Here is a 72,089-nt window from a genome sequence, read left to right on the forward strand (position 1 = left end):
CACAGAATTGTTGCTTCTACTTGGCAAAGTGTATCTTTTGGAAGGCAGTAGCCTTGAGATGTAAATCCCAAAACTTGTCTACATATTTGTGGATAGACTCATGACAAAGAAGCTTCGAACTGCATAATTTAGTAAGCACTTTGTCCTTTGTATTGCTTGCAAGGAATTGATTCATGATGGAAACTCCTAGAGTTTTCCATGTCTTTGGGGCTTCGTCGTTGCCCGAAGGCTAGCCCACCATTAACGAGCCGATTTTTGGAAGTGCATAGCTACATGGCATAGCTTGGAGGACTCCGTGAAGCCTTCGTCTCCAAAGGCCGCATCAAATTGCTGGATGAAGGCCAATACTTTGTTGGTGGCACCAAAGGTGCCATCATAGGTGAGAAAAGAAATACTCTTTCCTCCCTCTTTGAACTTCTTGAGCTTTTGTGACCTTCTCCATGCAGGGTATGATTTGCGATGTCCTCCCCTCTTGTATTCTCTAGAAGAATAGCCATAGCTTTCGTCAGAAGAGGAGAAAGGTGAAGAAGAAGAAGTAGAGGGTGACCTCTTTCTTGCCCTTTTCTTCCTTTGTTTCCTCTCTTCCCTTTTAGAGTGACGAGGAGAAGGATTGTGGGTTGAACATTTCCTCTTGGGAAGAGTTGGCGATCCTCTAGACCACCGTCTTTGTGGAGCCACATCTTCAGAGGAACTTAAAGTTTCATTACTTTCTTGCTCTTTGGATTCCTCCTCTTGTATGGGAGAGAGTCTTCTTTTGGGGGTCTCTTGAAGAGGCCTCCTAATCTCTCTCTCCTCTTGGAGAGGAAGGGTAATCCCATAAGTGATTGGAAAACATGGGGCATCATCACTAGCACCATCATGTGCAAAATCAAAGTTATCAATGTTCATTCTACTCTCTTGGTTATTGTCAACCATGTTAACAAAATTTGTCTACTTACTTGGTGTATGCTTTGGCAATTCAAAACCGTAGTTGCTACTCCTCTTAGCCTTAAAAAATTGGCACTTGAGGATCTACACCCACGGCTCAAATTGGTTAAGTATAGAGAGTAGTGGAGTGGGTCTAATATTGCAGAGTTGCCGAGGGCTAGCTCCTTTCGCATTTCTTATGGCTCAATAATGGTAAAGCCGTAGGCAAGTCTAAAAAGACCCCATTATTAAGTCCAAAGCTCCCGAGGTGTGCACCATATTCCACATAGTGGGCTCAACAAACTCGATAATAGATCCCAGTCCCACTTACCCTAATAAAATTAACAAAATCAACCATGTATAGGTTACTTAAGGACCTCTCTTCTTAAGCAAGAAAAGAGAAACCAAATGCTCTGATACTAATGTAATGGAAATGGCCTATTAACTTTGAGAGTAGCGGAGATTAGAGAAAGTATTTTTGTGAAATTACTTTGTGAGCATAGAGGGTGAACTTAATTGATGGAAGCAACATAAACATATCATTTAGTTAACTTGGCATAAATACTTTTGCAAGAGAGAGAGTTTAGAGAACAAGACAACAGTTGAGGACCGGATTTATGTGAAGCTGGTCCCCCCTCCAATAGGCATTTGTATTATAGGTTCTGTAACATTTAATGGCCTAATAACTTATGTGTAGCGGAAATTAGCATGAACATAGTGGGCATTTCATTAGAATAGATTCCTAATGAGAATTACAAGAGTGCTTGGGTGGAGAGAGCAACAAAAAGCATAACACCTAATTAGATAGCATCAACAATACTTTCAAAAGAGAGAGAAATTAAGCTATTGACAACAGTTGAGGACCGGATTTGCATGGAGCCGGTCCCCCCTCCAAAAGGCTTTGTATTATGGTTTCTCCCATCAAGAGAGACATTGTACAATACAATTCTTTGTGTTCCTTCAAGACTAGCTAGTGCAATGAAGATGGAAACTTCATGCACTAGGCAAAACACTTAATAAACACCCCGTTCTCAGACCCAAGACCTCACACACCTTCGAAGATGGTAAGAGCTAGCAGGGTATGAGAGTAGATTGAGAGGAAGAAGGAGTATCTTACGAGAAAGATGTACATCTCCTCACATAATCACTCATATTAGCATAGCTTAGCTTAGTAATTAGCTTGGTAGAGGAGATGAGCATGCATTGAAGCTTGGCTCTTGGTTGGATTTGCATCCACATGCCAAGAGAGTGTTGATGTAGGCTTCTATCTCACAAGCTTGGAGTAGGTGATGAGTTCTCCATTAAAGCTTGGGAAGAGATAGTCTTCTCTTTCTTCACACATGAGCTTGTGTGAGTGTGTGTGTGATAATGCCTTGTAAAAATCAGCCCCCTCTCTCTCTTGGGCGAGCCCTCTTGCTAATTGCTCTTGCTGAAGCCTCATTGGCCCTCCCCAAGCCAATTACAATTAAGCAGCATAAGTGATAGCCTTCTGACATGTGTCCCCCTTTCTCCTTTTGTGAGAGCTTTAGGTAATTAAATAATTAATCTAAACTCTCATTGGACCCCTTTGCCTCCTGGCCAATAGGAATCAGGCAAGCCATGGGGCTCCTGAATGCTCATTGGACCCCTTGGGAGACTGCCTAATAGTCTTCTAGGAGACTTAATTCTCATTGGTTTCTTTTATTAAATGTTTTTACATTAATTAAACTAGATTTACTCTAGCTTAATTCTCATTGGTCCACTTCAAGGGTCATCCAATAGAAATTGGGCACACCTTGTGGGCATCTGGCCTAGGGAGCTGACATGTGTCCCTCATTCCCTTTGTGTAAAGGGAGCCTGTGTGTGTGTGTGTGTGTGTGTGGCTTTCTCTCTCATCCCCTACCTTTAGGGCTTGCCCCCTCCCATGTAGGGATGTGCAAAGACTTTTAGGGCACACACAAAGCATCCAATTTTCCCTAGGGTTGACCTTTGGACACAACCTTTGAATTTTGGAACCTTAGCATTTTGGAAGTCTTAATGGGCTGAACCTTAGGGTCTTTTTAGCCCATTGTTGCACGTGGCTCTTTTGCAGATGGCCCCCCCTTTGGATCCCTATTTTCCCTCCTTTGGATCCCTACTGTGGCCGGTCTGCTAGCTTAACCAATATTCTAGATTTTTCTCCCCTGGCACTTCCCCACATTAAATGATCAGTTTAATATGAGAAAATCATTTAGGAGAATTAGATATTGATTATTATGACAGGTTCTCCCATTAAGAGAGACTTGGTACAATACAATCTTGTGTTCCTTGTGACCTAGGTGATGCTTTGAAGATGGAAAGACTCATGCATCACGAGCATAACATAAACTTTGTAGAAAGCATTAACTATCCCAAGCCTCAGTCCCAAGGCCTCAAACACCTTCGAAGGTGTAGAGAGCTAGTGGGGAATGAGGGTAGGGAAGAAGAAGAAGAAACATTTCATAGGAAAAGGAATTAGTTCCTCACTTATCATCACTCTTCTTGCTAGCATACATAATAACATAGTAATGAAGATGGAGAAGATGGAAAGCTTAAGTATTGAAGCATGGCTCTTGGTTGGATTTGTATTCCATAGCCAAGAGTGTTGGTGTAGGCTCTCAACTTCTCTACCAGCTTGGAGAAGGAGATGGAGCTCTTGCCCTTTGCACTTCACACCATGGGAGTGTGTGTGTGTGTGTGTGGGAGAGTATACCCCTCAAGCATGCCCCCTACTCACTTTGGTTGACCCCCTCTTCTAGCACAAGCTTGAAGCTCATTGGACCTTTGCAAGCCTGGCCAATCATATGCAAGATGCATATCGAGCAAGCATGCTAGCCATGGGACAAGTGTCCCCCTTTCCCCTTTGAGAGAGAGAGGACTTGATAAATGCAAAAAAAATTAATTAAATCTACTTAATTATCATTGAACCCCTTGGGAGGCCAACCAATAGGCTTTGGACACTCATTGAGGGTAACCTAGCTAGGGGCTTGACATGTGTCCTACTTGCCTCTTGAGCAAGGGGTGCCCTTTGGGAGAGAGAGTGGTCAAGCAACCACCCCCCCTACTTGCATGGCTTGCCGCCTCCTTGTAGGGATATGCATTGACTTTTGTGACACCTCAAGCCCCTCAACCTTGGGCACAATTCTCACCACAAGCTCGGCCCTTAAGCCGTTTCTCCAGCTTCCACAATGGAGCGCATACCACACCTAATGGTCTCTCTCTCTCTCTCTCTCTCTCTCTCTCTCTCTCTCTCTCTCTCTCTCTTTGTGCGTTGAGTTCACAACCCAAATTAAGGCACTGGATGGAGGAGGAACTGCCATGTGGCTGGGGGAGAGGCCGGAAACCCTTCCCCTATTATATATAGATAGAAGATAGATAAACACCCTCTTACGAAATGTTCCAATTTTATTTTTTCAAACCATACCCAATCAACCCTAAGGGGTACTTGTATTAGACCATACTCGATAAATATCATACCATGAGAGCTAGTTAGGTGCATAAAATATATACTCACAATGATTTTTTATTTCACATTGATATATTTGTGGGTAAAACAAAGGATTCCTCCAGCGTTTAACGGAATACAAAGTCCATCGGCAATATTAAACGTAAAACCTACTCAAAAAGAAAAAAAAAACTAAAAAGTTTCAAACCTTTGATAGCAACCAAAGTTTATTTACCTACATGACTATTATTGAAAATAGTTAGAAGGACTCTTATATAAAAAATCATGCGTTGTGTGACATCATGGTGCAAGGGTCATGCGTCGCTGGGGAGCTAGATTGAGAGGCATATATGTGGCATTAGGAGCTCATGCATACAGGAGTTCACATGAGGTTTTCATGACGACAATGGTCATCCAATCTCGATGCCCACTTAATTGGGACCATTGATGCCATCTCATGGTGGAGGGCTGTTAGTGCCCTATAAGGGGACTGGACTTGAAAGGCAGCCTTAGAAGTTCAGACATCTCTGATTACTCTCGAAGGTCTTAGAAATCAGTAGTAGAGGAGAGGGAGGGGTCAATTTCCAAAATGCAGAGCTTGCGGGCGAACTTTCTTCGTCAAATGCGTGTTCCTGTGAAAGGTGCGTCGTGGCGCTTCTCCTCGGCGGCCCCTCACCCCGATATGGAGGAAGTTACTGATCGCGTTCTCAGCGTCGTGAAAAGCTTCCCTAAGGCTGATCCCTCCAAGGTTTGTGTGCTCTCACATTGTGGGGAGAGAGAGAGAGAGAGAGAGAGAGAGAGAGAGAGAGAGAGAGAGAGAGAGATATGGATGTTATTTTGTTGGCTATTGTACCACATTTCTGTTTCTCAAAGACCTTAAGTGTGATCAGTGTGGGATGTACATTTTGCTAGACACGTTGTTATGATTATGAAATCTTGGTAAGGATTAAGAAAATTTAGTTTAATAAAACCTTACTTTCCTAGAAGAGAATGGTATTGTATTGTTGGAAAGCAACAAAATCTTCCAAACAATCCCTTGCCCTGACACAAAATCCAACATGGTTTCAATGGTTGTCAATTTAGCTCAAGCTACAATTCAGTTGCTTGAAATTTACTTGTCACGTGGATAAGTTTTTAAGAAAGGGTTTGATCCAACGCAATTCTTTCTTGTTTTGGTTCTTAGTACTGCTTATGTTGAAGAAAGATGAATTTTAGAGAAGGTGTATCAGCTGCAGGGCTTTTAATAAGACTACCATCATGAGTAGGTTTCCAATACCCAGGCTCGATGATATTCTTTATGGATTACAGGGCTCTACTTGTTTTAGTAGAATCGTCCTAAAAGTGACTATCAACAAGTTGGGATCGCTCCTAGAGAAGTGGTTTCTGTGGCAAGCATTTCAGGATACCCCTCTCTGCTAGAAGTTGCACTCTGAAGAAGATGTGAGAAACCATATCAAAATTTTTCTTGGAAGCTTGCCAAGTTCTTGGAATATCCGGCTGGTAGCTATAGACTTCCACCACTGCATGGCACTGCATCTGAGAAAAATAGCAACTCGAAACAAACCTTGGATCCTTTTCTTGCAAGTGATCTTTATGGCTTATGCCTTGTAAGACAGAGCGATAAAGATGGGAGCGCACCCAATGCTCGATGAAGTAAGGGTGAGGGTGACTAACAGGTTCGGGGTGAGTGCATGAAGATTCGTCAAATAAAATTCCTGTAGCCTTTGGAAGCGCCGGTTTGCTCTGTCTCCTCTTTTGTAGGACGGGTGTGCTTTCAGAAAAGTACACGCCTGATGCTCTGATACCACTGTCATGAGATGGGCACCACGTGCCAATAGAAAAGAACAGACTGAACAGACTTTTAGCACTTCAATAACAACTGAACTGAGAGAGAGAGAGAGAGAGAGAGAGAGAGAGAGAGAGAGAGAGAGAGAGAGAGAGAGAGAGAGAGGACACGCGACACGGAGTGGCAGAATTCCACTCCAGAGAGTACTGGCCCCAAACCTTGGCGCCCCTTTCGGTATTTCTTTTTATTACTTGAACTTAGTACAATGCCGATACTCGCGCTCTGCACCTTCTCACCGAAGCGTGTAGAGACAGAGCCCTCTGCACATATTTTAAGGCCCTTGGCCTTGAAAAGCAGTCACATGAAAAGTATTCAAACTCAACAGCAGTTGGTCCAAAAGCTGTCAACACAAAAGCAGGAAAATCAGTACAGCCTTGCCAGGTCAGCAGCTAGCGTAAAACGCGAAACATCCGTACAATCTGCCATGTGAGTAGCCAGCATAAAGTCCGGGAATCCATACAATCTACACGTCAGCAAGCCATCACAAAATGCTGAATTCCGTACAGGATGCCACGTCATTAGCTTCTACGCTTTTTTTGTATGTGGACTGCTTTACTTTAGGCTCCATCGGACAGGAACCTTAAGTTGGTTGGATCTTCTTCTGTTGCTTCTCTTAGGGTTTAGGCCCCTCGGTTGGGATCTACAAGTTGGCTCCGTTCTGAAGTGGCTTGACACGTTAGCAATTTGTGACAGCCGCGACTAGTATTTGGCAAACCAACGATAAAATCCATAGAAATACTCTGTCCCTTGGCATCAGGGATTTCCAATGGATGTAGCAGGCCAGCTTTCCTAAGGCGTTGTGCCTTATTGATCTGACACTGAGTGCATCTCTTCACATAGCTCTCTATGTAAGAGCGCATCCTTAGCCAATAGAAATATCGTTTGACCAATTCTAAAGTTCTTTGGATGCCTGGGTGCCTAGCGCTAGGAACATCGTGGCATTTGAACGAAATCCTTTGTCGAACTTCATCGATCTCCGGCATGCATGCCTTTCCATTAGTGAACAATAGTCCACCTCTAATTTAATATTGTCATTGTAACTTGTCTCGTCTCTCCAATACGACTCACTTGGGTCTCCGGACCACCCAAGCCTGTACACGAGTCATGCCCCGCTTCGACCTCGCTCAATATCTTATCAAAATAGCTATTGGAACGACATAGCCCTCGGAGAGAGAGAAATCCGTTGAGATTTGAGCCATAGACAAGGCATTTGCAGATTTGAGCCATTAGCATTTTCAGATTTCAGCCCGTCTCGTCGTCGTCCTCATCGTCGGCAAGTCCAAGCATTGTAGAGATTTGTGCAATCAATAGTAGACAACTCTCGCCATAGAGAGTGGGGCCTTCGGAGGAGGGTTTGACAACATTCTGGTGTCGTATTCTTCTCTCTCTATCTCTCAGTCTCAGCACCTTCATTCACAGTGTTTACTCACTTTGTTTATAATCACTTGCACTCTCTCATTAAAGGAACGGAAGGCTCTCCCTTCCGTAAGTAAAAAGGAACCTTGAGCACAGTTTGGAGCACTCATCTTGAGCAAAGTTCAACATTCACTTCCGCTGCACCTTACATCAGTCATAGCCTAGCTTAGGAGTGAGCCTGACACTTTGTGAGCCTCTAGTAGGAGGTTCCATGTCTAGGCCGGCCACAATTGCATTACCCTCTCTTGCACAATACAGTCATTTCAGTAGCTTCTAGAGCATAGAACCCTTTTTGCCAAAGTACACATTTTTCACTTATTATTAATAATTGACTTTTGTTGGAAAAGTAGGTAGGGCAAATTGCTAAGAAACTATAAAAGAAACCCATTGGGCACTCAGTAGAGGTAGAGGAGGCAGCAAAAGGTGGTGCACCAAGTGTTGCATCCGCAGTATCCCAACAGCACTAGCGTTTTTGGGGCAGATTTCAGCCATCAGCGTTTTTGCAACAATACCATCCCTTTAGCCTTGTCGCATCCCCGATTCCATTCCCGGTAGCAAATCCTCGCCGGAAAGCCATCCATCGCGACAGATTTCAGTTTTCAGCCTTAGCTTTTTCGAGCCTTGACGCCGTCGTCGTCGACACCATCGTCGTCGTCGACATGACAGAGTACTGCATTTTCAGCCCTTACATCAATGCTAGTTCTCAGCCTTACAAATCAGCCAGCATTTTAGTTTTGAGCCCTTAGAACAACAATCGTCGTCGGCGGCGGCACAGTAGCCAATCGCAACATATTCCCAACGATCTCAGTTTTCAGCCTAGCGTTTTGCATTCTCAGCCCTTCCTCATCGTCGTCGCCGACATCGTCATTGTCATCGCAATCCCGGACTTGATGACGACACCATTGTCGTCCTCGTCGCAGTCACCATCGTCTCGACATAGACCCCAACAGTACCCGTCGTCGACTTCATCGTCTTGTCGATATAGACCAACAGTACCCGTCGTCGACTTCAGTGTCTTCGACATAGACCAGCAATATCTGTCGTGGACTTCATCGTTTTCGACATAGACCAGCAGCACCCGTCGTCAACATCATTGTCTTCGACATAGACCAGCAGTACCTGTCGTCAACATCATCGTCTTCGACATAGGCCATCAACACCTCGTCGTCGACATCATCGTCATCGACATAGAACATCAGTACCTCAGTACCCCTTCAGTATCTCAGCATCAGTACCTAGCATCAGTAGCATCAATACCCATTAGCATCAGCATCTTAGCATTTAGCATCATTGTATGAGCATTGTGCAAGAACAAAGAAAGTACTTGCTCTGGCAACAGAGCAAGGGGGCCCTTGGGGGTTGGGACCCGACATCCCTGTGTCGTCTCTTTTCTCTCTCGTCTCTTTCTTTCTTTCAGTTTGATTTAGTTCTTTCAAGTGAAGTAAAGTGTCCCTTGTGTTTTTGTGCGGAGTACTAGATCCGAGCAAAATCCTTATTCTCTTCCGCTGCACCTGAGAGTTGGTTTCTTTCCCTTAATTTTTGTTTAATTTTTGGGACCTCTTTTTGAAGTTACAAATGGCCGGACATTGTATGGCCAGTGTGAAATGATCGACGGACGAGAGTTTTACCCGTAGTAGTCAAGAGCAGGTCGCCACGAGATGGTCGGACCGATCGACACTAAATCCGAGCAGTAAAAGGGTGGCTAGGCTTAAGTTCAAAGTCATTTAGGCTCCACGCAACACTTATAAGTTGGTGGGTACTAGGAAATTATCATAGGGAGCAACTTCCCACTCCTTTCAGGTTCTTCTACGAGGTATTCTGGCATCAAAAAATCAGATGATCAACTTCTAAATCTGGCCAAAAAGTTGTCAAAAAGTAAAAAAAAAAGTAAACTTGATTATAAATTGAAAAATGAGCATAACTTGATCAAAACAAGTCCAAACTTGACCAAACTTCACCCGTGCATCTAGGACAACTACAAACACTAGGTCATGTGGTTACATGTCTGATTTGGCTCTGAGGTACATGCCACATGGATCGCGATCCATGTTGGAACACATCTAGAAATTTTGATGACACCATCTGATTAAGCATGTTAAACCAAAAGGAGTAAACTGGACACATAGCCTGAGGGGAGCAACCTACAGGCCACACACACACTCCAGAAGCCTCATCCAAGAGGGGGCGCCCAAAACTGAGAGAGGAGGCTGAATTTTGTATAAGTGACTACAATGTATGTGTGAGTAGTGGGTGCAGGTGATAACAGCTTTAATATAAAGCTTGCCTTCTCCCTTGTCTCATGTAGCGCGATGATTTGCTCTCGCGCATCTCTCTCTCCCTTTTGCACATACGGTAACGCCCCTCTAGTCAGGCTTCTCAAACGACCAATACAGTTTTGGGAGTTTTATGCGCGTTTGCCAAGGCAACAACCTTTTGTACAAGAACTGGATTAGCTAATTGCTAATCCCCCACAGCTACGCACAGTTCCATCACAAAAACGGAGAGTTTTCTTTCATCCAATTCAAAAAGAGAGGAACTGTCCCATTGCGTGCGGGAGTATCTGAGACGCGTAGACGTGTTTCCTACGCTCGAAACGATCCAAAACAGAAAATTACAGCCTGCTATGTTTTCCTATAGGTTTAGGGTTTCACACCTAAACTGCAAGAGATCTTCAGGGGAGCCACGGGAAGGCCTTCGGATTACAGCACAGGGAATTACAACATGCTGACAAAACAGGGAATTATAGCATGCTGAAGCCTGAAATTGACCTGCAACTCGCCGAAAAGGATGCCAGTGTAATCATGCAAGGCACGTATACTAGTGGCTCACATGGTTGAAAGTGTCATTGAAGCCAAGGGCTTATCATTCCATTTTTCGATATGTAGACATAGTAGTACGATGGATGTACAACACTCATCATTGTATACGCTTCCGCTATCACACTAGCTACTCTGTCAAGGACGAGGTAAGTAATTGACATCTTAAAACAATTTTTATTATGTATATTCACAGGCAAAGTTCCATACTAAGTCATTCTGGTACAATCATGACCACAATTATGGTATCTCTCTCTACAAGAGCGTTGTACAAGGAGAATAAAACACATTAAAGTAAGGGGTTTTCCTCAACCTAGCATTCTCTCTCTCTCTTTCCAAATTCTCTGCGGGAAAGGTGAACCTAGGCATGATTTTATTAGAATCTTTCTATGTCAATACGGTAACAGGAAGGGCTAAGAGCCATCTATTGCTACCTACTTTGGAATGGCTAAGAGCCATCTGTTTGTAATTTGTTAGAGATCGAAAAATTCTATTTCGTTGAGTACCCATCGATTCTAATGGATAGAGTCTTGCCATTAGCAATTATTGGGGCATTATTTTAGCGCTACACACTTTAAATGTGAGTCAAGTTGAGTTTTTGAACGTCTTAAACTCGTAAGGGCTTATCTCTACCAAGGTGTATAGATGAAGCCAAAGTTTCAGACAACACGGCTGTTCACAAACACCCAAGATTATGGATTTTTGGGTCTGGCAAAGATCTAGTTGTGACTACGATTCTAACTTCAGTGGATCTCCTATTTTATATATAGCACTAAGAGTGTCTTGTCTTCAGAATAAGCTGGCCTTTTCTTTTGAGGACAATTGTAAGCAATGTGGCCAGGCTGCTCACAGATAAAGCATTTGTTCTCTGACCTCATGACCTTCTTTTGCTCTTCCGACTTGCGAGGAAAACGTCTTTTTCATCTCTTTGAAGTTTGCTGGTCCCTTTTCTGATTCAGCTGTAGCTTTGCCTTTCCCTGCGTTGGCTGGCTACTGAGTCCCTTTAGGAACCTCATTGGGAACGTACTTCTTCACTGAATTTTTCTTAGCTGATCCTTCCTTGACGCCAATATTAAATTCACAATCTTCTCCCTTAAGCAAACCATTGCCAGTGTTTGCTACCTCGATGAGCTGCGTCAAAGTAGTGACTTTGGTCTTCGTGCAGTACTTTCTCAATCCTTTGGGTAGGCCACAACAATATTTTTCAATTTGTTTTGTCAATGGCACAAACCTATAGGAAGTTACTAGAAGTAGAGCTTTCCAAAACTTCCGATTGTAGTCATCCAGATTCTTGCAAGTAGCAGCATTAAGCTGGTGCCATTCTGTCATGACATTTGCTTCAAAGTCATCAGATAACCATGTTGCTGCAAAAATCTGCTTGAAGTAGATCCATGTGGACGGAGCTTGCCCTTGAAGCAATAAAGTTGTTCACCATTGTCCCGCATTCCCTGTCAAAAAAGTGGCTGCCTTGCGGACCTTTGAAGCCTCTGTAAAGTTTCTCCCTGCATAGGCCTTGTCAAACTGCTGGAGGAATGAGAGAGCCTTCTTCCTGTCATCAAACCCTTTAAAGGTCGTGAATGTGACACCTTTGCCACCTTCTTTGTACGGAGTTGGCCTCTCCAGCGGCGTTAAGTTGTCATATGGAAGTGACTGAAACATGGGAACACTGTCAGGGTTCATCTGTGTTCCTTGACCGCTATTAAGTTGACCTGGAAATGCCATATTTGGCTGTTGATTTAATATTCCAGCCATACCAAAATTTGCCTGTGGCATCCCAAATTGGCCCTGAGTGCTTTGAAACCCTGGTAGCATGCCCGTGACACCATACATGGGGTTAGGCATCATTGTTTGAGCACCCCCGAACACTGTTCTTGGCGTGTAAAACTGATTTCCAGGTGCATGACCAGCCATGCTTTGGAATACCGAGCCATGCTCTGGAATACCGATCCACCTCCTGTCACAAAGTGACAACGTGGCGGACAGCAGAAACCCTAATTTTCAAAAATCGCGGAGGCTAAGAAAATAAAATAATTTTTTTTTCTTTTAATGATGAGCGACGCGAATCTTGCTTTTTCTCTACGCAATGAGAAAGAGAGAGAGAATGCTTTTGCTTTCAAGTTTTGACTCTCTCAGAGAGAGAGAGAGAGAGAGCAGTTGCTTTTGATTTGAAGCTTTTGGGGCTCTGCTTTTGGGCATCCCTTGTAACCTTTAAATTAGTGGTGAGGGCCTCACTTCTCAGAGCATCTGGACGCAGAGTCTAAGAGTGAATCCCGACCCACTCTCTTGTACTTTGAATTGATTAATACAAAAAGAAATACCGAAAGGGGCGCCAGTCTTTGGGGCCAATATCTCTAGGCACAGAACTCCGCCGGGCCAGTGCAAATCTGTTGTGATTTGTGAATTGTTTTGAAGTGGTTATTTGGTGCTGTCGCGATTGATTCTTGACTTGGAGTATCCAAGTCTGTTACAGTGGTATCAGAGCACGGCCGATTTCTCTTCTACGAGAAATCCGATCCCCAATTTTTTTCCGCGGCACCTATGGCTTCACGCAAGGATCAGTCGACTCCCTCTGCATCTGGAGATGCGGGTTGGGATCACAACGAAGATTCAGATAGAGAGTATGGCCCGCCTCGGCCTACTCAGGCGGAGCAAAGAGAGATGAAGCATCGTCAATTGATCGGCGATGCAACAAAGATGATGCTCAGTTTTGCGAAGGATCCGAAATTGGCAAAATATATGAGCGAGACTTCTTTTCAGGAAGTGCATGTACAGTGGCAGAAAACCACTTCACCACCCCCGAAATCTGCTTTCAAGAAACCTTCTGATCCCAAACAATATTGAGAGAAGGAACTAGAAGAGGTGGTTGATGCACGGATTGCTTAGCTTTTTGACGCACAGAAGAAAGCCAAAAAGCACGGCAAAAAGCAGAAGAAAAGCACTGACTTTCCAGGTTATTTGGGTCGTCAGTCGACTTTTGACAAGGCAAAGAAGCAGAAGAAGCGTGTTCGATTTGAAGGAGTACCCAATTCTTCTTCTTCTTCTTCTTCTTCTTCTGACAGTTCTTCTAGCTCCTCGGATTCGAGCGAAGAAGACAGAAAAGGTAACGCTTCGGAAAGGGCAAGAGAAAGGCAAAGAAGGCTAAATCTCGCCTAGAGACTGACAGTTCTACCGAGGACTCATCTACAGACAACTCAGATTCCGATGACGGAAACTTTTATGCGAACAAGAAGAATTTTTACAAAGCCAACCAGTATGACTTTCTCGAAGATAAAAGCAAGAAAGTCCGAGAGTTTAAGGAAGGTGGCCACTCGATCAAGTTTGATACTTTCTCAAGATACTCAGATGCTTCGAAGGCTTTGTCTTTTATACAGCAGTTTGACATCGCTTTCGCGGGAGGACACTATTCAGAGCACTCCAAGATTCGGAGAGCTACCTCTTACTTTAAGGGGAATGCTCGTACTTGGTGGTCCACTCTTCTTTTAAACAAGACTGGGCCAGTTAAATGGCTGAAATTTAAGAAGCTTTTTCTTGGTTGACGCAAGAATATGAACGAGATGTACGAGCTGCTTGGAACCATCTTCGGATGACCAAGAAAGATACAATCAATGCTTATTGTGAAAGATTTTGGAGCTCTTTTCTACCCGCCTCTTCATTCAAGAAGATCTCGTTTAGAGAAGAGATTGAGCGGTTTACCTTGGGTCTACCTACAGAGATCCGAGATCACTGCTTGGAACAGAAGTCAGCTTCTATTCAGGAGTTGATGAGTCATGTGAAGCGGGGCTTTGCCATTCACTCTGGCAGTCTGACCTACCCCATAGATGAGGCCATGACACAACGAGCCGAACAGACTTTTGGGAATGAAAGTAGAAAGAAAAAGAGCAACCCAGAGAAAAAGGATGCACGACCCAAGCTTACTCCTGAGGAGAGAGCTCGCTTCATTAGAGAGGGGAAGTGCTTTGGATGCAGGGAACATGGACATATCTCTGCGAAGTGCCCTAATAAGGCACAGAAAGAACAGAATGATAAGAACGACGACAGGCCTGAGAGTTCGAGAGCAGCTGAGGAACGTGGCAAAAAAGGCTGATAGAAAAGCAGAACTGGTACCACATGGCGTGGGACTTGCACCGAATCAAATGAATGAAAGTACAAACTTTGCCGCTTTTTGGGGCAAAGTGAAGGATCGGGAAGCTCTTTTGAAGGAGCCAAGGCCAACTTCTTTTCGCTTGGAATTGGCGGTTCGATTTGGAATTACGCCTGACAGACTGACGCCATAGGCGGAGGTAGTTTGACTGTCACCCGGATGGGATGTTGCCATTACACCGAGCATTGGCAAACTTCGTTTGCAATGACAGGGGTGTTCAGGGCACGCGAGTGACGTTCTACTCGGAATCCCTTGGTACCACCAGAACTACGTCGTGGTTGACTATCGGGCCGAGAAAGCGACTTTGATAAATGAAGGGCTTAGAGATTGTACTTGATGAACTTCAGTGTCTTACTCATTCTTTTGGGAGAGAACTGAACGATGGATAAAGGTTGAATATGTTTTGACCTGATCAAAAGAACGCCAGGATTTTTCTCCACACTCATGCCGATTGCTTTTCAGAGGGCATGAAGATCAGACCATTGATCTGATACCTGGAAGCACGCCACCGAATCGGCCACCTTATCGTGTGAGCCGACTATAGAATGAAAAGATTATGAACCCAGTGAAAGACCTATTGGAAAAGGGTCTTGTCCAGCCTAGTACTTCACCGTATTGCTCTCCAGTGTTGTTGGTTTTGAAGAAAGACAGATCTTGGAGAATGTGCATCGATTATAGCGCTCTCAATGAAATCACTATCAAGAACAGATTTCCGATTCCTAGGCTCGATGATATACTCGACAGGTTACGGGGATCCTCGTGCTTTAGCAGGATTGACTTGAAGAGTGGATATCATCAGATCAGGATAGCGCCAGGAGATGTCTACAAGACAGCTTTTTGGACGACTTTTGGGTTATTTGAGTTTTTGGTGATGCCTTTTGGCTTAACCAATGCTCCTGCGACATTTAACCGGATGATGGACAGGATTTTTCGAGAGTACAGGCTATTTGTTGGCACTTTCTTTGACGACATCATTGTTTTCTCCAAGAATGAGGTAGAACACAGAGATCATCTGCTTCAAGTCTTTCAAGCATTACGAGATCACACGTTAGTGATTAATGCAAAGAAAAGTGAATTTTTCCTACCGAGATACACATTTTGTGACACATTGTGTCAGCAGCAGGAGTGCAAATGGACCCGGCCAAGATAGAGACTATCCGTGATTGGCTCGATTGTCCATGAAGTTAGAAGCTTCTTGGGACCGTGTTCGTACTGCAGGCGGTTCATACGAAAGTTTGCAGAGGTTGCTTCCCCTTTGCATATCTTGACATAGAAAGGAGTACCTTTCTCGTGGGGATCCACAGAGGTGACTGCCTTTCAGACCTTGAAAGAGAAATTGACTACAGGACCTGTTTTGACTTTGCCGGACTTGCAGAAGTCATTTGAAGTATATTGTGATGCTTGTGGTCGTAGTCTGGGTGCGGTCTTGATGCAAGAAGGCCATGTCATTGCTTACGAGAGCCGATTATTCTCTAGGCCGGAGATGACATCACAGATATATGAGAAAGAGCTTTTGGCAGTGATCCATGCTCTTACTCAGTGGCGGCACTACCTACTCGGAGCGGATTTTACTGTCTTTACAGACCATCAGAGTTTGCGCTACTTCTTGTCACAGAAGCAGCTTTCGGAAAAGCAGATGCGGTGGGCGAACATCTTGTCACAGTTTCACTTCTAGATTGTCCATGAGTAGGGACATAAGAATGTGGTGGCAGATGCTTTGTCTCGGAAGCCGTTGGATCTGGCTATTTCCGCGATACATCATAGGAGCTTCGAGGATATGGTCGATCAGTATGCCACAGATACAGATTTTGTAGATATTTTCACACGGATACGGGATGGGGAGACAGTAGCTGGATACTCCCTTCGGGAAGGCTACTTGATGAAAAAGACTATGTTGTGCGTTACACAACCGTTGAGGGAAAAGGTTATGAGTGAATGCCATTGTCCACCTTTTACGAGTCACCGCGGCATTGCTATCACCATGAAGGGGGTAGAGAGATACTTTTTTTTGGCCGAGACTCAAAAAGGATGTGGAAGAGTTTGTGCGCAATTGCTTAGTATGCCAGAAGGTCAATTTTGACAGGCATAAGGCATAGGGATTGTTAAAGCCTTTACCCATACCCACCCACCCCTGGAAAAGTATTGAAATGGATTTCATTTTTGATCTCCCGAGAACACAGAATGATCACGATGATTTTCCGATTACATGGCACGTTTGAGACGATTGTCTCCAACAGAGACCCCAGATTTATGAGTTTATTTTGGAAGGCAATTTGGGAGAACATTGGCACACAGTTGCAGTTCTCGTCATCGTTCCACTTGCAGACTGACGGGCAATTTGAGATTGCCAATTCAGTGATTTTAGATTTATTGAAGTCTTGTATCTCAGATCAGAAGACTCAATGGGAAAAGAACTTACAATAACATGATACACTCTTCGACGGGGAAGTTGCCATGTGAGATTGTTGAAAGTGCTGCGAAGGTTCCATCCTTCCTGAGCACGAAAGATTAGATATTTGAAGCGGATGAATATTCGCAAGATTTGGATACGGCTTTTGCCAAGGTTCGCGAGACTTTGTAGGAGTCTCAAGAACGACAGAAAAAGGCAGCGGATTGCCATCGTCGCGACTTGAAATTGAAGGAGGATGATTGGGTGCTCTTACGTTTTGAGAAGGCAGGCCTACGAAAGAAAAAGGGAAAGGAGAGACTTTTTCCAAAGCTTAGTATGCGATACTACGGACCTTTCCAGATCACTGACAAGATAAATGATGTCTCCTTCCGATTGAAACTGCCAAATACTTGGAGGATTCACAATGCATTGCATGTGAGTCTCTTGAAACCTGTTAAGGGTGATGTGCCTGATGATGGGGAGCCTGATGGGCAACTCGCAGTGGAAGAAAACGAGGAGACCCTTGTTCTTGAACAGATTTTGGCACATAAGGATACGAAGAAAGGTAAAGTCCGAAGGCGGTTCTTGGTTAAGTTCAAGAACTTTCCTGCATTTGATGCGAAGTGGATGGAGGAGGAGGACCTTGCAGATACTCCTCGGATTGTGAAACTTTACCTCGATGTTTTGGTTTAGCATAGTCTACTCCAAACGGAACCCAGAATTCAGCTTGGCGAGAGATCTGGTGCAGTGGGATGCACAAGAGGGGAGTCACTCCGCTCCCTTGTCAACAGATGCCTCGATTTTGATACTAAAGTCACTGATGTCTCTTTGAGCTTCAGGGATACTGATAGCTGACAGTATTCTGCTGGATGACTTTATGAAATGGAATTCGTGATAATGATACTGATTTGTTCTTGACTTCTTTTGAGTGCTGGAATTGATAGCCCAAATGACTGCAGTATTTTGGTCTGATTGATCTCGAATAGACATGGTTGCAATAGGGGTTAGTCAATTGGACATCGATGAGGTCCCGATTGGACCTAGATGTGATTGCTAGCTACATTGCCGATAAATTAGGGTCTAAGATCCGAATGAATGTTGAATGTCATGTGATGTCCTGTGATGTTTGGTGATGTCCTGTGATGTCGTGTGATGTGACTGTCGATTTTGTACATGTGCTAGATGTGTGTTCCTAGTACGTAGGTACTAACAGTCAGTGTTTGCTAAGATGGTTTATGGCTTTTGTCGGTTTTGCAGGTGTAATCGCGGTCGACTACAATGCTTTCAAGAGGGGGGTATGTCACAAAGTGATGACGTGGCGGACTACAGGAACCCTAATTTCTGCCAGAAACCCTAATTTTTGGAAATCGCGGAGGCTAATTTTTTTTTTCTTTTAATGACGAGCGACGCGAATCTTGCTTTTTCTCTACGCAATGAGAAAGAGAGAGAATGCTTTTGCTTTCAAGTTTTGACTCTCTCAGAGAGAGAGAGAGAGAGCAGTTGCTTTTGATTTGAAGCTTTTGGGGCTTTGCTTTTGGGCATCCCTTGTAACCTTTAAATTAGTGGTGAGGGCCTCACTTCTCAGAGCATCTGGAGGCAGAGTCTGAGAGTGAATCCCGACCACTCTCTTGTACTTTGAATTGATTAATACAAAAAGAAATACCGAAAGGGCGCCAGTCTTTGGGGCCAATATCTCTAGCCACGGAACTCCACTAGGCCAGTTCAAATCTATTGTGATTTGTGAATTGTTTTGAAGTGGTTATTTGGTGCTGTTGCGATTGATTCTTGACTTGGAGTGTCCAAGTCTGTTACACCTCCAAAATAGCCAGGGTGTACTGAAGGTGGTGGGAAGACTTGTTGCATAGCCTGTAGGTTGCTTCCCTGCCCATTAGAACCAGCTATAGGCTGCTGAAAGGTGGCTGGCTGAACTGGTACAGCTTGAAAGACTCGCATTTCAGCCACCTGTTCTTGCACCTTAGGCACAGGTTGTGGAGACTGCATGTTCTTTGTCAAGTGTACAGGTGTTTCCATTGACTCTGCAGTATGAATCACCTGTGCTTGAGCCTTAACAGGCTTTTGAATATGATCCAGTAACCCAACTTGCTGAGACCGAAGAGGAGTTTGCAGAAAGGCTAAAAACCTCGGGTTCTGCATTACTTGTGTGAACATAGCCACAACAGTAGCCAACTGGGTCCTGAATATATCGTCATCCGTCTGTGGTGGTCTTGAAGACTCACCCACTTCGTGTGTCTGTTGACCCTGTGAGGCGGAAACTTCTTCAGTCACATCATGTGGTCTGTCAGCCATAATTGCAATTCCCTGTGTCTGGTCTATGATCCCCTGTGTCTTCAAACCCAAACTGACCAATGCTCACTGCTATGGAAAAAAGTGATTTAATCCCGGCGATGGAACCATGAAACCGGCCTGTTTAATCCAAATAGGGCGGTAGACCTTAGACTTAAACCTTATTTGCTTTCACCCATTTAATTTGTCGCCCACTTTACCTTTGTCGCCCACTTTACCTGTACTTTCAAGACATAACAAAGGGGAAAGGGATACAGACTGCTAGACTGCACCTGCATGAGAAGACCGACACCAGATTGGCCCCTAAATAGGCGCCCCTTTCGGTATTTCTTTATTCTTTAAAAGAGGGAATAAAAGCTGTGGTTCCCTACAAGCTGCCCCGCACAATCTTGGCTGAATTTCAACTGTTCTGGCCCGATTTCTGCAGCATAACTGTATTAGGACCCTTCACAGTCAGTATTCCCACGCATTAGATGACTTTCCCGACGCATATGGACACTTTACAAAACCTGGCGAGAATCTGCAGCACGCTGAATTCTCTGTTTTCAGCCCGGGAAATGCGCCAGATCAACTGTATAGCGGTCCCCTCGCTTCCCTGAACCTCCTGGGGTATTAGGGTCCGTTTAGGGCCAAAACCCTAAACCTGCAAAAATACACAGCGGGCTGTAATTCACTGTTTCGGGCTCCGTTTTGCGTGCCGGTCGCATCAGTAGCAAGCCCTCGAGCTCCCGCACTTGTAGGGCTACTTGCCCTTTGAATCGGACGAGATTTCTAACGTGAAACCTCTCCGAATTCACCTGTACCTGTGGGGGATTAGCCGCTAGCTAATCCAGTACCTGTGCAAGAGGCTCTCGCCTCGGCAATCGCGCATGAACCCACATAATTGTACATTGGTCAAATGAAAAGCCCATTAGTGGGGCATAACATACTGCCATAGGGGAGAGAGAGAGCAGTGCGTAGCGTGCAGGGCATCACTCCTGGCACCGCACTGTACATAAGAGGGAAAGGAAGCACTCCATAGCTCTCAACCTGTGACAAAACTGCAAATGAGCCCTCTCTTATTCAAATTCAGCGCCACTTCTTCCTGCATGAGGAAAGTGCACAGAAATGTGCCACTTGGCATATTTACAGGCTATTTCCCGTTTCGGGGTTGGCGGCTAAAAATCTCCCGACCGGTTGCCGAGTTGACTTCACGGCAGAGTAATAAAATGTTCCCCTTGTCATTCCGGAGGTAATGACGCGAACACATTTTCAGGTCCCAAAATAGCAGTTCCCTAAATTTTAGGAGATATTGCCATTGTAGCTTTCTAGGTCATCCGACCCTCTTTGTACACTGCAGCCACACCAAGAACTGAAATGTAGCCTCTGTAGCAAAGGATTCCACTTTGGCTAGTCAATGACCCCACTTTGGCTAACCATAGTCCTAGTCCAACCTTAGTGCTCTCTTGCCGTCAGGCCTCGACTCCCTCTGAACAGTTCCACACTAGCTATGCAATGCAGGGCAGTTAGATTTCCCGAGGGGTGTTTCTAAAAAGTGAAAGTAAATAAATAATAAGAAAGAAATCAACAAAAAGGATAGATAGTAGTCACACGTTGGTGACAGATACCAATATTAGGTGCAGCGGAATGAATGTTTGTGCTTTGCTCAAGATGAGTGCTCCGAACTGTGCTCAAGGTTCCTTTTAGTTCTTATCGAAGGGAGAGCCTTCCGTTCTTAATGGAAGTGCTATGATCACAAACAAAGTGAATGGACACTGTGCGTGCAAGTGTATGAGACTGAGAGATAGAGAGAGAAGAGAGATACGACACCAGAGACGTTGTAAAACCCTCCTCCGAAGGCTCTACTCTCGTCGACGAGAGTGGTCTACTTATGATTGCACAAAGTGGTACAATGCAGATGCAATGGGTTGATGCCACTTGGGACTATGACGGTGATGACGACGACGACTTTAGGGCTGAAATCTGTGGTCTTCTATCTGTTGAATTTCGGGGCTGTTTCGGTGGCTGAAAATGACTGTTTTGGCTGCGTTTTCAAGGCTGAAAATGGCTACCTTCTGCAATGCTTCTAGGGCTGAATCTGTTGTTGTGGGGGATGTTGAAAACGCTGCTGCATCTACGGCAATAAAAAACGCTGGTAGGTTTGCTAGCGTTAGTGAAAACGCTGCCCTGTCTGGGTACTGCTGCTGGCAATCATGGCTGAAAACGCCAGGCGATGGTGGAGTTGCTGAAGGTGTGCAAAAATGCCAGGGTTGATGGGAAACCCAAAGCGCTAGGGCTAGGTATTTGCTGATGATGCGGGGAACTGCTAGGAATAGAAAACGCTAGGGTGCTTGAGGGTGTGGCGAGGATGGGGGAATCAAAAACGCCAAGAGTTCCTGCTGAGAAGGTGCTTGTTGAGCATGTGCTCCTGCTGCCTCTTCTGCCAGAAAGTGCTAACTTGGGTTTGCTTATATATTAACTTAGCAAAATTGCCCTACCTACTTTTGTTGGAAAGTCACTTAAAAATAATAAGTGAAAAATACCAAAAATAGGGAAAATAGGCTAAATGCATTGGAAAATTCCCCTGACTGAATCTGATGGATTCTGAAGGGAATATTGATGATCATGCTGTGTGCAACCAGAGGTTATGCATCTACACTAAGTGACTGGGCATGCACGGTCTACGAATAGACTCACAAAAGTGCCAGATCACTTCTAATCTAGACTTGAGTGGACTGATTGAACCTTGATCATGGTGTAGCTTGTCCATGGACACATAGGGTTGGATGTGTCACGTGACATCAACAGGATGATGGACATGATTTTCCATTTGTGGGCACGTTTTTCTACGATATCATCGTATTCTCCAAGAATGAAGCAAAGCATCGACACTACCTGTTTACAGGTTTTCCAGGCATTGAGGCAACATTGTTCGTTGGTGAATGGGAAGAAGAATGAGTTTCTTTTACTAGAGATCCACTTTTTGGGACACATCATCTCTGCGGAGGGTATCAAAATGGATCCGGCCAAGGTTCAAACTCTCCGAGATTAGTGAGATTTAAAGAATGTTTATGAGGTTCGAAGCTTTTTGGGTTTATGCTCTTACTATCAGCGGTTCATTCAAAAGTTTGTGTGGAGATTGCTTCTCACGTGCATGCTTTGACATAGAAAGGGGTTCCTTCCACATGGGGACCATCTGAGATTGCAGCCTTCAAGACTCTCATGGAGAAGTTGACGACTAGCCAGTGTTGGTTTTGCAAGACTTGCAAATGCCATCTGAGGTATACTGTGATGCTTGTGGCCACAAGTTTGGGAGCGGTCTAGATGCAGGAAGGCCATTTTGTAGCCTATGAGAGCCGAATGTTTTCTAGACCAGAACGGGTTGCACAAATTTATGAGGAGTTGTTGGTGGTTATCCATGCTCTTACTCAGTGGTGACACTTTCTACTTGGAGCCGATTTTACTGTGTTCCTGATCATCAGAGAATAGGCTATTTCTTGTCCAAGAAACAACTTTCGGACAAGTAGATGCAATGGGCAAACTTTTTGTCACAATTTCACTTTTAGATTGTGCATGTTTAGGGAGGACAGAAGAATGTGGTAGCGGAGGCACTGTCTCGTAAGCCTTTGGTTTTGGCTATTTCGGTGGTTCATCACCACAACTTCGAGGATATGGTAGATCAGTACGCCATAGATCCAGATTTTGCCGACATCTTTGACGGATTGCAGAGTGGGGAAGTGGTTACGGGCTATTGACTCAAGGAAGGTTATTTGATGTGGAAAAACTTGTTGTGTGTTACACGAGCGCTAAGAAACAAGGTTTTGACAGAGTTCCACTGTCCACCTTTTTCTGGTCACCGCTGCATAGACACGACCTTGAAAGGTGAGGAACGGTCAAAAAGGATGTGGATGAGTTTGTTTGTAGTTGTTTGATATGCCAAAAGGTCAAGTTCGACAGGCATAAGGCTCTAGGTCTTTTGCAACCTTTACCTATATCTAGCTGACCTTGGGAAAGTATAGCATTGGATTTTATTTTTGATCTTCTCAAGACTCAGAGTGGGCACGATGGCATCTGGACAGTCATCGACAGATTTAGCCTGAGGCTCAATATATTCCGGTCAAGAAGATGGTTAAGCCAAATCATTTGGCTAAATTGTTTGTCGTACAGATATTTCGACTACATGGCATGCCTCAGTCTATAGTTTCAGATAGAGATCCCCGTTTTACTAGTTTGTTTTGGAGGGAAATCTGGGAGAATGTTGGTACTCAGTTACAATTCTTGTCCTCTTTCCACTTGCAAACATATGGGTAGTCGGAGAGTGCGAATTCTAGGGTTTTGGACTTGTTGAAGTCTTGGGGGGGGGGGGGGGGGTATGCGAGAAATAGTGATGACGTGGCCCTAATAAAGTGAACCGGACTTCAAGGTGGGACCAAAATGAAGCCGAACTCAACACTGACAGAAAGATGACGCAGTTTCTATTTTTGTAAAACGCGCCGCGATTTGCAGATGGCCACACGGCAGCTTTTGCGAGTAGTTGTGTGACCTTTTGGAGGCCATGTTTTTAGCATCTTGGTGCTTTGGGGGGGGGGACCTGTGTAGGGCCCCTCTGTAACCTTTAGAAGTGATGCTTTGGGGGTTGCTCTAGCAGATCAGCTTGGAAGCCAATTGTAGAGCACACCTCTCGGTAGCTGTACTTTGTGATCATCAATCAAGAAAGAAGGGGCGCTAAGCTTTGGGGCCAATGCATGTGGAAGCACAACTCCGTCGCTTCATTTCTCTCTCTCTCTCTCTCTCTCTCTCTTTTGTTCAGTTTGTTGCAGTTTCTGTTCGTGTGTGCTATTGATTTCTTGCTTGGGTGTTCAAGCCTGTTACACCCACTCTCAATATAATTATGAGGACTCATCATCTTGCCATATTCCAAAATTATCTCAACATTAGTCTTTTCTTTCTTTCCCTTCCATGCTTCTGTACTCTTAAAGCTAGTCGCCTTTTCCTTATCTTTGGCAGGGCACTCGCTGATTTGTGTCCCACTTCTCCTTGAACAAGACATTGTCTCATACAGAAGGCCTTCAACATCCAAGGGCTGACGGTGCACGCTCAGGCCGGATATCCTCTTCTTAATGGGAAGTTGACTCGTGGAACAAAAAAGACCAACAACAATGAACCCAAGGGATTGAAACAAGACAAGAAGAAGAAGCTGTTCTAGACCCAGAAGTTTGGACATGGATGTAGGAGTGCTGAGCAAAGGATGGAATGGTTTAAGCATGGCAATTGTTTTATTTGTGAGGGAGAATGCAACAGTATTTCTCCTTAAGTTACACGATCTTTTATATCAATAAGACTAGCAATGTGAAGTGCTATGGTGGATAGACAAACGAAACATTCATCATGAGGGAACATGCTAAAACTTCAATTCATCAAGAAATGAGTGACGTTGTAGCCTTTCATATAGACTCTAGATAGAGGTATCTAAAGAAAATATAGAATCCTTTGGAGGACATCACGGGTGCTGTATCATGATTTACATAGGGAAACTGTTTTGTTTGTGAGTATGCCTATGTTTTGTTTCTTGGTTTTTCTAAGTGCTTGCTGTGTTTTCTTTGGTTTGTGTGTGTGCGTGCACGCGGAAGGCCATGTTGTTATTGGTATTGGTGGAACAAAAAACAGCCTTGGACGCTGATGTTTGCTTTATTTTCATGTGGTCATTGGAAAATTTGAAGCTTTTGGTCATTGGGAGCCTTCATACTGGGATGTGGTCTTTGGAAAATTTGAAGCTACAATTCCGGGCTGCCCCCTTGCTTCCATTCTTGCAGCTGATTGGAAACAAGTCACTAAGCATTTGTCGTGGCATGGTCGGGATGGCGCGAGTTGCAATTTGCTCAAACTCGAGAGTTAGTCTAGTTTTTTATCAGACCCTTGTCCAGGTTCTCTCAGACATTTTCTCTCCCAGAAAGGCATTGATGCAATATCAGATGTTGTCGACGCTAATGGACATGTACTTTCAATTTCGGCAGGTTGCTCTTAATTTTGGTCTTGGAATGCATTACAGACTTTCATGGCAGGTCATCATGGATATTGTTCATTATAGATCTCCCATTTCGTCGCTTGTTGCTGAGGATTGACTTTGTGATTGGCATTATGCTGGTTCCTGGATCCTCTCTTTATGTGCAAAAAAAGTATATTGCCATTTGCAGTCGTCTTCTTGGCTAGCGGAACATTTTAGTATGGTATGGAATATGAATAAAGGCACTACATCTGGCGCAAAAAGTCTTGAAAATGTGGCATGCTAAACTTCCCTTGAAAGAGCGATTGTTTATGTGGAGATGCATCATTGGGGTTCTCCCAACTAGCAAATCTCTTCGGTCCAAAGGAATCGCTTCCTTACGATGTGTTCGTTGTGGTGCCGGCACCGAGACTATTCCACATTCATTGTGGTATTGTCCTCATACGCATTGGTTTGTGGATTGCATCTCTACATGCCTTCGCACTCGTTTCCCTGGGATACCTTTTAGTCGATAGTTTTGGCTTTTTGAAGTGCTTCCACGGCTGGTGTCACCAATGTGTGACTACTATCTATCCTTTTTGTTGATTTCTTTCTTATTATCTATTTACTTTCACTTTTTGGAAACACCCCTCCGGAAATCTAACTGCCCTGCATTGCATAGCTAGTGTGGAACTGTTCAGAGGGAGTCCAGGCCTGAGGGCAAGAGAGCACTAAGGTTGGACAAGGACTATGGTTAGCCAAGTGGGGTCATTGACTAGCCAAAGTGGAATCCTTTGCTACAGAGACTACATTTCAGTTCTGGATGTGGCCGCAGTGTACAAAGAGGGTCGGATGACCTAGAAAGATACAATGGCAGCATCTCCTAAAATTTAGGGAACTGCTATTTTGGGACTTGAAAATGTGTTGGCGTCATTACCTCCGGAATGACAAGGGGAACATTTTCTTACTTTGCCGTGAAGTCAACTAGGCAACCGGTTGGGATATTTTTAGACGGCAACCCCGAAACGGGAAAATGCTTATAAATGTGCCAAGTGGCACCTTCTGGTGCACTTGCCTCATGCAACAAGAAGTGGCGCTGAATTTAGGAAGGGGAGAGCCTCATTTTCAGTTTTTTGTCACAGGTTAAGAGCTATGGAGTGCTTGCTTTCCCTCTTATGCACAGTGCGGTGCCAGGAGTGATGCCCTGCACGCTACGCACTGCCCTCTCTCTCCCCTTTGGGAGTATGTTATGCCCCTCTAGTGGGCTCTTCATTTGACCAATGTACAGTTGTGTGGGTTCATGCGCGATTGCCGAGGCAAGAGCCTCTTGTACAGGTACTGGATTAGCTAGCGGCTAATCCCCCCCCCCCCCCCCCCCCCCCCCCCCCCCCCAGGTACAGGTGAATTCGGAGAGGTTTCACGTTAGAAATCTCGTCCGATTCAAAGGGCAAGTAGCCCTACAGGTGCGGGAGCTCGAGGACTTGCTACGGATGCGACCGGCACGCGAAACGGAGCCCGAAACAGTGAATTACAGCCTGCTGTGTATTTTTGCAGGTTTAGGGTTTTGGCCCTAAACGGACCCTAATACCCCCAGGAGGTTCGGGGACGCAAGGGGACCGTTGTACAGGTGATCTGGCGCATTTTCAGGGCTGAAAACAGAGAATTCAGCGTGCTGCAGATTCTCGCCAGGTTTTGCAAAGTGCCCGTATGCGTCGGGAAAGTCAGTCGATGTGTGGGAATACTAACTGTGAAGGGTCCTAGTACAGTTATGCTGCCGAAATCAGGCCGGAACAGTTGAAATTCAGCCAAATTTGTGCGGGGCAGCTTGTAGGGATCCACAGCATTTATTCCCTCTTTTAAAGAATAAAGAAATACCGAAAGGGGCGCCTAAGTTAGGGGCCAATCTGGTGTCGGTCTTCTCATACAGGTGCATTCTAGCATCTGTATCCCATTCCCCTCTCTTGTGTCACTATAGCGTAGGTATAATAGACGACTAATAATGGGTGAAAGCTAAATCAAGGTTTGCAGTAAAGTCTACCGCCCTTTTTGGATTGAACAGGCCGGTTCCATGGTTCCATCGACGGGATTAAATCACTTTTTCCCATAGAAGTGAGCCTTGATCAGTTTTGGGCTTGAAGACACAGGGGATCATAGACCAGACACAGGGAATTGCAATTATGGCTGACAGACCAGATGATGTGACTGAAGAGGTTTCCTCTTCACAGGGTCAACAGACACATGAAGTGGGTGAGTCCTCAAGACCACCACAGACAGATGACGATATATTCAGGACCCAGTTGGCTACTGCTGTGGCTATGTTCACACAAGTAATGCAGAATCCGAGGTTTTTAGCCTTTCTACAACCTCCTGTTCCGTCTCAGCAAGTTGGGTCACTGGATCATATTCAAAAGCCTGTTAAGGCTCGAGCACAAGTGATTCATACCGCACAGTGAATGGAAACACGTGTACACTTGACGGAGAACATGCAGTCTCCACAACCTATGCCTAAGGTGCAAGAACAGGTGGCTGAGATGCCAGTCTTTCAAGCTGTACCAGTTCAGCCCGCCACCTTTCAGCAGCCTATAGCTGGTTCTAATGGGCAGGGAAGCAACCTACAGGCTATGCAACAGGTCTTCCCACCACCTTCAGTACACCCTGGCTATTTTGGAGGTGGATCGGTATTCCAGAGCATGGCTGGTCATGCACCTGGAAATCAGTTTTACACGCCAGGAACAGTGTTCGGGGGTGCTCAAACGATGATGCCTAACCCCATGTACAGTGTCATGGGTATGCAACCAGGGTTTCAGAGCACTCAGGGCCAATTCGGGATGCCACAGGCAAATTTTGGTATGGCTGGAATTACAAATCAGCAGCCAAATATGGCGTTTCCAGGTCAAGTTAATAGCGGCCAAGGAACACAGATGAACCCTAATAGTGTTCCCATGTTTCAGTCACTTCCATATGACAATTTAACGCCGCTGGAGAGGCCAACTCCGTACAAAGAAGGTGGCAAAGGTGTGTCATTCATGACCTTTACAGGGTTTGATGACAGGAAGAAGGCTCTCTCATTCCTCCAGCAGTTTGACAAGGCCTATGTAGGGGGAAACTTTACAGAGGCTTCAAAGGTCCGCAAGGCAGCCACTTTCTTGACAGGGAATGCGGGACAATGGTGGACAACTTTATTGCTTCAAGGGCAAGCTCCGTCCACATGGATTTACTTCAAGCAAATCTTTGCAGCAGCATGGTTATCTGATGACTTTGAAGCAGATGTCATGACAGAATGGCACCAGCTAAATGCTGCCACTTGCAGAAATCTGGATGATTACAATCGGAAGTTTTGGAAAGCTCTACTTCCAGTAACTTCCTATAGGTTTGTGCCATTGACAGAACAGATTGAAAAATACTGTTGTGGCCTACCAAAAGGATTGAGAAAGTACTGTACGAAGACAAAAGTCACTACTTTGACGCAGCTCATCGAGGTAGCAAACACTAGCAATGGTTTGCTCAAGGGAGAAGATTGTGAATTTAACACTGGCGTCAAGGCAGGATCAGGCAAGAAAAATTCAGCCAAGAAGCACGTTCCCAATGAGGCTCCTAAAGGGACTCAGGAGTCAGCCAACGCAAGGAAAGACAAAGCTACGGTTGAATCAGAAAAGGGGCCAGCAAAGAAATGGAAAAGACGTTTTCCTCGCAAGTCAGAAGAGCAAAAGAAGGTCCTGAGGACAGAGAACAAATGCTTTATATGTGAGCAGCCTGGCCACATTGCTTACAATTGTCCTACAAAGAAAAGGCCAGCTGATTCTGATGACAAGGAAGACAAGAAAGGAAAGAAGCCCATGGCTGGTCTAGTGCCAGATATGGTGGGCGACAAGCCAAATTCAGATGCAAGTGAGCTTTGCAGAGCATGGGGAAAGGTCAGGGATCAAACAGTGCTTATCTTTTTTGATCCAGGTGCCAAAGCCAACTTTATTTCCCCAGAATTGGCTTCGAAGTTGGGAATCAGACCTGAAGAGATGGGGTATACAGCAGAGGCAGATTTGGCATGTCCTGGCCATACAGAGGCTGTGACACCCATCATCGGAAAGTTGCGCCTACATATCCAGTCCTATGTAGATGCTGAAGAATTTTACATCATGCCACTGGACGGATGTGATGTGTTGCTAGGTATTCCTTGGTTGTTTCGTGTACAGGGAATCATGGATGCCTACAACAAAAAGATCACTGTACAGAGCAGGGGAAAGACTCACATTCTGGATGTAAAGCTTAAAGGGGAGTCTATTCCCACTGTATCAGCTTCTGCTATTACTTCTGTAATGAAAAAGCATCTTTCTGCGTACTTGGTTTTTGCACGTAAAGTGTCAGATTGTGATGAATCAAATTTATCTGTGCTAGATAAAGAAAGGTCAATGTTTTTACAACAGTATAGTGATTGTTTTTCCGATTCATTACCGTCTCAATTACCGCCAGAGAGACCCGAGGACCATGCGATAGATTTGGTGCCAGGCAGTAGCCCACCAAATAAGCCTCCGTACAGGGTTAGTGCGGCTCAGCAGAAAGAGATAATGGGCCAAGTACAGGAGTTGTTAGAAAAGGGGCTGATTCAGCCCAGTTCATCTCCATTCTGTTCTCCAGTGTTGTTGGTGCAGAAAAAGGATGGCTCATGGCGTATGTGTATAGACTACCGTGCACTGAACAAGAATACCATCAAGAATAGGTTCCCTATACCTAGAATTGATGATATTATGGACAAATTAGAAGGAGCAGCTATGTTTAGCAGGATAGATCTAAAGAGTGGGTACCATCAGATCCGCATTAGATCAGAGGATGTGCACAAGACTGCTTTTAGAACGACGTTTGGCCTTTACGAATTTTTAGTGATGCCCTTTGGTCTCACAAATGCTCCTGCTACGTTCAATAGGATGATGGACAGAATTTTCCGTCCACACCAGCAGTTTGTTGGTACATTCTTTGATGACATGATAGTCTACTCAAAGAATGAAGAGGAGCATAGGCATCACTTGGCCATTGTGTTCAAAGAGCTACGCAGTCATAGGTTGCTCATCAATGCAAAGAAAAGTGAGTTTTTTCTGGAAGAGATTCACTTTCTGGGACACATTGTCTCAAAGGATGGTGTCAGAATGGATCCTGCAAAAGTTGAAGCGATCAAGTCATGGCCAAATTTGAAGACGGTGCATGATGTCCGAAGCTTCTTGGGACTATGCTCCTATTACAAAAGGTTTATCCGAAATTTCGCTGAGATTGCTTCACCTTTACATGCTCTTCAAAAGAAGGCAGTCACCTTTAGATGGACACAGAAAGAGATTTCAGCTTTTAATCTCTTAAAGGAAAAGATGACTTCGGATCCAGTCATTGTGTTGCCAGATCTTAGGAAGTCATTTGTGGTCCCGTGTGACGCCTGCGGTAGTAGCATTGGTGCAGTGCTAATGCAAGATGGCAGGGTAGTAGCCTATGAGAGCAGAATTTTGCAAGGGCCAGAGATGACCATGCAGGTCTATGAGAAAGAGTTACTGGCTGTGATTCATGCGCTCTTAAGTTGGAAACACTACCTGCTAGGTGCAGACTTTGTTGTCCAAACGGATCATCAGACCTTGCGATACTTCTTGACACAGACAAAGTTATCTGAGAAGCATATGCGATGGGCAAATATCTTGTCCATGTTCCATTTTCAGATTGTGCATGTGGAAGGCAAGAAGAATGTTGTGGCTGATGCCTTGTCAAGGAAGCCACAAATTTCAGCTGTGTCGATTCCTTATCATCATGAACTTGATGATATGAGAGAACAATATGCAAATGATGAAGATTTTGCAAGGGTCTTCGAGCAACTAATGGATGGACAACGTCATGAACACTATCTTCTTAAAGACGGGTTCATGATGATGCATGGCAGATTGTGTGTCACAAAGCCATTGCGACGCAAAGTTATGGAAGAGAGTCATGTCCCACCGTATGCAGGGCATCGTGGTATCGATGCTACAGTTAAAGCGGTTGAGACATTCTTCTATTGGCCTACATTGAGAAGGGATGTGGATGCCTTTGTGCGAGAATGCCTAATATGCCAAAAGGTCAAGTTTGACAGGCAAAAGGCACCAGGGTTATTGCAACCACTACCTATTCCAGATAAACCATGGGAAAGTATTGCTATGGATTTTATCTTTGATCTTCCGAGAACGCAGACAGGAAATGATGGTATTTGGACCATTATTTGCAGATTCAGCAAACAGGCTCATTTTATTCCTGTCAGGAAGAAGATAAAGCCAGATCAGATGGCACGCTTGTTTGAGCAATATTTTCAAGTATCATGGCATGCCACAGTCGATTGTTAGCGACCGTGATCCACGCATGACAAGTTTGTTCTGGAGAGGCTTGTTTGAGAATATGGGCACCACGCTCAAATTCTCTTCGTCATTTCATCCTCAAACAGATGGGCAGTCAGAAGAGGCAAATTCTATTGTCCTAGATCTGCTAAAGTGCTATGTGTCAGAGCATAAAGGAAAGTGGGAGCAGTATTTGCCATTGGTGGAGTATGCATACAATAATACAGTGCATTCATCAACTGGCAAGGCACCTTTTGAGATAGTTGAAGGTGGCAAGAAAGTTCCTCCCATACTGCATACAAAGGACAAGATATTTGAAGCAGATAAATATGTTCAGGACATGGATGAAATGTACAAGAAGGTCAAAGTGGCCTTAGAAAGGACTCAGGCAAAGCAAAAGAAAGCAGCTGATCGTCACCGTCGTGAAGTGGTATATTCACTTGGTGATTGGGTGCTTTTACGCTTTGAAAAGGCAAGGTTAAAGAAGATGAAGGGCAAGGAAAGACTGTTTCCAAAGCTCAACATGCGTTACTATGGGCCTTTTCAAGTGTGCGACATAATCAGTGATGTTGCATATAGGCTGAAATTGCCTGACAGTTGGAAGATTCACAATGCGTTTCATGTGAGTCTTCTCAGACCCTATGTGGGTGATGTGCCAGAAGATATGCCAGCTGAAGATCAGCTGGAAGTCGAGGAACTTGACGAGATCTTGGTCCCTGAACAGATTTTGGCACACAAAGAAAGGAAAATGAAAGGCAAGATTGCTAGGCGTTACTTGGTAAAGTTCAGAAACTATCCACCAATGGATGCTAAGTGGATGGAAGAAGGTGAACTTGCAGAGTCACCAACTGTGCTATCACTTTACTTGGAAGCCTTCGATTTGCAACCTACCTTGACCCCTCGAGTTTCAAAGCTAAATGGATTGTCAGTGTGACAATGGCTTCTGAAACAAATGATGTACATGGTATTTAAAGTGAGCTCAAATCAAATACCTGTTACATGAATGTTAGAGCTGTACAGATTGTCAGTTTGGCAATTGCTCTTATGGAATGTCCAAAAGTTTGGTTAGTGCTATAGAAGTGAGTATTTCTTGTCAGTTTGTCAAGGATACAGTGATTGCTTCTATTGAAGAGTACATGTGTAACTGCATTCTTAAACTGTCGGTTTGGGTATGCTCGAAAGTGTTACGGGATCCAACGTGTACTATAAGACAGTGGCAAAATGTGCAGCTACCATTTTGTCATTGGAAAGTTAGTGACTCAAAGCAATGGCAGAGTGCGAAGCTACCACTATGTCATTGGGACAGGGTTCACACGCAGGCAATACATGAGTCGACGAGATGTTGAATACACCAGGGTTGACAATGAGCATGTATGTGTCGTATATGTGTCGACAAGTGTTGAATACATCAGTGTTGACAGTAAGCATGTACGACATAGATGCAAACGAGGACGTTTGAGATTTCAAGAGGGGGGTATGTCACCAATGTGTGACTACTATCTATCCTTTTTGTTGATTTCTTTCTTATTATCTATTTACTTTCACTTTTTGGAAACAGCCCTCGGGAAATCTAACTGCCCTGCATTGCATAGCTAGTGTGGAACTGTTCAGAGGGAGTCCAGGCCTGAGGGCAAGAGAGCACTAAGGTTGGACAAGGACTATGGTTAGCCAAGTGGGGTCATTGACTAGCCAAAGTGGAATCCTTTGCTACAGAGGCTACATTTCAGTTCTGGATGTGGCCGCAGTGTACAAAGAGGGTCGGATGACCTAGAAAGATACAATGGCAGCATCTCCTAAAATTTAGGGAACTGCTATTTTGGGACTTGAAAATGTGTTGGCGTCATTACCTCCGGAATGACAAGGGGAACATTTTCTTACTCTGTCGTGAAGTCAACTGGGCAACCGGTTGGGATATTTTTAGACGGCAACCCCGAAACGGGAAAATGCTTATAAATGTGCCAAGTGGCACCTTCTGGTGCACTTGCCTCATGCAACAAGAAGTGGCGCTGAATTTAGGAGGGGGAGAGCCTCATTTTCAGTTTTTGTCACAGGTTAAGAGCTATGGAGTGCTTGCTTTCCCTCTTATGCACAGTGCGGTGCCAGGAGTGATGCCCTGCACGCTACGCACTGCCCTCTCTCTCCCCTTTGGGAGTATGTTATGCCCCTCTAGTGGGCTCTTCATTTGACCAATGTACAGTTGTGTGGGTTCATGCGCGATTGCCGAGGCAAGAGCCTCTTGTACAGGTACTGGATTAGCTAGCGGCTAATCCCCCCCCCCCCCCCCCCCAGGTACAGGTGAATTCGGAGAGGTTTCACGCCAGAAATCTCGTCCGATTCAAAGGGCAAGTAGCCCTACAGGTGCGGGAGCTCGAGGACTTGCTACGGATGCGACCGGCACGCGAAACGGAGCCCGAAACAGTGAATTACAGCCTGCTGTGTATTTTTGCAGGTTTAGGGTTTTGGCCCTAAACGGACCCTAATATCCCCAGGAGGTTCGGGGACGCAAGGGGACCGCTGTACAGGTGATCTGGCGCATTTTCAGGGCTGAAAACAGAGAATTCAGCGTGCTGCAGATTCTCGCCAGGTTTTGCAAAGTGCCCGTATGCGTCGGGAAAGTCGGTCAATGTGTGGGAATACTGACTGTGAAGGGTCCTAGTATAGTTATGCTGCCGAAATCAGGCCGGAACAGTTGAAATTCAGCCAAATTTGTGCGGGACAGCTTGTAGGGATCCACAGCATTTATTCCCTCTTTTAAAGAATAAAGAAATACCGAAAGGGGCGCCTAAGTTAGGGGCCAATCTGGTGTCGGTCTTCTCATACAGGTGCATTTTAGCATCTGTATCCCATTCCCCTCTCTTGTGTCACTATAGCGCAGGTATAATAGACGACTAATAATGGGTGAAAGCTAAATCAAGGTTTGAAGTAAAGTCTACCGCCCTTGTTGGATTGAACAGGCCGGTTTCAGCTGGTTAGGCGGTATGCCTACTTCTTTGCTTGGGTTAGATTCTGGGTGCTCTGGACAATTTGGAGAGCACGTACTTGGATCCTGGATCCTCTCTTTATGCTGGTTCTTGGATCCTCTCTTTATGTGCAAAAAAAGTATATTGCCATTTGCAGTCGTCTTCTTGGCTAGCGGAACATTTTAGTATCGTATGGAATATGAATAAAGGCACTACATCTGGCGCAAAAAAGTCATGAAAATGTGGCATGCTAAACTTCCCTTGAAAGAGCGATTGTTTATGTGGAGATGCATCATTGGGGTTCTCCCAGCTAGCAAATCTCTTCGGTCCAAAGGAATCGCTTCCTTACGATGTGTTCGTTGTGGTGCCGGCACTGAGACTATTCCACATTCATTGTGGTATTGTCCTCATACGCATTGGTTTGTGGATTGCATCTCTATATGCCTTCGCACTCATTTCCCTGGGATACCTTTTGGTCGATAGTTTTGGCATTTTGAAGTGCTTCCACCGCTGGTTAGGTGATATGCATACTTCTTTGCTTGGGTTAGATTCTGGGTGCAGTGGACAATTTGGAGAGCACGTACTTGGATCCTGGATCCTCTCTTTATGCTGGTTCCTGGATCCTCTCTTTATGTGCAAAAAAAGTATATTGCCATTTGCAGTCGTCTTCTTGGCCAGCGGAACATTTTAGTATGGTATGGAATATGAATAGTGGCATGCTAAACTTCCCTTGAAAGAGCGATTGTTTATGTGGAGATGCATCATTGGGGTTCTCCCAACTAGCAAATCTCTTCGGTCCAAAGGAATCGCTTCCTTACGATGTGTTCGTTGTGGTGCCGGCACTGAGACTATTCCACATTCATTGTGGTATTTTCCTCATACGCATTGGTTTGTGGATTGCATCTCTACATGCCTTTGCACTCGTTTCCCTGGAATACCTTTTGGCCGATAGTTTTGGCTTTTTGAAGTGCTTCCACTGCTGGTTAGGCGGTATGCATACTTCTTTGCTTGGGTTAGATTCTGGGTGCTCTGGACAATTTGGAGAGCATGTACTTTTCTCATGTTTCAGCATGTACTTTTCTCATGTTTCAGCAGGTTCAGGTGGATTATGTATTCCTCTTCAAAACCTCTCTTCGATAGTCTCTTAAATTTGCACGTGACTTGGATGAGCTCTCCTCCCTTTATTATGAGCTCTACTTTGACCGTTTGTGATTTGCCACATGTAATGTTTGCTATGGGTTTTCCTCGCTTTGAGGTTTCCCATTAGTAATTCAATCTGATATTACTAAAAAAAAGGGCGCACGTGTGCGTGTGTGTATGTTGGCCCTACCTCAAGCTTCACCAGCTGATCATTGTCGGACAAAGTTCTGTGGCCATTCTACTTCAAAGCCACACACATTTTCCGAGCCAGCATCTTGCTTCTGCTTTGAAGTTTTACCTCTCTTGCCAGCTATTGTGCTGCCTCTCTTCCTGCCTTGTTGTGTTGATTTGTACTGCACGAGCCTGCCTCCCCTTCTCCCCTGCACCAATCCAAAAGAAAAAAAAAATTGACACCCACCCCCACCTAAAAAAGTAGGAAAAGTGGCAGTCCATGTGTGTTTTTTTTAAATGAGTGCTGCAGTTCTATTTTATTGCAATAGTCTAAAGAGTCTCATTGGTGTACTGATGATGCTGATTCATGCCAGGTGACTCCCTCATCACATTTTGAAAAGGATCTTGGCCTTGATAGTCTAGACACAGTGGAGGTGGTTATGGCAATTGAAGAGGAGTTCGCTCTCGAAATTTCAGATGGGGAGGCAGATAAAATCGACTCTTGTACTGCAGCCATTAATTATGTATCTGCCCATCCCATGGCAAAATAGACTCGTGGTTTATTGTTCTTGCGTTACACACATGAAAAATGGTTTCGTTTTGTGGCTTTTTTTTGTTATTACAGCCTTCACAAAGCTCTGTTTGACTCAGACAAATAAGCCAAGTGGTATAAATGACGCTATGCCACAAGTAAGATGAATGTATGCAGTAGCTGTTTTATGTTTTCGGCAAGCCGTGTGCAAAGCTTGGTGAAGGCCTTGAGAAAGCCCGACGAAAGTGCTTTAGTCAGTAGCTAATTGATGTAGTGTCACCCGATTTTGGATATGGAATTTATTTCAAATATGATTTCTCCCAATATCTTATTGATTTGTTGGCACTGCCTTTCGAGAAAAAGGGAGTGCTGATGCGGAGGTTTTTTGAGTTTGTGTAAGAAGGGTATGCTTTTCTCAAACCATGCCCTGTGGAAAGAAATAGTAAGACACCTCTCTCTCTCTCTCTCTCTCTCTCTCTCTCTCTCTCTCTCATCCATCGAAAGGCAGTGCCGTAGTCTGCAGAGGCAGATGGCTGTTTATAGTTGAGTTATATTTTCATGGAAGTCTAATTACAGATGTGATCAGTCTGTGGAAACTAATTCAATTTTGCTTAAATAATAAATCTCATTTTCAGGCATTATCAGAATTGGTGGGTAAGCGTAGGGGATCATAACCTAGTGGTTTAAGGTGGATGTCTGAGTGCCTAAAGACCCAGACATCCACCTAGCTGCATCTTGCAAATTTCAATTTTACCTTAAAAATGTTTTAGTAATGTTAACTTCGTTGTTAGTTACTAGGATGGAGTCATATGAGTGCTGAAGATGAGCATCAAAAAGGAAGCACACGATGTTAGAACGCATTGTGTGTGTTGATGTTGACAATGACTCCTTGGCCAGTCTTGTAATGCCAATACAACCCTTTGGGCGAGAGCGACTTCGTTAAGCGACAGAGAAATTGCTATGTTTGTATGTCTATAGTGATGCTGAGGCTTCTACAATCAGGCAAAACACATTGTCATGGTTGTAATCTGGGTAATGGCTATTTATATCTATGCATTTGCATGGATCTATCAAAGTTAGGACTTCGGGTCTTTTACGAATGGAGTAATCTAATTTAATGGAACTGAGCCATATAGATTGGGTATGTATGGATGGCTGGTTGTTGACAGCATGTGCAGATGTGATGCGGACGATGGTGAACAGGAGGTGATACAAGTCACCTCTGCGTTGGGATGCTGTTCCAGAAAGGGAAGGCCTTTCTCCATATGTCATCTCCTATGCCTTCACCTCCAAGCATGTGGTCTCTCACGCATGTCAATGTCTTTTGCTAGGATGCTTAACGGATATGTAGCATGAGTGCTTGTTTTGTCCAAGGCAATGAGGGTAGTAAGAAAAGAGGATGAGGCAAATACCATGACTAAGCAATACAAAAATTTCTAAGGGATCTTGGATCTAATACATTCTTTGAAAAGGTTCTTATCTACCGAGTAGATAGGAACCGTAAGTAATGAAACCGAACTGAACAGATTAAGCCTATCTGATTGGGACTTTCATCTACAGAGCTGCAAAAGGATGGAAAGATGGCATTACATGAAGTACATTAAAACCAGTTTATTCCAGTGGAATTACTGGTTTTAGTGTGATCATTTAAAGTTGGTGTCCCACTACCAAATCAACAGACAAAACCATTGCAAGTTTTGCTTCCAAAAAATTTGATCCCTTTTTGGTAGCATCCTTGAAGGGGAAAGAATTATAATTTTAGTCTTCTCAAAGCGAAGCTGACACTTAACAACCAAATCCCACTTTGCATTAGTGCAGTTAGTGGGATTATCGTGGAAGTTGCTACACGCTAGTTACACTCCTTCAACTTCCTATCAAGTTGAAGGAGATATGATCCTAAAATCTCTGGTTAATTTTGGTAAACCCTGGTTCTAGCTGGTTAAAAAGGCCACAATCACAATGTTGGAGAGCCCTTAGCATAGGGAACATAAGGTACCTTACTTTGGAGGGCCCTCCTTTCAAAAAAGCCACCACAGGCTCTCAAAATATCCGTTAGAAGGTCCACCTCTCATATAAACCTTTGAACGAAGAGAACCTAACAGTTGATACCTGTGAAAAGGACCCTTATAGCATCTGGAGGTGGTTGACGGACCCTTTGGACTAGAGGCACATGGGAGAGAACAACACATTCAATGCAATGTTTGGATGGTTTCTGGGGCAACTCTAGTACAAATTAGAAGACCCTCTCCTTGTCACCATCTCACAAGACATCTAAGGCCCAAACTAGCCAATGTGGCACAAACATGATCTCCGACTAAACTAGGCTAGTGTACATTTGTCATGCCCAAATGTATGCACGATACTTGGATAGCGTGGTGCTAAGGCTTTCTCGTAGAGACCATGATGTCACACATTCAACCCCATTCGATGTGAGTGTAGGGAAGCCATTCCTAGCAATTTGAAGCCATTGAACCACCCTAGGACACTCCATGTGAGATAGTGGCATCGAAACCGTCAAACACATTATCTACACATTAAGAGGGGCAATTAGAAGCATTGATGGAATGAAGAAACATGCTTTTGCTGGAAAAACAGCCGATCTTTCATCGCTTCATTGGAAAAATTCGAGAAAGCATACAGGTTATCAACTTCCGGATTGTTTCATCATTGTACAGCCAATTCAAGATGAATTTCTGGGCTATGGCTCCTTACTGAGCTGCTATACTACCATGTCACCAAAAGAGGAAGCAAAAACATGATCTGATATGCTGCCACAGCGATACATTCATGCAATGTCTTAAAGGAGTAAACCTGTTCATGTCTTTAATTGATGTCTTAAAGAAGTAAAACTGTTCTAGCGTCTTCAATTGAAAATTGAAAACAACCGACAACATTAATGCAAGTTTAATCTTAAAGCATGATTTTTGACATTAGACTCATTGGAGGCAATCCAAAGCCTAGCACAAAGATAAGCACAAAACAGCTGACTCTTCTATGCCTTCACACGATGAAAAAGCGACAAAATCCTTGCACTTGGAATGAGATGAGCCTCCTTGTTTTCTGCCATAACATTCACATAATTTTCTGAAATGAAGAGCAAGAACGGCATCAGAAGGCAAAGACGAGGAAAAATGTCTGCGTCTGGCAAAACATTGCCTTCTACATGTTCAAAAATGTACAAGCATATTGCCACAGAAATGATATATCAACTGATATAACGGCAGATCCCGATAAGAGCGAGCTCCAGCCCTCCTGACCAGAACTTGCGTAGAAACATGACAAAAGAAACTGCAACGATTTAGAATGCAGAATATCAGAAAAAATCGAAATCGAGGTAGGAACCCGACGACTTTGAGTCACCCTCTGTTGTCTTCTTTTCTGAAGAAGTTGGAGTGGGCTGTCCTCTACCTGGCGTAATCTCAAGCTGGAACGGCTTAGGGGTTTGTGGAGGGGCCATGCTTCTAATAAGCGCCCAATTCACGCCTTCAAAGAAAGGGTGCTGCTTGATTTCTGTTGCACCCCTTTTGTGGGCCAATCTATGTTGTGGGTCCTTCACCAGCAAGCCTCTGATCAAATCCCGGGCTTGAAAGCTCGCGGCGGGTGTCTCCGGAAATTTTAGGGGCTGGCCTATGACATTGAACAGAGTTGCTCTGTTGCCTGCCCCTTTGAACGGTGTCTTTCCATGAAGCAACTCATACAGGAAAATGCCAAACGTCCACCAATCGACAGCACTTCCATGGCCCTCTCCCTTGATGATTTCTGGAGCCAAGTATTCGTGCGTACCCACAAATGACAAAGAGCGAGCACCTGTTGGCTCCGCAAGCAGCTCGGGCATGAGATTTGTCTGATGGCCAACCTCATTTTTCTGCTTTTTCTTGCTCTTGAATTTCAGTGATGGAAGGAGCCTTGGCATAGCGCAAGTGGGCTGAATACAAGCGGGCGCAGCACAGCTTGTTGGTTCTAAGCATGCAGGTTGAACACAATAAGCAGGAACTCTTCGAGATGGATCGGCCTCGATTGATGCCGACTTGACGAGTGAGGGGCTTGTCACACATCTCAGAGATAAATCAAAGTCAGAAAGCATGATGTGTCCATCTTCTCTCACTAATACATTTTCTGGTTTCAAATCGCGATAAATCACACCCATCATGTGTAGGTACTCCAGAGAAAGAAGCACCTCTGCTGCATAGAACCTGCCAAATGATTCCAAATTCGAACATTCAAAACCAATCAATCAATCTGCACGCACGTGCGTGTGTGTGTGTGTGTCTATATATATGTATGTATGTATGTAAATCGCTCCTAATGCAGATTTTGGGTAAATTGTGATGGTACTCAAAGAGAAAGACCCTGTCCTAAAATTGTAGATGCCATCAACTCTCTTCAATAGCACAAAAAAAGGCTTAAAGGCCGTCAACGACAGACAGGAGGAGCTCTAGTTGTCACATCCAATTGCTACAACAGAAGCACCAATGGACAGTGTAAAAAGGCCTGTAAGTTTAAGTTAAGCAGATTCTACCCTCCTGGTTGTCGAGACAAACCCAACGAAAAGGCTCGACGACCACAAGCAGAAACAATAAGCTACACAACCGACCAGCCAATTATTCAACCAGATTCAGCGCTCATCCCATAAGAATAGCAAGCTACTGTTGATGCATGTTTCAATAATGGCAGCAGATCTTCACTAAATGCAACACCCAATTTGATCATCTTAGCACAATCCATAGAGTGGATCATGAAGAAAAATGTTATGAAAATTGAGTCACGAATCACTCAGCCTTACAATTTGTTGAGAACTACACACATTAGTTGTTTTCTACATGCACGAACAGAAAGATATAAGGAGAAACTAACATACTTTGCAGCCATGTCGGAGAAGAATTTCCCTGGTTGCCTCTGCCGCAGCATGTGAAGATCTCCTCCAGGGCAAAATTCCATGACAAGGCATGAAAACTTTTCAGTTTCGAAATGCGAGTAGAGAGTGGGTAAGAAGGGATGGTCCAAACATTGCAAAATCTCTCGCTCTGTTTGTGCGCGCAACAGCTTTTTACGGCTCGCGAGGGATCCTTTGTCCATAACCTTCATTGCAAAGTAGCAAGAGCTATTTCCCCTCAGCTCTGCAAGGTAGACACTACCTATATCTCCACATCCAAGCCTTTTCAGCAACCGGAAATGATTCAATCCCAGTGCGCCACCCTCTTTCGCATGTGCAGCTTGGATAATCTCCCACCGCACATCGTTTGCTTTGTGTGGCTTGCTAAGCGCAGTGATAAAGCTTGTGTAAATGCTGTCATTGCTTAGGTCGCTCTCCTCAGAGCTCGTGCTCGTCTTGCTTACGCTGCTTTTGCTACTTTCGCTAGCTTTAGCATTTCCGAGGACTGTGTTCGTATCCTCACCCCCACATGCAGTCGCATTCCCATTGCAGTTGACATCCTGGACCTCTCTCTCACAATTAAAGTTCTTCTTTGTGTTGTGATCTGTGACGCACTTTGTAGCGGTAGCAGGTGCTCTGTCGGAGAGAGACAATTTGTCAAAAGCGAGCTCTGCATGAGGTGTTTTAGAGTTTCTTTGAAGCTCCATAGTCTGGCCTTGGGTGCCCATTACCTCAAATTGTCAACAAAAGTAAGCTGGATTCTTGCTTACCACCAAGGGTTCCATAGATTGATCAGAAGCTTCTGTAGAAACTCTAGCCCTGCTCCATTCGGGCAGAGTGCAGTACTATATTTCCGCTCCGATATGGAAAATGATCAAACCTCATAGCAAAATTCTGTTTTTTCCCAGCTACCCTTTGGGCTCGTTACACGCAAGCATCAAGTGCCTGCGTGAGTGACCGACCGCGCGTTGTGTGTGTGTGTGTGTGTGTGTGTGTGTGTGTGTGAGAGAGAGAGAGAGAGAGAGAGAGAGAGAGAGAGAGAGTGTCTTTGTGCGTGTTGGGCGATGATATGCAAAAAGGGGGCAGGAGAACCAGGGCGACAATTAGAAGACACCACGAGCTATAGTGCATACGAGGATGTGTGCGAGAGAGGAACAGAGATAGCGGACAAACACAACGTCCAAAGATGTGGATCTGCAGCTACACGCAATGGTGTGTGTGTTTGTGTGTGCCAGAGAGAGAGAGAGAGAGAGAGAGAGAGAGAGAGAGAGCTGACCAAAGATGGTGGATCTGAAGTGGAGAGCTTCTGGTGAGGCGAAATGCGAGGACTTCCCGCGATCTCAGGTACGATGATGGGGAATCCTATGTACCACGCCCCGTCAAAGAGGAGTAGAACTGTAGCTGTTGATGATGATGAAGGATAAGAGGAGGGAGGGGACGAGGAGGAGACGGTAGACCACGACGAAGAAGAAGAGGAACAAGAATAGGCAGGTGGAGACGGCAACTCAAAACGAACCCCTACGGACTTTGACAGAAGAGTGAGAGTACTAGAGTATAGAGAGAGAGGCACGATGGAACACAAGCATGACAGTTAACAGACATGGGTCCTTGCAAACAACCTCTTGCGAGGCCAGTAGGTGTGAGCTCCGAAGAGAGAGAAAGTAGAGAAAGGAAAGAGAGAGGGCTCAAGGAAGAGTAACGATGGTTTTGTCAAAAAATGGTTAGTGGCTTTTCTATACTAATAGATAAAGGGGAGGGCAATTCTGGTCCAAACCAAACCCCCCCCCCCCCCCCCCCCCCCCCCCCCCCCCCCGCCCCCGTCAGATCTTCCTTCAATCGGCGGGTGTGGCCTGCAGCGTCCACGAGCAGAGAGAGAGAGAGAGAGAGAGGCGGCTATACTAGTTTTTATATAAAAAGTGTTAAGTTTAGCTTGAATTGCATTAACTCTAAAAATAATTGAGCTTGAATTGCATTAATCTAAAAAAAAAGTTCCAAATAGCCCTTTGCACAAGGGGCTCCATAAAAAATTACACTACTCTTATTTGTTAGGCTTGCAATTTACAAAGGAGATTCCACCAACATGGCTCCATAATAGAATTTGTGTCCAGAGGCTCACACTTTCTTTCAGGCTCACACTTCCTTTGAAAGAGTAACACATTTCTCGACAGCCATACTGCCCTCGATATTGTCGTTCTTACTATGCATATGTCAGTCAATAGATCCACATTGTCAATACGTCTAGAGCCCAAAGCAAGGTCGCATCTGAAGAAGGGTTTTTTCTAGATGGATGAACACCCACCTGTAGACACATCCCCGAACAAGTGCGTGAAGGTTTCATTCGGGTGCTTGCATCTAACACAAGTACCTTCGGCTAGCCCTCTTGCTTTTGCCTTATCTCCGGTTGGCACGAATCCAAAAAGAACCTTCCAAAGGAAGACTTTGTCTCTCTCTTCACATTTGGCTTTCCATATTTTCCCACTACTTGAGATCATTTGCTTGCACGCCAGTTTCTAGACCAGATCTTGTTTAGGTGTTCAATCCAAGCCTATGAAGAGAAAAGCTTTTTATAAATCGATTTAGTCTTGGGCGAGCAAAACATTCTTTCTCCAGGCGACTTCAAGCTTTCTAATCCAGCAATGCGGAGCAGGGAGGAAGGGTTAGGTGTGGGATTTTTAAGAAGTCTTCCGATGAGGATCTCCTCTTGGAGTGAGCGAATTGCAGTATAGGGTAAAAGGGCCAGTTAAAAACCGGGCTCCTGTAAAGGGACGCGTGGCCCCCCAACTCTAAGTATCATTTAGACGAGTTATGGGACATGAAAATCTTAGTGTTGAAGTGGTTACATCACTTCGAAATTCATACAGAGCCGTCGGTTTTGATCTCGATCCTAGCTGGCCGCTTTGTCTCATAATACCCCCCAAAGTGGTTGCCTTTTCAAAGCCTTTTTTGTTCAACAGAGAATCGTATGAGTTGTCCTGCATTGCGTGCGCATTTTCGATGGCAATAAAAAGTGGTTGACATGTAGGCAAACAATTTTCTAAGGGTGCAGCCGGTTGATTGAAAGAACTCTATGTGTTCACTACAAGAGAAAGAGAGTCACAATTAACTGAGCACACCAGGAGTAGCGGGCTTTAGCTAGAGAAAAATATAAAAACGAGAGATTCTCTCTCTCTCTCTCTCTCTCTCTCTCCCCCCCCCAAAAAATCACGTGGGCACGGGCACTCACATGCATGTAGGATTGGGGAACTTGAGAAAAGCGGGGAGAGGAGAAGGAGGAGAGACTTTTAACATCGTAGGAAGCTATCCCAAGAGACCTTAAACCAACGAGAAGAGAGAAGGCATTGCAAGTCTGCGAAGGAAGTCAAGTGAGGATCTCTCTCTCTCTCTCTCTCTCTCTCTCTCTCTCTCTCTCACACACACACACACACACACACACACACACACACACACACACACACACACACACACACACACACAATAATACGTGGCTCTCTTCCCGGCCTACCATTCCGCTCCACCTAGAGTGCTTCTTAGCCATGGAATTGCCACAACTATGTCCTTTGGGGCTACAACTGTAGAGGAAGGTTAGCCCGAAGGCGCGAGGCGGCGCGGGGGGGGGTTATTGTCATTACACAGTCCTACAAGGGGACACATGGTTCTTCTGTTGGCAAGGCACTAGGAGGAGGAAGGTGCGCGGGTAGGAGGAGCACATGGGGCAAGGGTTCGAATGGGGGGTTTAGCCGAGCAAACCTTAAGAGGTATCCACATATTTCATTTAAAGAGCAGCCAATATGTAGTGAAAATCTTGAGCACAACGAGTCGGGAGCGAAAGGCATTTTTGAAGAAGAATGTGAAGGTGTAAGAATTGGCATAGAGCTTGTTAACAATAGATTCACGATGCTAGATAAGAATGCTAGAGAGAGTATCAACTTAGCGTTGCAGTTAAAAGTATTAGCATAGCGATAGAGTTAAGAGTTAAGAGTTAAGAGCAAACCTAGTATGGTTCAACCCTTGCGGATATGAGGTGTGGGTGAGTGAGCGCAATCTCATAAAATTAGCTCGCGCAAGGGAGACAAAAAACAAGTGATAAAATCACAAGGCCTGCCAAATCAAGGAATATTTTTTAAAATTCAATATTAGTACACATAACCCAATCAAAACTTTTTATCGAGAAGAGAGTATACTGAAGATGTTGCTTAAATGTTTTGTTTGTAAACACATTTTGATTCATTGGGAGCCCTGCACTAGTTAGTTGCACAAAGCTGTGAATCCTCAAGCAAAGCATGCACTAGTTAGTTGCACAAAGCTGCGAATCCTGAAGCAAAGCATGATGTGGACTTAAACCACATTGCTAAAATCTCCTTTTGCACCACCAAGTCCTCTTTTGCATGTAGGCGTTCTATTTATCACCCCCCAATGCTCAATCTCATAGTTTGATCATCAATATTGAAAAACTCTCTCTCTCTCTCTCTCTCCCCCTCCATTGCAGGCCTCTTGATTTTATCAGGGTAATTAATGTGCTAAACTGGACTTGCAAGTGTAGCTGCGAAAAATGATGATTAATTATCACTTGGTCGTTGTGATGTTGCAGAGGATTAGAGCAGTGTGGCATGTAGAAGTGCAATGCCAGCTTGGACGAAGGAGATTTTAGTGTAGTAAGTAAGGCGGAAGATTGTATGTACTACATGATATTGAGTTGTGATCCTCCATGGCTCATGCAACTGCTCTCTGCGACGCTCACCACATTCGTGAACATGGTAGAGTGGCCAACGCACATGCTGCTCCTGCAATCTGATGTAACGGCAACAGAAGCTGAATTCCACATAGACCCGTGTGCTGCATCCACCATACACTCTAGTGGACGAATAGTTGAATCGTTCGCTAAGTCAATGGAAGAGTCTAGCTCAGATTTAGAGATGGACAAAAGCCTCTTTGGAGAAGAAGTGCTGAGATGAAATCCATCTGGGTGGTGCCTTTTCTTACAAGCAATGACTATGTCCCTCGGCATCTCTCTGGATGAAAACATGTTGTGCCCAAAACACAGAGATGACTCTCTCTCTCTCTCTCTCTCTCTCTCTCTCTCTCTCTCTCTCTCTCTCTCTTCGTTTTGGCCTTGTGAAGACGTTAATATAACATTTCATCTCTCGTGCATGCTTGAAATTTGAATGCCTAATTGGAAGGCCTTGACCATGACCCTCCATTTGGCGTTAACAATAGAGCAGTCGAAAATAAACATTGAGGCATAGCGCAGACCAGCATGTTGTATTGAAGCGGGCACAGTAGAAGACAAAGCATCCTATAGTAGGTCTGACAGAGTCGGTGAGCTACAGGCGTTGGGTTGGACATCGCGGTGAGATGGGCATGGCCGCATGGAGGTCGTGGTGCACTTAGGGGAGGTGCGATCCAACTGGAGGAATGGAGACTCAAGAGCCATGGGCAGGCAGCACAAGGTGCCCAACTCTAGCACCCGCAGCCATGCAGGGTCTTCCACTCCCGGAAGCTGCCCCTCGTTTTCAGCAAGCTCGCCCATTTTGCAGGGTTGAGAGAGAGAGATCTCTCCCGTCGCACATCAAATGAAGAAGCTGGAGACTCTGCAGAGTGCAAAGGGCGATTATGGATGAAGGTGCAGGGCCACAGGGGCAGCGCCGCAAGTGCAGGTGTAGGGCCGCAGGTGCGGAGGCACTGCCGTAGCCGGAGGGGCAGCGCCGCAGGTGCAGAGGCACAGCCACAGCCACAGCCAGAGGGGCCGCAGGGGCAGTGCCACAGGTGCAGGGCGACCACCTTCACAACCTCAGAGTTGTGCACAACAGCAGGGTTCCTCCATGGCTGCTCGTGCTTCCCGCCTACCCGTAGAAGCCTTTGATGAGAGACCAGCCGTAAAGTAAACTAATGGGGAGATCGAAACAAACTCTTTGCTCGAAACACACATACAGAGAGAGAGAGAGAGAGAGAGAGAGAGAGAGAGAGAGAGAGAGAGAGAGAGAGAAACGCATCATGATTCATCCAATAAATAAACGGCCACTAGCAGTCCATTGTCCACTCATACACATTGAAATTTGGATCCTTCACTTTTTCCAACGCCCCACCACTACCACACAGTGCACTGAGCACTCATGACTCTTTCTTGAATGTCGCTGTGCAGTGTGCACTACCAATCAAATATTTTTATTTTTTATTTACTTTTTTAAAATACATAAAAGATTTTTCACTAACAAAAACGAAACACATCACTATGGCAGGCCAAAAATACATCTTCATTTTTCATTTTTCAAAAGAAACGTTCGTTCTTTGGACCCAAAATCTTTTCTTTGGTCAGTGAGCATTTACTTTCTATTTCAAAATTCGAGACATCCATCATTAGATTAACAGACTAGTCATCTAAATGAGTGCCCACTATCTTATTTCAACCAATCAGTATTTTTGGCCTCTCAAAAAATGCTTCAAAATACAACTCAACATTTTTTCTATTGTAGTCAGCAAAAAGAGAATGCATCGCTATAGCCTTGCCCTTTGGGCAGGCCAAAAAGAGAGTTAAAAGGTTCTCAAGTGGCTTATGGCTTCCCTTTAAAAAGCCATAGGATAGGATATGAAGTAGTATGATAGTGTTTGCTCCCTTTTTGTCCCTCACGGAAGTGTATCTGTGTTTAATGGTGTGTTTGTATCTCATCCCTACTCGGAATCACTTTTGTGAAGACTTACTTAAGTTTGAGCATGGTGGTGTAACGGTGGTCACAAATGTGGTCAACTACCATTTGGAGTTTTTTTAAAAACACTACATTAATTTCTTTGTCAAAGAAAAACAACAAAGGCTTAAATTTTTTTATTGTGTTGAAATTTACTGAGCAAAGACGTAACGCTTCTTTTGACCATATAATTCCCATCTCGTAGGAAATTCGTCTGAAGAGCTAGGGATATGGGGACAATGATGATATGAGGATGGAAATTTGTATAATTAGAGCTATAGCTCTAAAAGCTATATGGATTTCTAAGAATGAACAACTATTTCAAAAAAAGATTAGAGTGCTACATGCAACGTTCGTGTTAAAAACTTGCGAATGGTTTTTGTCAAGCAAGAGGAAGCGGCTTGTTGAGAAGCGAAAATTTTGTAACTTGGTTTAAGGATACGATTAGGATCAATGGTCTCAAATCCCTAAGGGAGCTTTGCACCCATTGAACTTACAGTTTTATACTTGTTGAAAACCATATCCAAAGGATATGCGAGGGTTTACATGTATTATTTTAAGTTAATTCAATACAAGCTCTATTGAACATTTCAAAAAAAAAAAAAAAAAGCAGCAAAGTTAAAAGAGTGTGTCAAGATAAGGACATATTCACACGCAAAGCTGAAGGGGGTAAAGATGTCGTCACCCTTTTTGGATGCTTTTGCCAACAAAAAAGCCTGGTGCACCTATGCCTATGTCGTGTAGTTGCAAAATGAAGCTTGCAATGGCTAACTCTACCGTTTTTGATAGAGTTGGACTAACGAAGGCAACGGTGGAAGAATAACGATAAAGTTGTTGACACAATTAACCCCCACCCTATGTTGCGTACGAATCACCCTAATATGAGAGGTGCTTAAAGTTGCAAAGAAAAGACTGAGCAAGAATGGAGGCTAAGAGAGCGTGTGGCTATGTTTCACAAGACTAATGAGAGGTATTCCAAAGGAAAGTTTGAGAGAGAGAGAGAGAGAGAGAGAGAGAGAAAGAGAGAGTGGTGAAGTGTCACTAAAGAAAAGTTATAAAGCTAAAAATAAAGTGTGAAAAGAGGCAACATGAAAGAAAGATAGGAGAAGAGTGAAGAGCAAACGTAACAAGCTTCGAGAAAGAGTTCTTAACAAGAAACTGTGTGTGTGTGTGTGAGAGAGAGAGAGAGAGAGAGAGAGAGAGAGAGCGCACAAGAGACAAGTATAGAGAGAGAGAGGAATAGATAAGACACAGAGAGAGGCCCAAGCTGGAGAGCCAACAAAAGGACGACAAACATAGACAACAAGATGAGAGAAAGGGAGAGAGAGAAGAGAGGGGAAAAAGGAAGGGGAGAGAGAGAGAGAGAGAGAGAGGGGGGGGGGGGGGGGGGGGGGGGATACGCATCACTAGCACCTCATGTACATCTTACCTAGACAAGACATGAGATTCAGTCCCACTTGAAACTTTAACCTTTGGTTAGTGGATGGCATCCCCAAGAGTGTGCGGGAAAGCATCGTGTTGTCTCCTCCTAAAGATGTAAACTTGTAAACCAGTAGTACAAGTAAAATCTTCCAAATTCGTAGGATTTTTGAACTATTTCCTTGTAATTTTACCGAATTTTCTCCCCTTTTTCCTATTTTCAAACCAACTAATTAGAAGTTTGAATCAGATCTAGGCTATGCTGAGGCAAACCTTTCTCGAAGACTATCGGGAGGGTCCGGGACTGAGGCCCAACCCAAATTGGGTTACTTGGTCCCAAGACTAAGGGTGGTTACACATCGATGGGCAGGCACTCGCGTTCATTTTGGGGTGGGTGAGTGAGCTTTACACACTTGTCTGCTCAGTTTTAAAGAAAATTTAAATAAAAGTTGCAAACTCTAGCAACTGTCGCGTACCCTATTGGTTGCGCCTGATTCTTGTTGCGGTAGCGACGTGAGCTCCATTTCCACCCAACGATGGATAGGAGAGCTCGACTGTCCCTCAACTTGGGTGCCCCTCTTTTTGTGCAGCTAACCACTTGTCGACACCTAGAATCCACGTCAGCACGCCCAAGTTTGGGCAAGCTATGTGTAACCAACGTAAAGATATAGCCATGTGTGCGCCGCTTATTATATAGATGTTACTGAGGTAACTATGCCAAAATCCGCATAGTTGCATATAAGACAAATAAATGATGCAAGTGTGACCGTGCATGAGGCATAGTTATTTCAAAAAGTAACTGATAGCTATGCATAGTGTGACCATTGGCCAATGCATAGTCTTTTTAAAAAAAAGATTTCACTATCTAAAAGAGGTGTTTTCCTCCTCATTGGCCACTCTTGATACTTGATAGCTTAGTTCATTAAGATTTGTTCACGCGCAAATGCAATATTTAAATGCTCTCTTACCTTGGCACTTGTTCATAATACTGTTGAAGCTTAAAAAATACCAATCTCTGTGGAAAACATCGAGACAAGGCTTAGAAGTATTTAAACCCCTTTAAACTGTGAATTTCAAGATTTGACTTTGGAATTAACCATAGTTGCATTTTTAACTATGTAATTCAAGAAATGGCCTACCAATATTCAATTACCATGGTGTTGGGGCACCTCCACACGCGGGAGGTAACTATTTTGAGTTATCCCCTCTCTGCTCCACAAACTAAACCTCAAAGAGGTGCAGTCGCAAAACAAATGCAAAAGGCTAGCCAAACGCTTGCATGTGCATGAGACTCCGAAGGTCACATCAATCACTTCTCAATCCTTTTTATGATTACCCCCTCCGTGTGGGAGGTACCTTGGAGCTAGCAGCCTCTCTCTCTCTCTCTCTCTCTATCGCGTACACAGGGGTTTCTCTAAGTTTTGGAGTTTAACTTCATGTTGTAGATTTTGACACGTGTAAAGGGCTCCCCCTTCCGCCATATTATGTTAGTTTAGATTATATTCTTTTGATATCTTAGTGTTTCCTTTTAAAATTTTAGCATTGTCTACCTTAAGACTGGGAGGCAGCTCAGGAGAATTGGTAAGAAAATGCAAGAGAGCAGCAGCAGTCTTAAAGTGGGGGGAAGAAGTCAGATACTTCAAGAACTCCATTTTGCATTGGTCCCCCTGGCTGTCCAAAGTTGTAGATCCGCCACAAACTCCCTATTGGATTGAGACAGCCAGGAAACTGAATAATAAGGGTCTGAAGCGACTTGGACACTTCTGGGACAGTGGCAACAAGAGTTGGAAAACCATTGATCTTCTGGTTACCCAGAACCAACTCGCTGGTCCACAAAGTGATGAAGGAGCTTGACAATTTAGTGATGCCAATATGTGATTCAATGTTTGACTGGAATGCCTGGAAATGGCCCGGAAGCAGTCTATTAGGGAAACCCCATCCTAAAAGCATTTATCAGACAATGATGCATAAGAAGAATTGGTCTAGCCCCCTAAACAAGCTATGGAAAAAGCAATGGCCGGAGGAAAGGTGGGAGCAAGTATTGGAGTACATATGGAAGCCAAAGGTTCCGCAACACATGAAGGTCTTTCTATGGAAGGTAATTTGGGGTGCTCTACCGATGGGGGTGAAGATTCAGGAGAGAGGGATTGGGTCAGACAGATTGATGCTTGGGGTGCAGGATGGCCAGAGAAGATCTGGCCCACCTATTCATGGACTGCCCAACTATTAAAGGCCTCGCAGGGAAAATATGCAAGTGGGTCCAAAGAACATGGAAAATTAGGTTCTTCAAGGCTGACCTATTCCTTGGAGGCAAGAATTTAGGAAGTCCTGCCCTCCTCGTCAGCACTCAATCCCGTCAGATATTTCTTCTTACATAATGTATGGCAGGCAAGGAACCGGCGTGTGTTCGAAGGAGGTTCTGAGGTGGCAATCTTCGTAGAAATTACTCAAGAAAGCAAAGTGCTAATATAGATGCTCGGGCGCAAGCAGCACTCAGAGGATTGGTCTAGGACTACTTGTGCCTTGTTGTTAGCAGATGGAATGCTTAGGACGGCGTAAAGATCTCAAAAGGACAACTTTTTGGACCCTGTGTATCGAGGAAGAGTCGGCGTGGTTGGTGGGGGTGGCTACCCTGATGTAATTATAGTCTCTGGATGATGTCATGGCTCAACAAGAGCATGACTAGACCTTGTAATTTTTTGGGCTGCTCAATATAATTCACTCACAATTGTGAGTTTTGCAAAAATAAAAAATAAAAATTTTAGCATTGTCTACACAAGCAACGCTTACATGAAATTTTTGCAAGTGAGAAAACGAACGATGCTATATAAACATGGGATATTTTTAAAAAGGGACTAGGGGATGACTCTCCATTGATATTGAAGTGACAAGTAGTTAAGCATCCACGTAAGCTGATTCTTAGATGATAAACAAAATTTTACAAAAAACTCTTAGATGCTTTTTGAAAGAAGATTTTATCTTTACATTTTCATGGACAAACAGGAATGCTGGATGATCATCATTGTGAGGATGTACGCGATGTGCAATACAAAACAACAAATTAATTCTTGCTACTGTGCTACACTATACATCCATGGGATTGTTTGACACTCCCAAATTTAGGTGCACAGGGTTGACAATTGAGAATAATCGAACAATGTGGGATGATAATCTTTAAATGGAGAAACAAAAACAAGGCCAGCTAATGGCCCCAATACTCAAATTGGGTACCTTCATCTCAAGAGTTCAAGGCCCTACCACTAGGCCATCAAATGCTTCTTGACTTTGAATTAGTTTTCTCGTACTGCTTCTCTACGTGACGGGAGTCCCACTCATCAGGTATGCATTTAGCCACTTTTTTACCATGAAAGGCGTGAATATATTAGATGAGAAACAAAGAAGTTGCTTAAGGAGAGAGCATATGATTACAAAACAAAACTTTCCTACATTCAGGCCATTTTGACTAGTTCCAGGTAGTCTTGGCACGACCAAGCTCTTATCCTCTGAGGACATCCAATTCAATTCTGATTTGAGATAGCAGTTCTACAGACTGATTCTAGTGGTCTTCCATCATTACGATATCCTCCTTCAGATCTTCTTCTAGTAGATCCCTGCTATAGCGATCTTCCCCTTCCATACCAGCCGCTTGGAAGAGATTCCCCACAAAGTCCAGCATCTTAACCTTTTTCCTATATATATGGCACTGGGAAAATGTTGAGCTTCTCCATCTGCAAGGATATTTCATCCCTAAAAAATTTAAGATTAGGCACCTGGGAAGCTTCTTCAAAAATGTAGAAATTCCTCTATCTCTAGATTGCCCAGGCAAACTCAACTCTAATATGATTCCAGATTACGGAGGGGGTCACCCAACAAAACTTGTTTCCAGGATAAGGGTTTTCGTAAGACTCTGAGCACTGGCTCCCAAAAGGGTTTGTTGAGGGGACAATGCAAAAACAGGTGGGCTAAATATTTAGTTCCCCCTTACATCTAGGGCACATTCCATCTGACATTCCAACATCTTAAAGTTTTTCCCCATTCCATAGGGCTTTATGAAAAATGAGCCAGAGCAGAGTATACTTTTTAGGAGAAGAGGCGTTGGACTAGAGGGATTTGAATTTGAAGGCCTATCTAAGGACAACTTCCATCGCTGGTTTAAGGTGACATGAAGAAGGGGAGAGAGGGGGGGCTCGATGAGAGCTGGGGGTGGGAAAGTTTGAGGCCTCCTCGCTAGGTGACCCCACGAAGGGAGAGGTCGAGGATGCAGTTGAGGAGCCAGTGCCAGGAGCCAAGTAGTTGCTCCAGTCTTCTCTTGAGATAGGAGATTTCCCAAGGTCGGAGTTGAAACTTAAGTGAAACTTCCAAATCAGGAAACCAGTTGTGTAGGTCAAGAGACCAGAAGTCAACCCAACATTTTACACCTTTTTTGTGGAGGGAAAGAGCCATCCCTGAGTGGTCAATCTGAAGATCATGCCCAGTGATCCAAGGCCATTGTAATTGAAATGGCCTATGAACTTTGAGAATAGTGGGATTATGAGAATTAGAGTGAGCATTTTTGTGTGACTACTTTGAGAACATAGAGGGTGAAATTAATTAGCGATAGCAACATAACCATAGTACTTAATTAACTTGGCATGAAAAATAATTTTGCAAGAGAGAGAGTTTAGAGAACTTTGACACCAGATTTATGTGGAGCCGGTCCCCCCTCCAATAGGCTTTTGTATTATAGATTCTCCGATCAAGAGGGACTTGGTACAATACAATCTTTGTGTTCCTTGTGACCTAGGTGATGCAATGAAGATGGAAAGATTCATGCATCACGAGCATAACATAGACTTTGTAAAAAGCATTAACCATCCCCAGCCTCAGTTTCAAGGCCTCAAACACCTTCAAAGGTGGAGAGAGCTAGCGGGGAATGAGGGTAGGGAAGAGGAAGAAGAAAAATTCATATGAGAAAGAAGTAGTTCCTCACTTATCATCACTCTTCTTGCTTAGCATACATAATAGCATAGTAATGAAGCTAGAGAAGAAGGTAAGCTTAAACATTGGAGCATGGCTCTTGGTTGGATTTGCATTCCATAGCCAAGAGTGTTGGTGTAGGCTCTCAACTTCTCTACAATCTTGGAGAACGAGATGGAGCTCTTGCACTTTGCAACTCACACAATGTGTGTGTGTGTGTGTGTGTGTGTGTGTGTGTGCGTGTGTGTGTGTGTGTGTGTGTGTGTGTGTGAGAGAGAGAGAGAGAGAGAGAGAGAGAGAGAGAGAGAGAGTATACCCCCCAAGCTAGCCCCCTACTTGCTTTGGTTGACCCCCTCTTCTAGCACTATCTTGCACTTGATTGGACCTCCTGGCCAATCACATGCTTAATGCATATCAAGCAATAAGGGTAGCCTTGGGACGAGTGTCCCACTTTCCCCTTTGAGAGAGAGGACTTGATAAATGCATAAAAAATTAATTAAATCAACTAGATTATCATTGGACCCCTTAGGAGGCCAACCAATAGGCTTTATGCATACCATGAGGGCAACATGAAGATGAGATTGACAAGTGTTCTAGATGATTTCTTTGTACCAAGCTTGCCTTGTGTGAGGGTGTGTGTGTGTTCTCTCTCTAGCTCCTACAATGAGAGCCCGCTCCCCCTTGTGTAGGGATATACATTGACTTTTTGACACCTTAATCCCTCAAGCACCTTAGACATGGAGCACCTTAGCACCTTGGTCATTAAGCACCTCAAGCACCTTAGTCAGCAAGCACGACAAGCACCTTGTCAGCAAGCACGACAAGCACCTCAAGCACCTTAGTCAACACCTTAGTTAGCAAGCACGGCAAGCACCTCAAGCACCTTAGTCAACAAGCACGGCAAGCACCGCAAGCTTAGGCTGGGTTCCCACCTCAAGCACAACCCTAGATTGCCTTAGGTCAAAGAACTTTTAACGCTAACCTTTGGGAGGTCTTTAATGAAGCTAACCCTAAGGTATCTAAGCTCCATTAGCCAGCCTTGCTCTTTGACAGAACATCTCTCATTTGGACCACTTTACCATTGGCCCCGTGTTGAGATAGATCTGTAACCACATGTATATATTCTAACCCTTATGCCCGTTTATTCTCCCACATTAAATGATCAGTTTAATATTAGAAAATCATTTGGGTTGGTTAGATATTAGATTTTATGACATTACCTCTCTTGTGAAATCATAGTCGTTCTCGACTATGAGGTAGAAGAGATAAATTCTTAGTCATTAGTCAATGTTTCTTAGTGGGTAGAGGATCCCTTTTTACCCTACGGCATCATTCCAAGATGGATGACTAATCCATTTGGTGCTTGGGACACGTAGCTGCCGCAAGCATGTCTGTTCTTTAGTCCATTTCATTCTCCCAAGTAGAGTGACAGATTCTACTTGGTGTTTGAGAGATGTCGTCATCACAAACATGATTCTAAGCATGCATACTACTTAAATTTATGCACAATAAAAAGAGATCTAGTCTTATAAGACAAAAATATTGATAGTTTAAAAGAAACATGTACATTTGCTTACTCTATTATAGTATTGTAAGCATTGACAAAGTTCATACTATCCTTAAGCTGTATTCCTTGCATCCATCTAGCATCTTCAAAAGGATAAATTTTAAACTAAATAAGACCGTCGGATAATCTTACCATGTCGTAGTATCTTGTCTTCATGCCGAAGGATAGCTTCGGGTTGTAGCACCTCTTCTTGGTCTTCGATTTTGGGAGGGTCTTCAATAATTGGTTCACTTGGTGGCTCTCCTTTGTAGGGCTTAAGTAGGCTCACATGAAAAGCATTGTGTATGAGCCAATGGTTGAGCATCTTGAGTTGATACGCCATCTCATTAATTGGTTTCAAGATTTGAAAAGGACCATAATATCTTTTTGCTAGTTTAGCATAATACTTTTGATGGCCCGTAGGATTTTTGCCCGTTGTGTGCCTCAATCCAGCCTTGGGAAACTTAAGTAAGACCTAATCATTTTCTTTAAATGTTAAAGCCCTTCTGTGCTTGTCAGCAGCAGCTTTTTGCCTTTGTTGAGAGATGGATATAGCCTCCTTAATCTTTTGAAAGGATTCTTGTAGGTCACGGCTATACTCATCGGTAGCAAAGATCTTCCCATGTACTTTAAGTAGCAAGGGACTTTTAGGTCTTCCGTCTATGATCTCAAAAGGTGCTTTTCTACCCACAGTTAGACTCCTAGAGCTTCCACTATAGAAGCTCCAAAAGAGGATGCTCATTGCAAAGGATCACCTCTCTCCTATGCTTGGGGAAAGGTAAGGGAGCATGATGCCTTCATCTTTGACCCTGGCTCTACTCACAACTTCATATCAACGGAGTTGGCCACCAAGTTGAACATTCAAGCTTTCAAGATGGGAGATACTGTAACTGTCGATACAGCTTTCAAGGGACAGCAAGCCTCCGTTCCTCCCTTGATTGGGGAGTTGAGGCTTCATGTCCAAAGCTACGTCGACAAAGAAGAATTTTTCATCTCTCTTCTCCAACATGAGAATGTTATCCTAGGGGCACCATGCTTCAACCGAATGGCTGCCAACATGAAGAAAATCTAGGTACAAGATTGAATTTCTCTTTGGCCTATCACACACAAACGGATGGCCAAAGTGAGATAGCCAATCTTACACTACTCTATCTACTAAAGACTTGTGTTACAGAAGTAGATCAATGCTCACAATGAAAAAAGTACTTACCCCTTGTAGAGTATGCGTACAATAATACTGTCCATACTTCAGGGCAAGAACGATAGCCATGTTTTTGCTCCCCACACTTAAAACATTTGTGGCCCTTGCGAAAAGCTTCAAGCTCTTCAGAGAGAGTTTATTTTTACCTTTGTAAACTCCCTTCTCCTTGGACCGATTGTTGTTGTTGTTGTTGTTGGAATTGCCTTGGGAAGAATTTTGGGCATTGATTTTCCCTTTGCATCACTTTTGTCTTTGCTTTCCATGGGCTTGACATTCCTTCTAGCCCCTTGTTGGAAATTGATGCGCGAAGCGACCATAGCGTGGTGGATTACTTCGGTGATATAACCAAGCCGTTGGGAGTTGACGTACTCTTCCATCTCTTCAGGTAATCCCGCACATAATTGTTGCTTTTGCTCGACGAACTCTATCTTTTGAAAGACAGTAGCCTTGAGATGTAAATCTCAAAACTTGTCCCCATATTTATGGATAGACTCATGGTAGAGAAGCTTCAAAATCTGCCATTCAGTAAGCATTTTGTCATTTGCATCGCTTGCAAGGAATTGCTTCATGATGGAAACTTGTAGAGTTTTCCTTGTCTTTGGGGCTTCGCCTTTGCCACGAAGGCTAGCCCACCATTGACAAAAAGATTTTTCAAAGTGCATAGCTACATGGTGTAGCTTGGAGGACTCCGTGAAGCCCTCATCTCCAAAGGTTGCATCAAACTGCTGGATGAAGGCCAATACTTTGTTGGTGGTACCAAAGGTTCCATCATAGGTGAGAAAAGAGATACTCTTTCCTCCCTCTTTGAACTTCTTGAGCTTTTGAGACCTTCGCTATGCAGGGTAAGATTTGCGATGTCCTCCCCTCTTGTATTCTCTGGGAGAGTAGTTGTAGCTTTCATCGCAAGAGGAGGAAGGTGAAGAAGAAGGAGAAGAGGGTGACCTCTTTCTTACCCTTTTCTTCCTTTGCTTGCTCTCTTCCCTTTTGGAGCGACGAGGAGAAGGACTTTAGGTTGACCGTTTCGTCTTGGGAGGGGTTGATGATTGCCTAGACCTCCATCTTCATGGAGCTACATCTTCAAAGGAACTTAGGGATTTGCTTCTTTGTTGTTCTTTCGGTTCCTCCTCTCTTATGGGAGGGAGTCTTCTTTTGGGGGTCTCATCAAGAGGCCTCCTAAGCTCTCTCTCGTCTTGGAGAGAGGAAGGAAATCCCATAAGCACGAAGTTGTTGGGCAACTTTGGCTTGCAAAGCAAGGTTGCCCATAACTTGCCGACAAGATAACTTTTAAACATGGGGGCATCGTCATTAGCACCTTCATGTGTAAAATCAAAGTTATCAATATTTATTCTACTCTCTTGGTTATTGTCAACCATGCTAATTAAACTTATGTATAGATAACTTTGTGTTTTGATACCCTCAAAAACCTTAGTCGCTACTCTTCTTTACCTTTGAAAATCAATTCTCAAGCAGCCACACTAGTGGTTTAGACACTATTGATTGCAAAGACTAGTGGAGAGGGTCTAACATTGCTCGGTTGATTATGGTTCCTGTTGAGCTTGCTCGTAGCTCAATAAGGGTCAAGCCAAAGGCAAGGCCCGAGAGGCTCCATTATAAGACTATAGTTTCCAATGGTGTACCTCTAACTAAGTCCTTTTCAACCAAGATAATAGATCCCTGTCCCACTTACCCTATTGCAATAAACATGCCCAACCTTTCATGGACAACTTGAGGACTTCTCTTCTTAAGTAAGAAAAGAGAAACCAATAGCTCTAATACCAATGTAATGGAAATGGCCTATGAACATTGAGAATAGCGGAATTAGGAGAATTAGAGTGAGCATTTTTGTGAGACTACTTTGAGAACATAGAGGGTGAACTTAATTAGTGGTAGCAACATAGCCATAGTACTTAATTAACTTGGCATGAAAAATACTTTTGCAAGAGAGAGAGTTTAGAGAACTTGACAACAGTTGAGGACCTGATTTATGTGGAGCCGGTCCCCCCTTCAATAGGCTTTTGTATTATAGATTCCCCCATCAAGAGAGACTTGGTACAATACAATCTTTGTGTTCCTTGTGACCTAGGTGATGCAATGAAGATGGAAAGCTTCATGCATCACGAGCATAACATAGACTTTGTAAAAAGCATTAACCATCCCCGGCCTCAATCCCAAGGCCTCAAACACCTTCAAAGGTGGAGAGAGCTAGCAGGGAATGTGGGTAGGTAAGAGAAAGAAGAAATATTCATAGGAGAAAGAAGTAGTTCTTGAATTATCGTCACTCTTCTTGCTTAGCATACATAATAGCATAATAATGAAGATGGAGAAGATGGAAAGCTTAAACATTGTAGCATGGCTCTTGGTTGGATTTGCAGTCCATAGCCAAGAGTGTTGGTGTAGGCTCTCAACTTCTCTACAATCTTGGAGAAGGAGATGGAGCTCTTGCACTTTGCAACTCACACAATGAGAGAGAGAGAGAGAGAGAGGGGGGGAGCGAGAGTATATCCCCCAAGCTAGCTCCCTCCTTGCTTTGGTCAACTCCTTCTTCTAGCACTATCTTGCACTTGATGGGACCTCCTCAAGCCTGGCCAATCACATGCTTAGTGCATATCAAGCAACAACGGTAGCCTTAGGACAAGTGTCCCCCTTTTCCCTTTGAGAGAGAGGACTTGATAAATGCATAAACAATTAATTAAGTCAACTAAATTATCATTGGACCCCTTGGGAGGCCAACCAATTAGCTTTAGGCATACCATGAGGGCAAGGAGCTTTCCAAGTGTCCTAGATGCTTTTTTGTACCAAGCTTGCCTTGTGTGAGGGTGTGTGTGTTCTCTCTCTAGCTCCTACAACGAGGACTCGCCGCCCCTTGTGTAGGGATATGCATTGACTTTTTGAACACCTTAACCCCTCAAGCACCTTAGTCATGGAGAACCTTAACACCTTAGTCATTAAGCACCTCAAGCACCTTAAGAACCTTAGTTAGCAAGCATGACAAGCACCTCAAGCACCTTAGTCAACACCTTAGTCAGCAAGCACGACAAGCACCTCAAGTACATCCCTAGCTTGCTTGTCAAAGGACTTTTAACATTAACCTTTGGAGGTCTTTAATGAAGCTAACCCTAAGGTCTTTAAGCTCCATTAGCTAGCCTTGCTCTTTGACAGACCATCTCTCATTTGGACCCCTTTACCATTGGCTACGTGTTGAGATAGATCTGTAAGCACATGTCTATATTTTAACCCTTGTTCCCATTTATTCTCCCACATTAAATGATCAATTTAATATGAAAAATAATTTGGGTTGGTTAGATATTAGATTTTATGACAGCCACCATACTGAGTTGCTGAGAAGTAAGGGTTGACTATGGTTTGGACTTCCAGTTGGGGACCAGGTTTTTCCTATGCCTATTCCAGGCTCCCCAAAACGATCAAAGAAGATTGACCACTGGCAAGTGACGAGTGGGGACTGAAGAAAAGGGTGAGAGTCGGCAGGTTCTTCCAGCCAAAATGACCGGCGACTCTGATTTTTTTCAGATTTTTGAATAAAAGAATTGCCCATTCAGCCGGAAGATCTAGAAGGGCTCGAGTGATGGTCTTGAGAGCTAGTTTGTCCGCAAGCTGGGAGATGTTAATGATGCCTAGGCCCCTTTTGTCTTTAGGAAGGCAACAAATGTCCAATTTACATTGGATTTTTTGTGGGATGAGAAGTCACTAGCTCGTAAAAAATTCCAGCACACTTTCACTATATCTTTTAGGTGGCCTTCGGGAGGTCTCCAACAAGCTAGAAAGAAAACTCCATAGGCCGAGAGGAAATGATTTATGACCATCACTCTTCCCATGAGGGACCCTTGAAAACCTTTCCATCTTTTGCGTTTAGCTTGAAATCGATCTACTACCCATGCCACCTTCCGTTCAGAGAGAGCCCAAAACCCATGGGGATACCCAATAACCTGAAGGGTTCATGAGCTTTCAACAATCTGCAGTCAGTAGCTAGTAGCCATTGAGGGAGCGGAGTGTCCCCTTGCTTAACCTCGATTGTAGAGTGGTTGATCTTAGACCCAGAGGCTAGACAAAAGAAGTGCAAGCACTGCCAGAATTCCCATAGGGATTCCTCATCATTGGCAAGTAGGGTGTTCATATCATCGACAAATTGAGAGAGGCACTGTTGGGACTGGGCTCCAGGGAGTTAAATGCTCTTGATTTTTCCTTCCAAAAACTTGGTTTTGACCAGACACTTTAGGCCATCCACAACTATGGAAAAGAGGAGAGGAGCAAGGGGGCAACCTTGTCTCACTGAGCGACTGAGTGTGAAGCATTTGGAGAGAAGACCATTGAAGGCAATCCTTCCTTGGGTGTGCCCAGAAAGAGTCTTGAAAAACCTCAATAACAAAGGACCAAAACCCATCCATTCCATGCTCAGAAGAATGAATGACCATTCTAGCCAATCATAGGCTTTGTCAAAATCAATTTTGACAGAAACAAAGTCCTGGGCGGAATCTTGTGCATGCTCTATTCCTTCCCACAAAGCAATTATTGCCTCCATGATATTTCTTACTTTGATAAAACCTTTCTGTTCATCATATATCCATCGCATGAGATTTAGCCACTTTTGTATAATTTTTTTGACCTACTAAACTTAAATCTTCGACAAACTGTCTTTTTAATATGTAGATGCATATGAGCATCCTATCATGCTCCCTCTGTTTTACACCATGCACGTAATGAAAGACTGGTATGCTTATACTTATTGATAAGGTCTCGTAAAGACAAATTGATAGCAATCTCTCTCTCTCTCACCCTCGGTAATTACCCCACCAAGTGGTGGGGGTTGTAGTATAGTCACCGTCAAAAGAATGTACAAACAACCCACACAAGCTATTGCCATGGGCACTCGAATAGGGCGTTCGACTGCTTGGAGACGTGTTAATAGGGGAGTCATGCCCACTATAGTTGACACAAGGCCGGAAGACATGGCCAGAGATTAAGACCTATCTTGCAATGAAGCAACTGAAGAGAAGAGTAGCCCGTTGGTGGAGATGCAAGAGGAACCTATCGTGCCTATCGAACCGTCTGAGATTAACAAAGAGACGGGAAGACGATCATCAACCCCCGTTGAGGGAGAGATGTTGGATGCTAGTCGTCCAGACTCGAATACAAGTGGTGACCAAAACCTGAAGTTTGATCTCGTGAGCCATGTTTGCGTGCTATGTGCACTATGACTAACATGGTTAGTCTTTTGAAACGAAAGAAATAGAAAAAATAAAGTTATTGGTCTTCTTTCCCTTGCGGCATTATGTCTCCTATGCATTGGCTTGGAGTCAAGGAGTGATTTATGGCAGGGCTAACTCCTTGGTGGCAACCCCGAGTCTTTCTATGTTCCCTATGGTGAGATTCGCCTCGGGGTGGCACCCTTTATCGGTCAATGTATCTGGTGGTGTGTGATGTGAATGTTGGCAGATGCTATGGCTCGGGTGGGGCATGTCTTTTTATGTAAAATTTTTTGGTTTCTTTTTCTTTTTTGGTACAACCATCACTCACAATTTGTGAGTTTGAAAAAAAAAAGAATTACAACTGAACTTCATGACCAACCCTGTGGGTGCCATGAAGGCTGGACGCCTACCACACTATCCCAACCTTTCCCATTGTGACACAAAAAACGTATTCTAATATACATATGCAAATTGTTTCATGGGCAGACCCCCCGTCTCCATCACCAAAATCCTACACCAACATTCTGAAGTGCCACCATAATCACCAAATCTGCAGCAGCCGAAGACTATACTCTAGAATGTGACCGAGCAACTTAAGTACAAAATAGAACAACGAGATCAATATTTGGCAGATGTGTTGCCCAACATGTCAGAAAATCAATTGAGCAACAAACCATCGCCCAAATTTCTCCCACCTTTTCAAGGAATGCCTACAATAAGTGGTGATCTTTTAAATCATTGTTTGCTTCTTTGATATTAAACCTTGAATGTGAGAAAAGTGATAATTATTAGAAAAATTTACCAAAATATTATTGTAATTTGTGGAAAATCCCAAAATACCCTTCAAATTTCAAAAACTCCTAGCATGCCCCTCATATTTGACCAAAAGTTCCCAAAATGCTCTTCAATTTCTTCAAAATTCCCAAAATACCCCTTGTTAACCTCTTGCACATCTGTAAACGACAATTCTTTTGCAATTCTTAGCAAGAAGATTGGTTCTCTATTGAACCGACAATTCTTTTGCAACTCTTTGCAAGAAGATTGGTTCTCCCTCAATAGACATATATGAGTAGGAGTTTATAGGGTATTGTGGGCACATGTCTCTATTTGTGAACTCATTGGTAAATAATTTTGTCTAAAACACTGTAAGATAGAACGCCATTGTCATAAAGATTACAGAACGCAAAATTTGTGGCAAATCCATTCCAGTAGGTAAAATGATACAAAGTTACATTGAAGATTATTAAAATTTAAACGATATTTTGGGAATGTTCACAAGTTAGGGGAGTATTTTGGTAATTTTCCCTAATTATTATTGAATTTTCACTCATTTTTTTAACTATAACACACACACATATGCCACACACACACACACACACACACACACACATTTTCTAGAAATATATATGATTAAGCATTTTCTTTTCTTCCTTTTGCTCATTTGCTAAGGTAAAGCCATCTTAATACCAAAAATGATTTGACATTTCTTATGTTTTTTTTTTTTTGGGTCATCATAACATCGATATTAGAAATTTGAGGGAGACATTGATGTAGCAAGCTTCTTAGAGATTATACAAGAAGGTAGAGTGATGATATGTACGCTCAGAAGCAAGCAAGGCTTGGGAGATTGGTCTAGGGCTACCCATGCTATGTTGTCAACCTTCGAGAAGTAAAAGCCTAGAACTATAGGTCACCTAATTTGTAAAGCCGGTTATGATTAGCCTTGGTGAGAGGCGTTAGACATCTTCAACACCTCAAGGTTGGCTTGAGCTTGAGGGTGTTTTGTAATTTGTGTGGTGCACTTAATACAATTCACTCACAAATTGTGAGTTTTGGAAAAAAAAAAAACATTGATATTAGAAAGCAAACTAACATGGAGTGATTGATAGAGGAGAGCATATACAAAATTATATCTTCTCTATGGTATGGTATGATGTTCTTTATAGGCCAAAAAGACATACAACTCGTTCTACAAGAAAACCTGACCATAATGTAATGGTTTCCTATGAAAGTTGGACACTTGCAAAGATAGCATTGGACCAGGTGTTACAAGGAGGCAAAAGGAGTTCAAGATGGAGACTTTCAAGGCCAGAAAAATTGCTATTGTATAGCAGGAGTATTCCAAATAGTCACCAGAGGGAGACACTCCCTATTTTATATGTTACTCTTGTCAATCACACATGGGAATTATCTTGTAATCAAAGAAACATTAGTTTGTCTTCTACACATGATTAAAGATTATTGTATGCATTACATTTCATTTCTCTTGGGACCATGCCACCATTTCTCTTTGTATGACCAAAGATTATTCTATGCATTCCATTCACTTCCATTGGCACCATTGAGACACTTCTTGAGAGATCCATTCATACTTTACTTTTGTCAACACATGGGAATCTTAGCCACCTTAATGAGCTTTGTAGCACCCTACTAGAACCCATAAATAATGTTGCACTCAGTGATATACACTAAATTAAAGGTGTGCATGCATACAAATCTAGGAATCACACTGAATAACCAACAAGAATATTCTTTTTTTAATTATTAAAGACAAGTAATCTTCCCAAAAGAGGCCTTTTCTAGCCATTGTCCATAGAGCCTTGGTATCTGCATTTGACTTCTTTTCTCAAATGTTGACACCGTTTAAAAAATGGATTATGGTCAAAAAATAAAGAAAGCAAACATTACTACAAAATACCAAGAAAATATGTGTAGCAAAATAAAATCAAATCCATGTTCTACTTCAATCCAAAAGATGGTGTCCCGACCTTAATTGTCAACTCTCTAACGCCATCCACGTGAGGATCTCAACCCATACACCAGTGTATCAATTAGATAGTTGATCGTTCGTGATGTCTCACCGTTGTTGCTTGAGGGCTTATCCCCTCGTAAGTAAAAGCACCTAAGTTTTCTTTTCGGGAGAGCACTCAGCTTCTTGAAGTGAGACTTTCAAATGATTTATGATTTTATAAAAACATAATTACATGCATGATTACAATAGACAAGTCCTAACCAAGGCAAATATTCAGGCTTTTGTGAAGGAAGATATGACGAAAACACATGTTTATATTATCCTAGAACAATTTAAGGATAAATTTATCCAAACTCCACATTTGTGCAAGTTCTCTTTATTAATATTCAAGATAATCGTTCTCCCAAAGAAATTGGAAGAAATCATTCATGAAAGCAATGAGTGGATAATTTCTATAGGAAAACACAAAATCTCCAAAGAATGGAAGCAAGCACCGCTTGATGTCGAATATGAGCTTCCAGCTACCAACTGCAACTGCAACCCTTTTGTATCTGTGTGTTCCTCAATTCACTGATTGTGCTTGAAACTTAGTGTACATTCTTTTTTGAGTTAATACAACACTACCACTCACAATTGCCACTCACAATTGTTAGTATGGCAAAAAAAAAAAAAAAAACATTGAAGATAATAGTATTCTGAAAAAGAATGATGAAGAAAGGGATTCCATAGCCCTACGTGTTTTAGTGCAAGAGGGGAGCAACAAAGGAATGATGAAGATGAAGGGAGGCATAGTTATACAAGTAAAGTCCTCGTGGGGGACAAGAAGATGTAGACACACTTAAGAATAAACAATCAAGGGACACTTAAAAGTCCACATTGTAAATTCTTAGAAGGTAGAGACAATCAAAAGGTCTTGAGCATCTCGCATTATAGCGCCTCCCATGCTTCCATTAAAGGTGAAATTTAAAAGAATAAAGTGGTTAAAGTTTAGAGACAACTTCTATATGAACTTCTCACAATGGTAAGCATTGTGCTTCATGTCATGACGAAAAATTTAAGAAGCGTCCGCTTTTTACCTCAACGCAAAGCACGTGTATGTGAGATGTGTGACTCTGTGTGGGTTCAAACTTGGCTATGCAACTCTAAAATGTTTCTGGCATATTGAAAGGAGGCATGCAAGAATGCACACACAGTGCTTGGAGAAGAAGAAGGAGAAGATCAGGGGCACACAACACACAAAATAGTATTCTTGAGTGTGCTCCTACAAAGATAAAGCTTGCCCCAGGTCTATGGATGTATGTACAATCTAGGGGGGAAAACAAAAGAGTATTCCTGAGTGTGCTCATACAAAGATATAGCTTCTCCTAGGTCTATGGACATATGTATAATCTAGTGAGCAAAATAAATGCCCTAATGGGCCCAAGTGTGTCATACACATCACTACTATATCATATTAACTTCATGTATACAGAAGTGCCAAGCTCTAAGGTGATCAATCTACAAAAAAGAGTAAGGGCATGGTCACGCAAGGCTTAGTTATCACAAGCCTCGACATGCTCTGACGATGGCAGGTACAACAACTGAGAGCATCACGGGCAGCAACCTATAGTGAGGGGGAGCTATACAGTTTTAGACATAGTTGGAACTACGAAGCAAGTCATTGTAGGTGGAAAGTTGCTCACTGCAGGTGGAAAGCTGACAAGGCCGTCAGAGTTTGTTGGCCTTTCTGACGTGAAACTAAGCCTCGCGTGACCATGGCCTAAGACCAATGCTTTGCAAAAAGATTCAAAGTCTCATGAGGAAAATCCTTGGTTGAAAGATGCACATGATTTCCTCAAAAGACATATATACCAGCCCAATCTCTCTCATAGAGAGACTCTCCCTAAGACAATGCTTTGTGCGAGCATGAAACACTGGGTTCCTTATAGCTGTGGATGCACTTTGATTGTCAGTGGAGATAATGATAGTAGATTGTAATCCGATGCCCGAATCAACCCCCATAAGGTGTTTGAGCCAAACTCAATTAGCATTAGCTATGAAAGCTACCCTAGTCGCAGCTTCACAACTAGAAGTGGCCACAATAGATTGGTTCTTGCTCAACTGTGAAAAGTGTACATTAAGAGAAGTTTGAGGTCATTTTCTTGCCTATAAATGTTTAGAGAGAGAGAGAGAGAGAGAGAGAGAGAGAGAGAGAGAGAGAGAGAGAGAGAGAGAGAGTGCTCTAACCAATGAAAGGAGGTCTTTCGCTATGGAACCTTCATTTTAAAACTTTCTTTTGAATTTCTAAAGTGAATTTTGTTTGAAAGAAAATCTGACGTAGCTTTTCATTAAGTGGTCTTTTTATCTCAAGAAGATCTCTTTCACCAATCAAAAAGAGTTTTTGAATCTTCTCATGGTCCTCTTTTTCCTCCTATTACCACCTCTCTCCTCGTCTCACCACCTTCTTCTCCATCCTCTTCCCGCTTTCCTCTCTTCACCTTCATCTTTTGTGTGCCATCTTTCTTAAGCAATGGAGTCCACCTGGTGTAGATGCCCTAGCACATCCTTTGAAACAATCACCACCTATGCCACATTAAACTAACACAAGCAGTGGATCCCAATATCCATAAACAAAAGGGTAGTTGGAGGAGAAGAAAAGCATTCTCCAAAAATCAATCCTTGTCATGTTGGAAAGAAAGAGTGAAAGATTTAAGGCTTTTTGTAGCCAAGAAATAATGAAAGAATATTTAGTGCAACATGTTTACATGCACAAGGAGTTTCACCTCCATCTCACAAGCTCCAATCTGCCTCTACACAGAGCTAACTATAAGTGGTTTATATGTACACACTAGATTATTGACTATTATTTCCACTTTGCTTTGGCTTGTTCGTGGTACTCTGCTCCTACTATTGCTATATATTTTGTGTGTGTTTTGTGCTACTATGCTTATTACATACGTCTATCCCTAAAGCATAGAGGAATGGAAACCGATGGAGTGTGTCATTGATGTTTTGGATATATTGTATGGCTCCATTGGGGAAGGTTTTGCAAAGGGAGAAGTCACGTGTCTCTGGCAGAGAAGGGGGTATTATTTTATGATCATTTATATGTTCCACCAAAATCCATGAAGGATCGAGGTACTATCTCCAAGCTTGCTATGCCTAATTTTAGGAGTGGATCGCGTCAACAACAAGTGACGCTACAAGTGCAGGATCTTTTGTGAAATCCAGAGATGTTTAAAAGCTAACATTGTAAGCAAATAGAGAAAAGTTTCAATTTTTATGCCCATCAATGTGTTTGTGATTTTTTTTTGTTGCAAAACTCACACAAGTGAGTGATGTTATATTAAACAAATCAAACAATTACAAGACTGGCCTTGCTCACAATCCGAGCCAGGGCATCATAAGAGCAGGAGGATACAAAGGGGGGGCCCGAGGGGGTTCAAAATGCACACAAATGACCTAAGCTATCCCTTGCTTACTGACATCACATTTACAACCCAATTTCATTCACTGGGGTCCTTGCTTTTACCAAATGAAGCGACCAGTTCTTTACTTTCTTGCATGATCTCCAAGAAGTAGGCACAAGAGAGATCGTTCTCAAAGACCCGACCAATCTTGGCCTTCCAAATTTTCTTGAAATAGCAGAATCTGACAATTTGTGTACAAATCAGCAGCACTTGGCTTTTCATCCCCCTACGGCCAAGGATTAGGTCATTCTTGTAGAACCCAATCTTCTAGGTCTTTTGAATCCATTTGCACGTCTTCCCTGCCAACCCACATATAGCCGGGCACTCTTTGAAAAGGTGCACAAGGTCCTCACTTGCCACTTTGCAACCAAAACACTTATCGGATCCAATCCCCCTGGCCGAAATCTTCACTCCTGTGGTATAGGCCCCCATAGCACTTTATAAAGAAAGATCTTCATCGACAAAGGACATTGTGGGTTCCAAATGTTGTTAGTAACCACCATCCACCTTTCTTCCCCTTCTGACCATTGCTTACCCCAAAGTCTATTAAGGGGATATAACCATTCTGGCAAGGCCAAGAGACAATGATAAACGTCTTTGGCCTTCGATTTGCCTAGAGGTCTATTCTTGGGCCATTGCCAGACCTTCCATTCGAACGCAGACTTGCAAACCGAAAAACAATACCTATCCCACCCAACCAAGAATCTAATGACCAGAAATCTTCTGGTCTCGTTTAGAAGAAATTGGGTGGTTAGGAGGTCGACATCTTTCTAGCTCCCGTTCTCATTATCCTAAAACTGGCCAAGATGACTGAGCCCTTTATTGTTGACATTCCTAGCCACCTCTCTCCAGAATGGGTTGAGTTGTATACAAAGCACCTTTGAAAGCCACGGGGATCAATAAGAGATGGAGTTGCAGAAGCACCTTGTCACCTCTCCCCATTCCAGTGCATCTGATGCTCTATTACACTTTCGAATTATCTCGCTTGTTGTGCCCCCCAATCTTAATCTGGACCAATGAGGGGCGAGAAGCTTGTCGTAGACACTCTTTGAGCTCAGTTTTGCTTTATTAATCAATTTCTCTACCATGACGGCCATGCTTGGTCCTGCATCATAATTGACATGATTAGCTTGGCACATAGGCCTTTGCATGGATAGAGGGGTTGAGAATCCCGATACCACCTCGCTCCATTGGCCTTGCAAAAATCTCCCAACTTTCCCACTGCCAAGGTGTCGTGCTTTTGGTGTTATTTTTCCATAGAAATCTTTTAACCAGTTTCAAGAACTCCTTTCAATTGCATTTGGCTAATTTAAGAAGCAGGCTGGTGAAGGCTATGTACGGGATAAAAAATGAGTTGATCACTTTAATCCTACCCAAGAAGGGGAGAAACATAATCCCATCTTCTCATCTTGTTACTAATCTTGTCCATCACCCATTGGAATCTCTGCTTATGAGTCACATTTACCCCTAGTGGTGCATTGAGGTGCCGAAATATCTTCCCTTTGGATACAATCTCTCCAACCCACATCGCAGGATCAAAAGAGCCGTTTTCAGATAGCAAGAGCAACCTAGATTTTTCAATGCTGCATTTTGATCCAAAAGCTAGGGTGAACATTTGGAAAATCTCAAAAGCCCTTCAAACAGTTTGTGGGCAAGCTTTGAGGAAAAGCAGGGAATCATCTGCGAACAGCTTAGCCAAGAGTTGGTCCTTGTTCGGCAAGGCTAGCCCTTGGATTTCCCCTTTTGCAGCACTAGCCTCTAGCATGGTCACCAACGGCGATGCGAGTTGGTCCTTGTTCGGCAAGGCTAGCCCTTGGATTTCCCCTTTTGCAACACTAGCCTATAGCATGGTCACCAACGGCGAATGCGAGCCTATAGTAAACAACAACAGGGCAAGTGGGTAGCCTTGCTTGATACATCTTTTGACTTCAAAAGCGCCCACAATCCTATCATTAAAGAGAAGCTCAGAGTGACTCCCAACATTGATAGTGCAAACAAGCCGGCACAGTCGAGGCTCAAAGCCCAAAGATTTCATGACCTCCACAATGAACGACCAATTTTTTTTATCATCAGCCTTATCAAGATCAAGTTGAAGCAGGATACACTCTTGATTGGTTAGTGAAGTGTATTCAATGCCAACCATGGCTGCCAAGATGTTATCATAGATTGATCTTCCTTTAATAAACCCATGGTGATGCGGAGTAATGGCTCTATCCGAAATGGGAGAGAACCTGAGGGGAATTGTATTGGTGATGAACTTTGATCCACTCTCCTCATGGTTATAGGCCACCAATGCTTCAATTGAGAGCATCAAATTTGATTAGGGATTGGTTTAATGAGTCCTCTTTTTTTGATACTTGAATCCAGGGTTCCATTACACAACGCTTGGTTGGCCATTCTTGTGATGGGGACTTTGAGATCTTCCTAGAATTCAATGAGAAATTTTGTAGTCAACTCGTCCCACCCAGGGGACTTCTCTTTACCTAGAGCCTTCAGCACAAGGCAACATTCCTCCTCAATATAGTCTTTCTCTAGGAGAGTGGCTTCGGAGTGAGAAACCGTTTCTTTGACGCATCCTAGGAGACTACTCCTGGCTTCATCCACCTCCGCAGAACGAACCTCAGGCTGACCTATGATTTGATAGAGGTGATCGAGCATCAAATTTTCCATTTCATCCTGGTCCTTTACTTTGTTCCCCTCCCCATCCGAGAGAGAGTGAACCAGGCTGCAACCTCTCTTGACTTTTAGGGCTCTGAAAAAATGCCCTTGATTGGCCACCTTGGGTTGGAGGTACATTTCCTTAGACAACGGCTTGGATTTCTTGATTTCGTCCATCTAATAGTCGACCAAGTCAATTTTATATTAGGCTAGCCACCTATTGTGCTTAGCTTTAGATGTAGTCCCTTCAAGCTTTTTTGCTATAAGATGCTCCACTTCCTCTCCCAGTTTCCCGAGGCGTTCCTTGCGAGACTTCTTTAATCTGGGGCCTGTGGTTTTGATTGCTTTCTGCATACTCCGAGTGAACAAGTCCCAAGATTTTGGGTTGCCTGAGAGGACATCTTTGTTGACCTTGACTAGGTCTTTTTTGAAAGTTGCTTGAACATGGGATCTTTGAAGAGGTGCACTATAGAAGGCAACACTTCTTAGGCCCTTTGGGGTGCAGATGCCCCTCTTTGGCTTTTCTCAACTTGATGTATAGGGGCAGGTGATCTAACAAGGTCTATGTAGTGACCACCTTCATGTCTATCAGCGAGGGGATCCAATTGGCTCGATGTGAGTAGTAGCACCTATCTAGCCGAGATGCTACCCTAGCACATTGAAGGTTGGTATAGGTGACGCTTGGTGTGCTATTCCATGGACCAGTCTCCCACATGTCCAACAACGCCCACTCATCACAAAGACTTTTCCATTTGTATTTCTCGTTGCCGACCAACATCCTAGAGGACCCAATTCTATCCTTACTCTTCTCCACCATATTGAAGTCTCCAATGAGGAGCCATTCCCCTGAAATAGGGAGGTCTTTCAAGTGCTCCCATAGATTAGCTCTATCCTCCGCTGTACACGAACCATATATGCTGACACTGGTGAATGATTGGTAAGCCCACTTGACTTGAATTCCTAGATCCCTCCCTGAGGGATGGTTGAAGAC

At 43.7% G+C, this 72,089-nt stretch overlaps 2 protein-coding genes across 2 annotated transcripts; one reads left to right on the forward strand and one right to left on the reverse strand.

Annotated features, from left to right (window-relative positions):
* Positions 1–4,845: 4,845 nt before the first annotated feature.
* On the forward strand, positions 4,846–36,642 carry LOC147432569 (acyl carrier protein 1, mitochondrial-like). Its single transcript, XM_086492449.1, has 2 exons — positions 4,846–5,096; positions 36,203–36,642. Exons 1-2 carry the CDS (start codon positions 4,938–4,940, stop codon positions 36,377–36,379), a joined length of 336 nt encoding a protein of 111 aa, XP_086348575.1. The 5' UTR covers positions 4,846–4,937; the 3' UTR covers positions 36,380–36,642.
* Positions 36,643–39,387: 2,745 nt separating this feature from the next.
* LOC147432570 (serine/threonine-protein kinase D6PK-like) lies at positions 39,388–42,892 on the reverse strand. Its single transcript, XM_086492450.1, has 2 exons — positions 41,219–42,892; positions 39,388–40,553 (listed from the first exon to the last, which is right to left on the reverse strand). The coding sequence occupies exons 1-2, from the start codon at positions 41,959–41,961 to the stop codon at positions 39,674–39,676; spliced, it is 1,623 nt and encodes a 540-aa protein (XP_086348576.1). The 5' UTR covers positions 41,962–42,892; the 3' UTR covers positions 39,388–39,673.
* Positions 42,893–72,089: the final 29,197 nt, after the last annotated feature.

Source organism: Adiantum capillus-veneris, chromosome 20, assembly GCF_014529385.1.
Source record: "Adiantum capillus-veneris isolate H3 chromosome 20, ASM1452938v2, whole genome shotgun sequence".
Lineage (NCBI taxonomy): Eukaryota > Viridiplantae > Streptophyta > Polypodiopsida > Polypodiales > Pteridaceae > Adiantum > Adiantum capillus-veneris.

Coding starts and splice junctions, on each gene's coding strand:
- LOC147432569 (XM_086492449.1), top strand. CDS start 4,938: ATGCAGAGCTTGCGGGCGAACTTTCTTCGTCAAATGCGTGTTCCTGTG. Junction 5,097..36,202: donor CTAAGGCTGATCCCTCCAAG/GTTTGTGTGCTC, acceptor GATTCATGCCAG/GTGACTCCCTCATCACATTT.
- LOC147432570 (XM_086492450.1), bottom strand. CDS start 41,961: ATGGGCACCCAAGGCCAGACTATGGAGCTTCAAAGAAACTCTAAAACA. Junction 40,554..41,218: donor TTCTCCGACATGGCTGCAAA/GTATGTTAGTTT, acceptor ATCATTTGGCAG/GTTCTATGCAGCAGAGGTGC.